This window comes from Leptonychotes weddellii, chromosome 1 (assembly GCF_054177405.1).
Source record: "Leptonychotes weddellii isolate Sample4059 chromosome 1, ASM5417740v2, whole genome shotgun sequence".
NCBI classification, from domain to species: Eukaryota; Metazoa; Chordata; class Mammalia; order Carnivora; family Phocidae; genus Leptonychotes; species Leptonychotes weddellii.
Window position 1 is genome coordinate 126,372,504 of NC_138369.1, and position 51,235 is coordinate 126,423,738.

The 51,235-nt window shown below is 45.9% G+C and overlaps 2 long non-coding RNA genes across 5 annotated transcripts; both read right to left on the reverse strand.

The window, feature by feature from the left end:
- Positions 1-6,572: 6,572 nt before the first annotated feature.
- Positions 6,573-40,889, reverse strand: LOC115941221 (uncharacterized). Of its 4 annotated transcripts, none has more exons than XR_014148805.1 (9): positions 40,525-40,889; positions 30,729-30,807; positions 28,552-28,624; positions 26,560-28,018; positions 26,132-26,259; positions 25,719-25,818; positions 16,434-16,572; positions 14,918-15,089; positions 6,573-12,699 (listed from the first exon to the last, which is right to left on the reverse strand). It is a non-coding gene; the product is annotated as an uncharacterized LOC115941221 (long non-coding RNA). The 4 variants fall into 4 exon arrangements; XR_014148797.1 differs by lacking the exon at positions 40,525-40,889 and adding an exon at positions 40,135-40,406; XR_014148804.1 differs by lacking the exons at positions 26,560-28,018; positions 40,525-40,889 and adding an exon at positions 40,135-40,406.
- A 7,361-nt stretch (positions 40,890-48,250) lies between these two features.
- On the reverse strand, positions 48,251-51,090 carry LOC145717251 (uncharacterized). The gene is made up of 3 exons (XR_014140321.1): positions 49,770-51,090; positions 49,338-49,472; positions 48,251-48,472 (listed from the first exon to the last, which is right to left on the reverse strand). It is a non-coding gene; the product is annotated as an uncharacterized LOC145717251 (long non-coding RNA).
- Between the last annotated feature and the right edge of the window lie 145 nt (positions 51,091-51,235).

Sequence of the window (51,235 nt, forward strand, 5' to 3'; positions counted from 1 at the left end):
GCAGCTGGACCGGAATAAGGCAAGTCTGTATCTGAACTCATTAATTTTTACAACCAACTGAACTGTTCTGCCTTTTGGGGGGGGGGGGGACGTTGGGGGAGGTGGTGCAGGGGGAGAACAAGGGAAGGAAGGGAAAAGGGAGGGGCTAGTATGTATGGAACAGGGGGCTTCCCACCAGCAGACACTATCTCATTATTCCCCAGCAAACCCTAGCTTCAAACTTCCAGCCAGCCCCCTGGACAGTTGGGCAGAGCTGCTGCAGCAAGGGGAGAACCAAGAACGGGGCCAATGAAACGTAAGGATAATTAGAGTGGCACAAGCCGCTCCTAGGAGTTCAAGTTATGTCAATGTTTCCATTATATGCCTCACTTTTGGGGGGTTTATAACAGAGCTATAAAAACTCACGCCAGCTGAGAATTTGGCAGGCCAGGTCGCAGCAAAGGAGGGACTGTTTTTTAATTCAATTCAGCTGCTTGTAACTTGGGGTGGGGAGCACATTGTACGTTTGGACAAGTCGGAAGGGCTGGTTTCAAGTACTATTGCTGCCTGATCCCCCTTCTCCTCCTCCTCCTCCTGTCTCCTTTGTGCTGTCACCAAAGAAACAGCATTATATAAACACATCCCACCAGCTTTCTGAGCAGGGAATCCACAGGAACCCTCCCAAGTGCCAGATAACTCGGCTTTTCCCCATCCCTCAGAAGGATATGGCTCAACCCCCTTCCAGCAAAGGTGCAAACCATTTCACCCAAACCTCTACACAAAAGATTGTCAAGCCTCTGCAAGTGAGCTGTTTGGTGCGGGAGCTACTCCAGACAAAACTCAGTATTGGGGGCCTTTCACACTATTGTTCACAGGATTTGACTTGGCTGGTAAGTATTATCTCCATCTCAGGGGTGAGTTTGTTGGCCTCTCAAGCACAGAGTTAAGAGAGTGTCCTCCATATTTTATCCCACAGTCTCTGATTCCGTCGAAGTCCCCAAATCCCACTGGATCTTTAACAATCCAGTGCACAGGCCACCCCCACCATGAAGCCTTCTGTGATTCTCCTGCTAGAAGTCCTCCCTCTCACCTTTGGTCTCCTGTCTGCTCTTTTCCTGTAAGCCGTATATCATTTGATTGCTGGTTATTGTTCACCAATTTGCACACATTTTATTTCCATACCATGAGCCCCTTCTGACAGAGTCCTGAGCTTATTAATCTCTACCTACTCCAAAGTGCCAAACTTTGAGTAGGTGCCAAACTAGATGAACTCTGCTCAGGAAGTGTGAACAGAGTTAATCACTTAAATAATTAATAATGACATTCAGAAGCCAGGTGGCTGACAGCAGAGGTACAAGGAAAGCTCAGAACAGATAGGGACTTACCAGCTCCTTCTTCCTTAATGGAAGAGAAAACAGAGGAATACATAGGTTAGTAGAAAGGTTTAAGTAGAAGGGTGAAGCTATAGGTCACTGGAGAATACCAAGGACTTATAAGCAGGAAACCTGAGTTGGAATCTAAGTTCTACCACTATAGGTCACCTTCATTTCTCTGAGCCTCAGTGTCTTCATCTATAACATGGGGTCAATATGACCTACGCCACCAACATCACAGAACTGTAGTAGGTTGTATCAGTTAAGAGTGTGTTTGGCTGCAAGTAACAACAAATGGATTACAGTGGTTTCAATAAACAAGAGTATATTTTTCTCACGTAAAACAAGTTGACGTAGGCGGTTCAAGGTGTGAACCTCAGTGATGCCTTAGGAGATCCAGGTTCTTTCTGTATTTCTATCTTAACATCCTTGCCACGTTGGTTCTCCTCCTCATGCCTGTCATCTCTTAGCCACAAGATGACTACCGTAGCTTCCGCAACATGTACACATTCAGGAAGAACAGGCAAGGGGCAGAAGCCCTTCTCCTTGTGAGTCTTTCTCAGCCAATTCATCCCCGCAGCTCTTTAGACACTGTGGGGCACCTGCCCACCTTCAGATTGATCAGTGGCCAAGGGAGCTGAGATATGCCATGACTGATGTAGACCCATCATTATACATCTGGCACTGAGGTAGAGACAAAGCAAAGAATATTTCTGTGCTACCAGATTGATTCAGCAGGCAAGAAGGATGGCAGCTGGGTGAACAACCAACAAAGTCTGCCTCATGGTAAAACATGATAAAGCTGAGCTCCTCAAAGTGTGATCCCTACATCGACAGCATTAATAGCATCTGGGAACTTGTTAGAAATGCAAAGTGTCTGGAGACACCTGGGTGGCTCAGTCAGTGGAGCGTCCAACCCTTGGTTTCGGCTCAGGTCGTGGGATCGAGCCCTGTGTTGGGCTCTGCTGCTCAGCACAGAGTGCTTGGGATTCTCTCCCTCTCCCTCTCCCCCTTGCCCCACCCCCACCCCCTGCTCACACACTCACATGCTCTCTCTCTCAAAAAAAAAAAAAAAGAAAGAAAGGAAAAGAAGTCTGCCTCCACCCCAGACCTACTGAATCAGAAATTCTGGAGTGGGGGCCAACAACCTGTGTTTTAACAAGCCCTCCAGAGGATTCTGAGGCTCACTCAGGTTTGAGAACCACTGGGATAAAGTTGAGAAAAAAACGTAGCAACCAAGCTGGAGACTCAGTGGTATTAATGACATGTATTCTTTATCAAAGCCCTCCTCTGGGAAGAGGGGAGGAAAAGAGGGAAAGGAAGGGAGGGAAGGAGAAGAAGCTAACCTGTACTGAGAACATACTCAAGGTGGGCAATGTCCTTGATGCCTTCACCTGTCTCTTCTCACTTAATCTGAACAAACCCCATTTTCACAGACTTGTCCAAAGGTATTCAACTGATGAATGATACAGCTCAAATTCAAATTCTGGTCTGATTCCAAGCCAGTGGACTTCCAACTGCTACACCTAAAAGGGAAGAGTCCTGGTAAACTTAGAAGGACTCAATTTATAAAAGTGTGATTAAAAAGTAAAACTCATGTTCCTTTACTGGGCATTCAGAGCCCTCTGCCGTTTTGCTCTGATCTATCTTCCAGCCTTACCTTCACTACAGCTCCTCCCCGCCGCACTTCCATACCCTTATCCTGGCTCAGAGCCACCCCGAACACCTCCCCATTTCTTGGGCTTGCCACGCAGCTTCAAAGCCTCAACTCAACTCCTGCCCTCTGTAATGCCCTCCCTTCCCTTTTCTGCCTGTTGAACTTTATTCTTTGTAAATGATTAAACAACTAAAACTGACCCTCTATGCGTTCATGGTATAGTGCATGAAACCAACTTGGCACTCAGCAATTGTGTAATAAATGAATGCAAGAATGCCTCCTTTGAATTCTTTTCCTACCAAGAGGCACCTCCAAGTTTTTCTCTCTAACCCAACAGCATTTTGCTTGCATTTCTGATTTCTCAATCTGTCCTGTGATAAGATGATATGTACGCCTCTGTCTCCCAAGCAATGTGTGAACTCCCAAAGCCAAGGTGTGGTCTCACTCATCTCTTTTATCTTCCATAGCACCCAGTGCAGGGTCTTACACTTAGTAAGTGCTCAAAAACCACACATATAGCATGGAACCACATAACCTAAAATGTACATCTGTACCTTTCAAAGAACTTCAAACAACTGTATTTCTCAATTAGCTGATGAATCCTACCACTTTTAATGCACAAAAGCCTATTTCATACTAATGCTGTTGATGAAGGAGCAAACCTTTCCCTTGGATCAGTCCAGTGGATTTTACCTTGCCCAGTGCTTAGCTAATCCAATTCTGAGAATACAGCGTCACTGCTGGATGTTGAAATGGAGCCATTTTGGGAAGCTGAGCGGAAAACCTCCCAGTAGGAGTTATTTACGCACCTGCTGGATTGCCTATAATAAATGATACTGGCCAACTCACAGTGCGATCCCCTAGCCCTCTGTACCCTGGCCATTCCCTCTCTGCCTGCATTTACTGGATGACTTCCAAGAATGTTAGGAAATTAAATATATTTTGCAGCCTCCAGAAAGTATCAAGGGACAACTTTAAAAGTGATACTGAGCTGTAGATAATTGCATTTATTTTTTAAAAGTCTTTAAAAGAACACCTTTTTACAATAAATTTTGAGTGTTGGGGGAATGGACAGTGAGGGTTGGAAGGAGGGATCAGAGAGAAAATATGAAAGTGGTTGATAAAATCTGGTACGTTTCAGAAAATAGCACAGGTTCAAAGAAACCTTATAAACATAAATACCAAAAAAGGCAGAAAAATATATTCCATTACTCTGTCACTCTTGTTTGTCTCCTTAGGCATTCTCCAGCATTTTCTGGACATTCATTCCAAATAACTATCCAACAAGGACTTATTGAATACCTTCCATACCATGGGCCCAGCCTATGAGATGCGAAAAGAGAAAGGACACCAAAAGAATGACTGCCATTTCTCACACTTTTTTTTAGCTTTTAAGAACTTAAAAATGCTTTCAAATACTTGATCTCATTCAATCCAATCTCACTGTACGGATGAGTAACCTGAGAGCATATGAGCAGAAGCATAGGAGCAGGATCATATGGTTATAGGTAAACTGAGCCAGGGCCCACGCACACGTCTTCTGACTCTAAGTCCTGTGCTCTTCCATCTCTACCTTTCTGCCACAAAGACAAGGACTGTTTTTAACAAGTTTACAGCATACAATATATACTCCCACAATATGATAAACTTTAAAAGATGTCTTTTACGGAGTCCTGGGTAAAAACGCATCGGAGTTAAATGTTAAACTTCTTCTACACAAGGTCCCCAATGAAATGACCCAGAGAAGAATAAAAAAGAAAAGGCTTTAGGGAAAGGGAGAACAAGAACAGGACAATATGGTTTCCGCATGGTAGAAAGTGTGGTGCCATCCCATCCAACCCTGCCATCCCATCCCACCCTGCAGGTGGGACCAGGTGACAGGAAGACACTGAGGGGCATCTCACAATTCCACCTCCTGAGAAATAGCAGTGCTTACAGGAAGTAAATGAGACTATGAGATCCCCACCAAACTTGACTGGCCCCCTTGCAATTGTGAATTTTTAAGGGTCAGAGGCAGCAATGATAAGGGTGCTGGCTCAGAGGAAGCAAAATTCACAAGAGCATAAAAGACACTTACAAAGCCATAGCTAATTAAAATTTTCATTAAAACCAATAAAGAAGGGGTGCCTGGGTGGCTCAGTCATTTAAGTGTCTGCCTTGGGCTCAGGTCATGATTCCAGGGTTCTGGGATTGAGCCCCTCATTGGACTCCCAGCTCAGCGGGGAGCCTGCTTCTCCCTCTCCTCCCCGCTCGTGCTCTCTCTCACTATCTCTGTCGTTATCTCTGTCTCTCTCAAATAAATAAATAAAATCTTTTAAAAAATAAAAATTTAAATTTTAAAAAGTGATAAAGAATAGAATGGGCACTGCAAAAAGTCAAAATCAGTGGTACAGTAAAGAAATTTGAAAAACTGCCATGGAATGAGGAGGAAGAAGACGAGGTGATTGAAATAATGGGAGAAAAATTGTTGTAAAGAACATATAATACAGAAATCATAGATCAGAGATGTTGGTGGGGAAAAAGAGAGAGAGAGAGAGAACAGAATAAATAAAACAAAGAAAATAAACAAAAACATAAAAGAAGAAAACTTTCCTGAGCTCATATATCCATAAGGATCCATCAGTCTCCTGTGACAGAAACGCAACACCAAACTTAAAAGAGTCTGGGAAATATAATTTCTATTCCAAGCAGCCATGTGCCCACATGAAAATCAAGAATTATGTTAGTAAGAAGGAAAATATGGATTGGGGGAACCACTACCAACCTCTGCCATAACTGAATAAAACATGCATATTTGCAGATCAAAAGATCTCACTGAGTATCCCGCAAAATTACCTCAAAGACTTCTACTACAAGATATATTCAAGTTCAAGAAAAATAGAAGAATTTCACAATTATCCAGGCAGGGGAAAAAAAAAAAAAGCAGGCTAGCCTCAGTCCTATAACAAACATCAGATGACAATAGTGACACACCTGTAGTTTTGAGTGTAAAAGTTGCCAATCAAGAATTCTAAGCTCATCCACGTTGTCATTCATGTCTAAAGGAAATGCGGGAAAATTTTCAGCTACTCAAAGACTCCTAAAAAGTACATCCCTCACATCCTTTCTGAAAAAAGTACTTAAATTATACTCCCACCAATTGAGAAATGAATCAAAATAAGAAAGGAGAAGTTTTGATGAAATGGACCCCCCAAGGTGAGCACTCAAAGCAACTAAATATACCATCTAAGTAATTTTTTTTTTAAAGATTTTATTTATTTATTTATTTGAGAGAGAGAGAGAGAGAGAAACAGCATGAGAGGGGAGAGGGTCAGAGGGAGAAGCAGGCTGCCCGCCGAGCCGGGAGCCCGATGTGGGACTCGATCCCAGGACTCCGGGACCATGACCTGAGCCGAAGGCAGTCGCTTAACCAACTGAGCCACCCAGGCGCCCCCATCTAAGTAATTTTTAAAGGATCATTGTAAATGAGTTTTTAAATACAAACAATAATTATTGAAAAAGAAAATAATGTTAAAAAATAACACCAGGCATACAGTCTTCAAAATTCAATGAATATACACACAAAAGTTTTGTGCCTTTTATTGTTTGTAAATTTCACCTCAAAGTGGGGGAAAACCGCAAGTAATTATTAAACTCTGGTTAATGACATTTGTGCTGAAGTATTTAGGGCAAAGCACTCTGACCTCTTCAATTCACTTCAAAATGCATTTTTTTAAAAAAGATGGGTAGAATGGATAGATACATGATAAAGCAAGCAAAGTAGTATGGCAATGGTGGAAATGAGATGCTGGGTATAGGAGTGTTCACTGTAGAATTCTTCCAACTTTTCTGTAGTTTGAAAAATTTTATGAAACAGTATGTTGGAAGAAAAAAGTAATACCTGGGTCTAAAATCCCAGATTAAATAAATAAAATAGGGAACTGAGTGAACTACATAGAAGGGGGAAATAACAGGGCATTTGTTTCTTAACCTTACATAGGAGACAGTTGATAGGTAGCATTTTTTTAGATCAATAATTAGAAAATTATAGGTTCCTATACCTGTGTTTTAAATTATCAAGGCAATTCGAATATAATTTAAAAATAGGACCTGTACATTCCATATCACTAGCAGGGGAAAAAAGAAAAAGAAAAAACAAACAGCATAGCAAAAAAACAAACAAACAAAAAAATTTAAGCAAAGAGCACAAAGTAGTTTAAAAAACAGAAAGCATAAGCAACTTGACTAAAGTAAAAACTAACATAGTAACCATGACAATAAATATAAATGGTTTAAACTCTTATATTTGAAAAACGAAACCTACCAATATGCTATCCCAAGACAGCACCTAGAACAAAGAAAGGAAAGTATCAGAATAAGGAAAGATAAGCTAGCAAATATATCACACATGTAAACGCACAATCTATAAAGAAATCAGGATCACAATGTTCTCCATCCAAGTAGAATTTAAATGAAAAGCTTAAGTGAAATTTAGATAAATCCTGACAAAGTGAGCAGCTCATAAAGAAATATAATTGTCATGAACCTTTATATGTCACATAATATACAATAAAAAAAATAAAACAAGAATTCTTAGACATTCTGAGGAAAACTGATAGAAATGTAATAGTAACAGGAAGCTTTAAGACCACGTCTTTGATAGCTCAGAGAGGTAATATGCATACAATAATATAACAGTAAGTTAGGAAGCACCCCAGGTGTGTTTCGGTCAGTGTAGAGCTGATCAGGACAATAACTCTGTTCATTGTAGAAGCTGTATTTTTCTTAATGAAAGCATACCACATGCAAGCTTCTTTGGCATCACATATGTGCACTGACATTTGGTATATGCTGTCTACAAACCCCATCTGCACATGAGCTGCCAACAAACCATTCTCTACATGGGAGATCTAGCAAGACTCAGGAGCTATAAAGTCTAGAGAGGTTTCCAGTGTTGATTTAGAGGAAGAAGCAATGGGATGGGTTATAAGAACTGGAAAAGATTTCTTGTAACTGTTAAACTCAGATATTTCAAAGCGGCGGGTCCTAGTAAAAGATCAGATGATAGAACGAGGAGGTTCAGGGTCTCCCAAGCCAGTTTTGGTTCCCTAGGGCTAGATCCTGCTTTCACAAACAGAAATGAGAGAGTTGGGAAGATGAGTGAGGTGAAGGGAAAGTTGATAGATGGACATGAGGACATTATGAATTTGCAGTAATGAAAAGATAGCCCACTGGAGATGCTCTGGAGGCTGTTGGAAATTTAGAACAGGATCTGGGTTGGAAATGTGAATTGAAGAGTGACCATCACCAAAGTCAGTTAAGACCACACGATTCAAGTTACTGGCAGAGAGGATTTAGGATTAGCAAAACCCACGAAAGCCAGATGATGGGGACGTGGAGAGCCAGGCAGAGAACTCTGTGCATGAATCGTAGGCAATGTAGAGCCGACAAAGGTTTTGGATCAGGAAAGTGGTTCTAATTACTAGGAAGTTTCCATTTTGAAGCCCAACTCTGCCTCCCTACATATCTGTCAGCAGCTGGTGCTTCTTCTGCCCTATGGGGTAACACAGAAATCATCTGCTGCCTCTTCCACATGTCAATAGAGGGAAAAGCAGAAACAGCATAAAGCCTTCATGCATTAACAGGGCTAGAAGGAGAAGACACAAGGCACTCTGAGAAAACCACATTAATCATCAACCCAGGAAACTGGAACACTCTACAAAACCATTGCTATAAATTCAATATTTACATAAAAATCTGGACATTCAAGTTCTTGTTACCACAGGGAAGGAAAACATGTAAAGCTGCCAGAAAGAGAAGCCCACTTGCTACCTAGACTCACCGAATTCATATTTGAGTGCAACATTCTCCTTTCACAGAGAAGAGAACAAAGTTGCCAAAAGACAATTGGCGTCTTGATCAATAGCATGTCCACACAATTTACAATTCCCACGTGACCACTCCCATGTTGGGGTTGAAGAAACTGTAGCCCCGGGGGCACAATGACCTGCCGTATGTCACATAGCCAGTAAGCATCCAAACTACGCGTAAACCCAGTTTGCCCTGCCACTCAACCACACACACCAACCCAAGCAAGCCAGACAGGCAGAGAAGAAAAAAAGAAAAAAATGGCTGCATTGTGCCCGAAGAAGCAAACCCACGCAAACCTTATCTGTTCTTCGGAAAGATGAAAATCCCAGGTGATGGAGGCACTGCATACGCTCAGCTGGGTTTGGGGCGAAGTCACTGGGACCCTCTCTACAATTTCTAAAGAAGAAATAGCATCTGCCAGCTTCCCGCCCAGGGACCTTCTTACAAGTATGGTTTGGCTGGAGCCCAGCCAGACTTCCTGGGTCAGAATCTCAGGGTGGGGCCCTGGAACCTGAGTTCCTCAAAAGCCTCCCCAGTGAATCTCACTTAAACTCAAGTAGGGGAGCCACTGGGGTTTACATTCTTGAGCAACGAGCACGTGAAGAGTGAATCCAGATCTTGTCCCCAAGTCTGAGGGCAGACCGGACACAGATCCTCCTCCTGCCTTCAGTGCCCAGGCCCTCCTGTGCCCTTCTGGCCCCCGCTCATTGCTCAGCTCAGCTCAGCCCAGAATGAGTCCTCCTGAAGGACATCCTTCTGCCATTTTAATTTCTAAAACCTGTCATAAAAGCAGCTCTTCTCTCCTAATGAGGTAATTGGTGCCATAATGCCATTAGGAAAGTGCCCCTGGCGTGAGGCTCAATTAAAAAAGGTGTATTAAATGATTTACATTTCTCTATTTAGCTGAAACACTAGTTCTAGACTTGCTAAGTAATATAATGTTAATGAGCCAGAGTATGGGGCTCATTTAATTCTATACTGTAGCTTTCTAATTGATGCGTCGTTCTTCCTCACCCCACCGTCCAATTTTTCTTCTCCTAATGCTGGAAACAGAGAGAGAGAGAAAAAAAACCTATTCAAGGGTCAGGAGGCAAAAGGGAAAACCTACATAAAGACGGCTTCTCAGTCAGCGTGGCAGGCCGACCTTCCAGAGGGACAGGACTCTGTGTTAACTGTTGACCCTGCAGGTTTATTCTGGGCTTCAGCTAAACCCAGAGGCCAGAAGAGCGCCAATATGGAGGGCCTGGCTGCAGCGTTCCCAGCCCGAAAGATCTGCGGCTCTCCGGAGAAGCCCGGGGAAGGTCTGCGGTGTAGCCCACGGGGCCAACAGTAGCAACAGCAATTCCAGAGAGCTCACTGGAAATGCAGAAGCCCGTGCCCTACCCCACACTTATTAAATCAGAATCTGGATTTAACAAGACCCTCAAGTGCTCCTGACGCACTTTGAAATTTGAGAAGCACCGGTCTGGACCCTTCCAGAATAAATCAGAACTTCCCGGGCCTCCCTCAGAGAGATTTACCCACTAGAAGCCAGCCCATTCCTATCCTCGTGGCAGCATTTCTCTTTTCTGAAATGTGACACCGTCTTCATAGGAGAAAAACCTCTTTTTTATTTATTTATTTTTTTTTTTTTTAAGAAAAATTCCCCAAGTAACAGAAAAGACCAAGAAAGAGTTTCTGGACTTAAGAAGTTCGAAAGCCCGTATTTCATTTTACTCACATAACCACCAATCTCTCCTGCATCACACCCAAGGGCTGCCGCTCTGTCTCTGCCAAGCCACAGTTACATGAAAAGCCAGGAGAAAAGCTCTCTTTCTGACACAGGAGAGCCAGGAGACCAACCTTCTCAGCTCACGGAATCACGGCATGTGGGAGCTGGAAGGGGCCTCAGAAGGCCCTTCCCACGCCTTCACCCCACAAAACAAGACACAGAGGCCCACAGGAGGCAAGTGATTTGTTCGAGCAACCTCTGCCCATGAGTGGCAGAGCCGGCTGGGACTGGGCCCAGATCCCTTTCCTCCAGCCCCGTTTCTGTCGCGCCGGGAGCCCCCGGGGTACTGTGCACGAGGACTGGCTCCGTGCCCATGTGCAAAAGCCATTTCACAGATTTGCACAACGTGAACCAATTCTTCTAAAGCAAACATAACACTGCACAGTTGTGAGCACCGCTGGGGAGAGGGGCTCCCCAGAAACCGCTTGGCTGCTGGTCTCCAGATCATGGATCAGCCAGGACATTGTGCAGACAGTGAGCATCAACCCAAGCCATTCTCAAAAAACCTGAACTCCATATCAGAGCAGAAAAGGGAACCAACTCTTTCTTTTCACCATCTTTTCTTTTCCTTTTTTTCTTTTCTCACTCATTTTCCCCTGGCAACCACCAATCTGTGCTTTGTTTTCTATGAGTTCAGTTTTTTAAGATTCCACATATAAGTGAGATCATATGGTATTTATCTTTCTCTGACTTATCTCACTTTACTCTCTTTCCTTAACAGGCTGCTCCATTCCAATTTTTGTACTGGAGCATTCTCTGCGTGAGAAGCCTGGTACCACCAGCTCAATGGAATATCTCCACAACTGACTGATGGCTTGCTTGTCCAAACTCACCATTTTTTTTCTTCAAATACACACAGTCTGACTTGGGGATGAAGACAGAATAACATAAATGTCCCTTAAAACCGGAAGTCTCAACCAACTGCCCCAAAATCTAGCAGACCCCAAGAAACTCAGATCCAAAATGACCAAGTAATGGCAGTGGAAACATCCACGTGAGAAAATCAGCCATGAGGAGGGGACTTCATAAAATCCAGCCTCATAAACCTCAATTCCCCAAAGCCCCTTTCTTTGCTACCTGCAGCAGCCAAACCACCTCTCTTCCCGTGTCAATGTGTCCCTCCAAGGTGGCCATCACCTCCTGTCCCTCTAATGCCTAAAATGACAAACATCAGCCTCATGCTCCTGTCTACGAGAAAGTGAGGTTTGTACACCCAGGGCTCCTGGAACGGACCTCCTGTTTCCTTCTTCCTTCCTTCCTTCCTTCCCCTTTCTTTCTTTCTCTCTTTCTTTCTTTCTTTTTTCTTTCTCTTTCTTTCTTTCTTTCTTTTTCTTTCTTTTTCTTCTTTCTTTCCTTCTTTCTTTCTCTCTCTCTTTTTTGTCTTCCTTTTAGTCCACCCTGTCATTTTTCTAAAATGGAGAAAAGGGGGGGAAAAGCAGAGAAGCACACGAACCTTCCCTGCAGCGATGTGAGTGACTGCTATGTTTCCATGGCTCGCTTTCCACTGTTCTCCGTGACCCCTGCAGACTCCCCTTGTGAGTGAGTGTCCCGGAATGTCTCTTTATTAGGTGTCTGGAGAAGTAAAGCTGTCCTGATGCCAGCGCCCCCACACTGAGGACTTTATTAGTTTTTTAATTTTCTGTCTGGGTGCTCCTGCTGCATCAAACTTTCCACAGCTGTTAGGAGCTATTAAGTAAGTAGCTTCATCGGCCCTTTCCCCACCCCACCCCCTCCTTAATAACAAGAGAAATTTCTGGACATGCTACGTGGAGCCTTTAAAATAAAGATGCTTTGTGTCTCGGGGGAGAAATTGTTGGGGGTCTGAGTGGGGAGAGGATGTCCTGCCATCAGGAAAGCACCTTGCCTTGTGGGTGCCTTGGCTTGGAGCAGGGGGGCCATGCTGACCACACGGGGGACCGTGCAGAAGTGGGGAGCCACTCCCTCAGCCATTCTGCCCAGCAAGTAGGGGACCGGGGGTAGCTCCGACTGTTTTCAGAGCGGACTTGGAATCCGGCCCAGAGCTTGATGCCCGGTTCAAAGCGTTCCCTCCTCAGTGGACATTCTTAGACCTGCAGCGAAGAATAAAATAGAATGACTTGCAAACGTTCCCCGGGGTAGGCACACAGCTGTGGTTCTGCTCAACAGGCCTGGCTCTTATTGCTCACGTCTCCCCTGAGAAAGAACTCCTGATCCCCACCCGCCCCCAGAGCCCCCTCCCTGCCTGTGTCCTCCCTCGATGCCCTGAGCCCATCATCCGCAGGACTCCTTGTGTGTAAATCCAAAGATGGGTGCACGCACACACACACACACACACACACTCACTCAGACACTCACAGGGCCATGTACTATTCGACCGGGCAGCCGGGCCCTTACCCATAGCACCCGAGGATCTGGAAGGTTATGGCCACTGGGTGGGCAGAGGAGGGCAGACTAGGCGCTTGAGAGCCCAGAGCTTTCTGAGCATCCCTCCTGGCTCCAGCCTGCCCGGCAATTTGCTTTCCAGCGGCTGCCTTTAAGCCTCTCTTTGAGAAGACCTTATTTGCAGGGTGAATGTGAAAGCCCTGAGAGAAGAAAACCCTTTGGTGATGCCCGCCTCGGGAACAATTTTGCCTCTGAGAGCAAGTTGGTATTTGGGGTTAATCCCTCTGTGGAAACACTGGGTTGAAAGCCCAGAGGAGGTCAGGGGTCTGATTAGGGCTTCTGTTGACATATAAACTTCCTGGTCCTAGGAGACAGTCGCAGGGGTGGGGGCAGGGAGCAGGGAAGAAAAGAAAAGAAGAATTTTTTTAATTAAATGGCCTTCTCTCTTAAAAATAAAATCAACGAAATAAGGTAGAGCTTGTGGAATCAAGGTTTGATAGGAATGTCTAGGTACAAATATTTTATTTTTTCAGTCAAGATTTACATAATAGGACTGAAGCATCTTTTGAAGTAAAATTTGAAATGAAATGCTGATATATATACACTCATATATGTATACATGTAATATGTATGTATGTGTGGATAGGCATATTAAAAAAAAAAAAAAACAGGAAGAAATAAGTTTAGTTATCTCCCGAGAACCACAGGAATGGTTTTGTTGTATTTTTTAGAGTGGGCTCTGATTTGTGTTTAGTTTGGTTTGGTTTGGTTTGGCCAGAGAAAATCATCATGAAGACTCTACAACAGGCAGATAAGCTGAAAATGATGGTATTTAAGGCAACTAAAAACTGCTATAAACACATACATACAAGAGAAGCCTAGATGACAGTATTAAAGACAAATAATACTTTCAAAAGAATTAAGAGAATAAAAAGACTTCTTCCATATGCTCAAAAAAAGGCAAAGTAAAACAGTGCAGTTGGGGTGGGGGGTGAGTGGGGGAAGGGGTGGGGATGCCAACACGGTTATCCAAAAAAGAGCAGTTAATTTTTAAGATCTATAATTGGAACCATTTTTTAAATTAAATTAAAATTTTTAAAAAATTCAAGTATTATTAACATACAGTGTTATATTAGTTTCTGGTAACGAGCGATTTTTAAAAGGATTAAATTTAAAGACAAAATAGTTACTTTTTTTTTTTTTTTTTTTGAGAAAAAGCCAGGGTGTCAAGAGTCTGTCCCAGACATCTTTAAGAACATTAAACAAAATATCCATGAAGAAACTGTGGAAACCCTATTGTTTGGGACATTTGCAACCAGATAAAACTCAGGGATGTAGGATTTAAATCCCAAACCATCCCGTAATAGAAGAGAGATCCCCAACCCTAATGTCTAGTCTCCTTTTGTATCTCTAGCTGGTGAAATTTTTTTGAGGCTTTTGCAAATATTAAAGATGCTTCTCACTGTTTACTTTGTTAAAGAAAAAGGAAAACATTTCTTTAAGAAATGGTCACCTTTCCACTCTGAGTCTCTAGCTAAGGAATCTTGGAAAGCCAAGCATCTAACATTTTGAAAATGAATTTGTCAACAAAAGTAACCAAAAGAAAGAAAAAAGTGAACAAAATTTGAAATCAAATCCTATAGACCATTCATTGCCCCTTCGAAAGAATCGAGAAAATTTCTAATTCTTTCCTTTTTCTCAAGAAATCCTAGAATCTCCCTAATTCATCAGCTACTTGGTTCAGGCTTTGCCTACTTGGCCTTTTTCCTTTTATGTCTCTCACCCCCTAAATGAGAATGGTTTCTTGATATTTTCTAACACAAATTCCGTCAAAGCATCTGACAGCAGGAAGATGGCTGTTTCAGTAGCAGGAATAAAAAGGAGACTAGAAGGAAAAGGAATGACACACAGAAGTTAGCAACACACCTGCAGATGTAGAGTTCAGAAGTTCACAGGCTAAGGAGGTCCAGCAAGGGCACTGCTGAAGGCACGCACTGTGGAGGGCACCCTGACACAGAGGTCTGCAGCTCTCAGGAGCACTGATTTCGGTGAGCCCCCTTGCAGGACCACTTCGAGAGGGCGAGGCTGAATACGGTGGCTGGATAAAAGGGAAAGAATTCGGGACCCACAGGCGAGTATCAGAGGTTGTCAGAAAGCTAGTGGTGAGTCAGAGGGTGACATGAGACTATGTTATACGGGCAGAAGCAAGCCTGACAGTGCGCTCCCCTTTGGGCTCCAAAATGCCAAGTGGCTGGGCTCTGGGGTCTGCAGTGGGCTATGTAGTCAAGATGACTACATAATTTATTCCCCCATCGGGACACTTCTGAGAGTCAAAGTCCGGGAGTCTATTAGAATTATACTGGGATAACCCATACAAGCTGGGACCACCCCAGGCAAACTGGGATGATGCTGACCCTAATTATGAATCTCCCCAAAGTCTAGGAGATAAAGTTTAGCTGCCCTCAGAACTGACTGCAGACAAGGCTACCCCCACCCCCACCCCGGCTGAGCTCCTTTTCCCCAGGGGAGAGGCCTCTCCAATGGCAAGGAGTGGACCATGAGGAAGTGCCTTGGGCAAATAAGTGTGGGAAATGGACCATTCCTACTCCCACTCTCTCTGGGAGACTCACAATATACATATTAGTAAATTAGAGAGTTTGAGAAGGCCTGCAGTAAATTAAGCTACTTAGCATTGTTCAACCGGGGGGTCTTCCCAAAGGTTTTTGACCACTATGAGATCGTTTGTCTGCAGAACTACCTAGAACATTCGGGCAAACTGAGCCTTTGGAAGCCAAGTGTACAGGGCAGGGCTGGGATTCCAGGCCCTCCCTGGGAGATGGAAGCTGGCAGAGTACGCAGGAGCTTCCAGAGCTCCTGAGGATGACACTAGCAGATGTTCAGCTGGGTCAGGTAATACAAGAACCTACCCAGGGACAGCCAAAAGGCCTGTAGAAACATGTCTGAAGCCAACCCACGCTGTGAGCACGAAGCCTTTGAGTTCACAGAAACGCAGGCAGGTCTCCCTAGCCCACATGAATCCATTTCCTCCAACAAGGAAGACAACAAGGACTGCACTTGATATTAAGGCCGTGGTAAGCCTGACCCAAACTCGGCTGAGACACAGAGAACCCCTGTCTCCCTATAAGCGTTTCTTCCACGGGGACCGGAGGCTAGACTCACCCATCCTGCCATGCCTCTGGCATGCATGTCCTGTGGGGAGTGCCCCAGAGAGTGTGGGTGAGGCGGCCTCAGTCAGAACCACTCCAAACGAGCAGATGGGTTCTGGTGAAGGAGGTGAGGGGTGATGGTAGAGGCTAGGAGTCAAGCCAGAGATGGGCTGGACACCAGCTCAGGCACTTGTCGGTGGGCATAGTGGAGCAACGCTGACACACAGCCCATTAGGCAGAGGCTACTGTTTCAGGGACACTCCAACCGTTCTCACCTGGATTATCACGAAGTCCTCCGACAGCATCTCTCTTGGCAGGTCCCTCGCTCTTCCTGCTTGTCCTTCGTTTGGCAGCCAGAAACATACAGACTCAATGTTCAGAGCATCAAACAGTGAGTTGGTGAGCAGGAGAGCCCTACAGGAAGATCATGGTGGGGGCGGGGGGAGCAAAGGTCAGTGATTCTCCTCAATGTCCAAACATCACATGGTGCCTGTCATGAGAACTCTCTAAGAAGACATCCCAATCTCTCCTCCCTTCCAGTCACTTCTATCCCCTCCACTCCATCTACTTATGTGCAGCTGCTCTTCGATCCCCAAACATACCACTCTTCTCACAATCCCTTGCTTTTCCTATTGCTGTTCCTTGCCCATAACAGCCCTGTCTTCCTAGCTAAGTTTGACTCATGTACTTTAAGACCCACCTGAGATTTCACGTTTTTAGCTGAACAGCCTTCCCCACTGCCCCTGTATCAATGCTACCTGAGCAGATTTCGAGCCTTCCTCCTCAGGGCACTCGCATCTCCTTGTTTGGCTCTTAGCACACCAGAGGTAGTCTCCTTGGCTAGACTCTGAGTGCCTGCCGGCAGGAAATTATCACACCAGTTCCCTTGTCCTTGGTGCCTACCCCAAAACCCACTGCAGAGTCCATGCCCGGTTACTGTGGGGTCCTGGAGAAACAAACACAACTCTGTGGAGTCACGTTCAAGATTCAGAGTTTTCCTCAGGCTTGAGCATTTTAAATTTGGAAATGAAAGGCACCAGAAATGTCTTTAGGTTAGAGTCTGCAGGAAATGATCAAAATGATGAAAATGTGAAAATGGTTCAGGACTCTACAACCACGGTCGAGCAAAAGGATGTTTGCTAGAGTTTATTATCCTGTGAGTTCATTTCTCAAGACGAATGTAGCCTGAATGGCTAACACCATTTCAAAAGGAACAGAAGCCCACCCGCCTCAACCCCACCCAATATTCGTGATCTCCATGAGTCCTTACAGGAAGCAGGTGTGAACATTGGGGTGAGCAGGTACTTTCAGCTCAAAGAGTAAGGATTTCTTTTTTTTGACTTTTTTTTTTTTAAGATTTTATTTATTTATTTGACAGAGAGAGAGAGACAGCGACAGAGGGAACACAAACAGGGGGAGTGGGAGAGGGAGAAGCAGGCTTCCCGCGGAGCAGGGAGCCTGATGCGGGGCTCCATCCCTGGAATCATGGGATCATGACCCGAGCTGAAGGCAGACGCCTAACGACTGAGCCACCCAGGCACCCAGGAGTAAGGATTTCTAAGATGGAAGAAACATGGGGTGTGGGGAGAGGCAAGGACTGAAGTGACAAAGAAGAGAATCAAGGAGAATGACAGGATCTAGGAGGTGAGAAGAGGACCAGAAGACTTGACAATAAAAATACGAAGCTGCAAGGAACCCCAAAGTCCTCTCAGAGAAAAAGGATCCAGTCCAAGAAGTACATATGGCACAAAGATCTAGAACACAGAAGTAGGAGGCAGGATGGACTCATCCTCAAGATGTAAAGCTGAGTAAGCAAGCCTGTATTTTTGCAGTTCTCTGGTTAATTTCCAGCCATAAGAAATACGGCCCAAGACTTCATAAAAATATCCCTAAAACAGTCCACATGCTTCTCAAGGCAGAAGGTAATTGTTACGAACAAATCCACACAAATTCTTGTGCCAAGAGCAACAAATTGAGAATAAAGAAGGAACAAGAAACATGAAAAAGGGGGCTAGTCAGAAACCAGAATGACAAATGTGGGCCATCCTCCCCTCCCAGCAAAACCAGAGGAAAGTGAACCTTTACAGCACCTCAAAGGCTTATTGCTATTAAGAAAGATCCAGCATAGCAGTCCTAAAGGATATTTTCATCATGGAGAAAGCTCCAGGAGCACTGCTGAGGGGGCATCATGTAGATCAGGGTCGTAACTCTGCACAATCAGTCCTTGGGATCACAGCCTCTAAGACCTGGAGGGAGATGACTAAAGTCAACCCCCATCCTATCTCTGCATCACCCCCATGGGCTCCTTCATGTGACTAGCCAGTTTCTGCCTCACCACTTTAAGGTATCTTGACTTACAGAAAGTTCTTTCTTATAATGAGCCAAATCTTTCCCCTGCAGAGTAGGGGCAGGGAGGAAAAGTTGGGGACTTAACAGAGTTGGCTACCTTTCTCTATGTCAGGTCCTCAAGAATATGAAAACAAGTCTAATGCTCCAAACTAAACATCCCCTTACTTCCTGTGACGTGAGCTCTAGTCTGTCGCTCTCTTGGCCAATGTCCTAGGGCCATGCTCCGGTTGGAACTGAGCACCAGGCCTAACTCCTGTCTGCCGTTGTGCAGCTATCCGTAGCCTGTTCTGGGGCAACAGCAGTGATATCTCAACGCACAAAGAACAAGAGGGCCCGCCCCAAAATCAGCCAGAGTTTGCGCTGTTCCTGCCAAAAATCCATGGGAAGGAGATTGGGCCCAGCAGAGGCGTCCCTGGGCTAGTGTCATTCATCTCTCCTTTCCCCTCTCCACCTCACTGTGGTCCTTACGGTGCTGAGCTTGAACGCATGGCTCCTCCTCCATTCTCTATAGGTACGACAGTTCACCGTCCCAAGGAACCCTTCACTAGGAGGGTGCCCCTCACAAACAATTGCCCCCACAACAGAAGAGCTCATTAAAAGCACCGAGGCACTGAGTAAGGAAACCTTCCTTTCCCCCTCAATAAAATGAGAGCCTAATCCACCACGGATGGAAATGGAGGGCAGCTCCCAGACTGGGCAGGGGTGGCTGGACTCCACGGCCTCCAGCACTGGCTCCCCAAGGCATCCCTTCCTTTTGGAGACCCCTCTGGCGTCTCAGGTCTGGAATCCAGCCATCTCTCTTAATGAAATCAAGCCCCAGCTCTCCAAGGCTGGCCCAGGTCAGAGACTCTTCGAACAGGAGAGCACCCAGAAGGAGGCGGGGCTGTTCAGATGCAGCTGCATGGCAGGGCTGGCTCCTTGCTTTTGGGCAACACCTTGCCATTTAGTGACCGTTTTTCCATTTATCACATCATTTAGTTCTCAGCATAATCCAGTGATACAGGTAGGGCAGGAGTTATTTTAACTTTCCTGATGAGGCAACTAAGGCCTGGAAGAGAGAAAGCGATCTTCCCAATGTATACAACACAGCAGAGTTGATTCTAGAACCAGGGTCTCTAGTCTCTGTCTGAGGGTCATGCACAGCTACACTAACGGTCATTTCAAAATGTCCCCATCTTAAATACTTGATACAAACACCAGCAGCCCAATGGAAAGTCTTAAAAGTTGACCCGTTCCGGGGACCTACTCTGGCTCCAAACAAGCAGCTTCCAGCCTGCAGCTCCAGCCCTCAACCCGTGATGGCGCAGTGACAAAAGGCATCTGTGAGGGGCCCACACGGCCACACCCTGGGGCACTGCAGGCCCTGCTGACTCAGGAGGAGCATTCCCACGGGTGACCATAGCCTGCTCCAGCCTGTTGCCCCGGGAGACAAGGGAATCAGCAAGCAAAGAGCTGCCCGCCCTGCCCAGCCTCTCAGGGGCCATAGCTTAGCCCTGCAGCTGGCAAGCACCCACCCCTTAGGTGTGACTCGGCCGGGTGCCCAGCCCTGCAAGCCCGTCCAGATCTCAGTTCCCGGTAACACCCTCATGCTTCGCCCTCCTGCATATGGGAGAAGAGTCATCCATCTGGCAGCAGCCCAACTCAGCAGCTGATTGGAACAGGGAGCGGCAGAAACCTGCACCAGATCAACCCTTCTTCCGCGAGGTAATTCAAACGTGAGTTTGAGTTTGAAGCTTCTGTTTCAAAGGATTGAACGTCAGGCTCATATAATGTGTCTCTCTTCTAAACAAGCGCGTTTTCTCTGCCACGAGAGGAGCACCTTCGGTGCTCTTCCACCCAGCATCCTGGGAAGCCATTCCTGCAGGTGTCATTCAGCGAGCGTCTACCAGGGTGTCGTCACATGCATCTAATGAGGGGATGGCACTGACTGCCCCATGGGCAACGTGCTAGGCGAAGGGCGATGTACAGATGCTAGGGAGAGTATAAGCTTTCTCGGTTCAAATCCCCGTTCACTTGCTTAATGGCTTTGTGACCTTGGGCACATTACTCAGCTTCTCTGCGCTTGCTTTCTTCTCCGCAAAATGGGATACCAGTACAGCGCACAGGGTTAGGGGAGCTAAATGAGACGGTCATACCGAAAGCACCTGAAAATGGTGCTGCGACTATAAGCCCTTGATTAACGTCAGCCATTATTACAGGAGCGTGTTGACTTAATCCTTTCAACAGCCCAAGGAGATGGGAACTATCATACAGGTGAGAAAATGAGTTCAGTGGCATTAAGCATGCTTCCCAAGGTCATAGCGCTAACAAGAGGCAAACTCAAGACCCTAAACAAGCCCCATTCTCGCATGTACGGCACTGAGCAGCGCAAACGTCTCCCAAGAACTCATTGTCTTATTTGGCAGGAGGGAATCAGTATTTGTTTTGTGCCTATCAAGTGCAGGACACTTGTTGGGGCTTTGCATACATTAACATAAGTAAACAAATAACTCCGGTTCAAATCAAAATGTGATTAGAGCCTCACTAAGTGCCACTGGAAGTCAGAGGAGGGCTCCCTCTTCCCTCCTCGGCTCCTGAGATGTGTGCGTGGATCAGGAGGTCAGGCAAGCTCCTGGACCCTCTGGCAGCAGGTTCATGCAGGCATCCCTAGTCCGTCTCCTTTGCACTATTCTGAGGTCACCAAATATCAAGCCTGTAAGAGCAAGCTCCACACAATTAAGAGTTTTACTCAAGTATCCCTACCCCCTGTCCTGGTTCCATCCTCAATAACCAGTATGGACTTAAAAATTGGTTTCTTACCCATCTCAGGAGGGCAACTCTACGGAGCAAAATAAATTTAACTCTAGGCACTTAACATTAATAATATTACTAAAGGTAGTAAGTATTCAGAAGAGATAAGATATTTCAAGGGAACGGTGTCTTCACTAAAATCTAAAATGTGGATTTGAACCACCATATTTAATACATAGCCTGGAAAAATCCATTCAAATGTTTCTTTATAAAAATTTGGGAAACATTAAAATGTAAAGAAATTTGAAATGTTCTTTTTTGCATAATATAAACCTGCACATTCAGTCTTACTCGATTTTGTTTCACATATACGCATATATCCGAAAAGCCTGAAATACATCAAAATACTAATAGTGGTTACCTCTGGAGCATGACTTAATGGAAATTTTATTTCCTTCTTTATATATTCCTGTATTTTACAAGTTGAATACAGTAAGTCTGTTATTTTTATAATATAGAAAGATACAAAATTTGTTTCAGTTTTAAATTAGGGCAAGGGAAAAGAGATTTGCCCATGTTGGCAACCAGTATTTTAAACTTGTGGAAAAGTCTAAGAATTCAACAATGATAGGAAAAGAACTAATTAAGAAAAATCAAGAGGGAGTGCCGGAGAGAGAAATAGGTGAAGCAATTTAAGAGGTACAAACTTCCAGTTATAAAGTAAGTAAGTCACAGGGATGAAAAGCACAGTATAGGGAATATAGTCAATAATATTGTAATAACATCGTATGCTGACAGATGGTAACTACACTTATCTTGGGTGAGTACTTCATAATGTATATAATTGTTGAATCACTATGTTGTACACCTGAAACTTATATAACATTGTATGTCCACCATATTTTACTCAAACAAAGAAAAATCAAGCAATGAGTTAAGGAATATAAGGGGATCATAATATATAATGTCTTTATAACTTAGCTCAAATTTTTCAACAAAGGACTAATGATACAGGTGCAACAGACTCTGTTTGGCTGTTTGTATCCATTTACAAAAGGTATAATGCATGCAAACTTATTTCTAGTTTTAAGCAACGGTGTTTAACTTTGGGGAAGAGGAGTCATAGACTCATTTGAGAATCAGTGGAGAGCCACAAACAATAAGCCTTTCCCCACAATGAGGACAGAAACACACACACACACATACACACACGCACACCACACCTCAGAAGTTTACATATAAATTTAGAAGCTTCCTAATCCTTGATACCCATCCACTTCTTCCCTGGAATCCATGAAACACAGATCAAGAAATTCTACACCAAGAATTTTCTTCTTTCAATCTTCCCCAAGTTTTGAATTAGGATTACGTTCAAGCACTGAGAAAAACTGAAAGAATAGAACAATGAACATCCATACACGTTCCACTTAGATTTAGCAGTTCTTGACATTTTTGTCATATTACGTTTATTTACACATTCACTGAAGCATTTGAAAATTATAAACATTATAACACATCACCCATAAACACTTCAGCATGTATTCCTTAAGAATAAAGATGTTCTGGGGCGCCTGGGTGGCTCAGTGTTTGAGTGTCTGGCTCTTGGTTTTGGCTCAGGTGGGATGATCTCTGCGTGGGATCGTGCCCCGCATTGGGCTCTGAGCTCGGTGGGGAGTCTGCTTGAGGTTCTCTCTTTCCGTCTCCCTCTGCCCCTCCCCCACCCCGCTCTCTCTAAAATAAATCTTTAAAAAAAGGAATATGTTCTTCTCCATAACAACAAACAAATTACACCCAAGAATATTAACAATAATTGTGTAGTATCTATTCTCATAAACCTTTTTCATATAATAAGAAGTCATGAAGAAGCTAAAGTCCTAGGAGAGGGCAAAGAGCTGCAGGTGATGTTCAGAAAGACTGTAGAGATGTTGCCCGGGAAAGAGAAGTGAGCAAAAGCATCCGTGTCCTGTGTCTCGGCAGATCTCTGGGCAGGAGCTTCCATGCCCACCACACCAGGTCCAGAGAGAGCATGTGGCCCAAGTCCTTACAGCAAAGGAGGAGACTCAGCAGGGCAGCTGCCCGGCTGGTGGCATCCCGTCCAGTGGCATCCCGTCCAGGGCCCGCAGGCTCTGACCTGGGCTGCAGGGCGGCCACAAATGCACCTCTTCTACATTCTCCGTCACAGACAAAGCCAATGACCCATTTCATGGTGTCCAGGTCCGCACCGCCCAGCGAAGGAGCCATCAGTAATCTCCCCCCAGTTCCTGGTCTTCAGCTTCCTCTCATCTTCCTGCCAATTCTCCCACACCTCACGACAACTGACAGGCTTGGCTGAACTTAGCCAGACCCAAGAAATCTGACTAGGCCGGTGTTAATCCTCTCTATTCAAACTGCACTTGTTTTTTCAACCTGATGGCTTTCTACAGTGATTTCCAAATGCCAGGAAATTGTAGAGTTCAAAGGTTAAAAAAAAAAAAAAAAGCACACCCATCCCTGCCCTGCCATAACCTCCACGTCAACTCCGCACGTAAATTCTCCTCAGATCCCCCCAGCACTTGCAACATAGCTTGTCTGTGCTTGTTCTTTTGACGTTGTTCTTCCATTATTTGCCTCCCCCACTAGACTGAGCTCCTTGAGAACAACAACCCTGTCCTTTTCAACACTGTACCCCACAGTGGGTCGAATGGTGACCCCCAAAAGATATGTCCAGGTCCTAAGCCCCAGGACCTATGAATGCAGTCTTATTTGAAAAAAGGATCCTCACAAATGTAATTGAATTAAGGATCTCCAGATGAGATTAGCCTGGATTATCCAGGTGGGCCCTAAATCCAATGTCAAGTATCCTCATAAGAGACACACAGAGGAGAGACACTCAGGAAGCAGAGGGTCCATACGAAGCTGGGGGCACAGACCCCAGGGATGTGCCCACAAGCCAAGGAACGCCTGGAGCCACCAGAGGCTGAAGGAGACAAGGGAAGAGTCTCCTCTAGAGACTTTGGAGGGAGGGTGGCCCTGCCAACACCTTGTTCCCAGACTTCTAGCTTCCAGAACTGTGAGGGAAGACATTTCTGTTGTTTTAAGCCTCCCCAGTTTGTGGTGATTTGTTACAGTAGCCTTAGGGAATGAATATACCCTCGTAGCACTGTCCCTGAAGAATAGTCTAAGAAAAGCATATTTGCTGAAGGATTGAAAAAGCTGAGGGTGTGGCCTTCTACCTTTCTCATACCCCATGGACAGGGAAGCATCTTTGAAGGCCCCTGGACTCTGGCTAACAAATATGTAAGGATCTCTATTCTGGTGTCAACTGAACAATGTGTTCCTTTAATGAGGTGTTTTAATCTCACTTTATATTCATTGTTCTGCCCGCCTTGATTTTACTGTGAGTGACTGGATTGACTTTTGATGTATTACCAGCACACTATAAATTATGAGCCTCTTTCTTTAAGGCTGGAGAGGGGAGGAACCCTACTTCCCTGTTCCGTTATTTCAGGCAAGGGTGGGAGCAGGTTTTCTGCGCCAGCAGCATCCTGATTATGATTCAGGATGTGCAGCCAAAGGCAAACAGTTCCTCTTCAAATTCAATCAAATAGGAAGGAGCTAAGGCCCAAACAAGAAAAGCCGGGTTCTCTTTGTGTGTGCAGCCAAGGGGTCCTGGGAAGCTGGTGGAGGATGACGCCCTATCCCAGGCTGAGCACGACCGAACTTACAGAGTACTTGGGAAATGTCTGCACGCATTCGTAACGGGATTCCAAGCCTGGCCTTACAGAGCCCCAGTCCAGACAATCCCAAATCCACCACCGGGGGAGTTACTTGCAGGCTATAAGGACAGAGGTTAACCAGATTTAAAACACCTATTTTTAATGTCTTCTTGGAAAAGATTCTGTGTGCCACTTCCCGCCGTGGACTGTGGCCATGAGGGGCCCTGATGATGGCTTCCGCGGACATGCTGTTCTGTGCACCTCAGAGCAGTGACTTTTCACTCGATAAGTCATGACCCCTTAATGGATTGAGAAATCCATTTAGTAAGAAGTGTCAGCACTTTTGCTTAAATGAAATAAAAGAGAAAAGCAAGTATCAGAGTGTATCCTGCACAGGAAGGGTAACTATTGTATCGTGAAATGTTGCTTCAGTTTCAAATATATATATGTGCCATATATTTGTGATAGAAAAGGGACTCCTCAACTGAGTATTGTAATCCAAAAAAAAAAGTTTGAAAGCCACTGTCGTAGAGAATCTGATCCACCAAACCAGAGAGAACTCCTTCCTCTTGTCCATGTCCCAGTTTTTAAGAAAATATTGGCAGTTATGATGGGCAACTCAATTAACGGGAATAATCCATTCGCTAGCTCGTAAGAGAGGTTGCCATACACAAGCAGAAGCATCCCTTCCCATCAATCCACTGGAGTGCCCTCCTCCTGTTGGAGCTCTACCATGCCTGAAGCTTGGCCCCCGATTCTTATTTCTACCCTTTGGTAGAGTCTCACCTGGTTCACTTCCATCTTCCCGGGACCCACTGTCATTCCTTGATAGTCCTGGAATTCCCACAGCCTTTCACAATTACTCTGCGACAGACTCAGACAGTCTCTGAGGAGGGAAAGGAACCACCTTAATTTCTCTCACCAACCATCCTCTTTATCTTCCTGTGCCTAAGTGTCCAATTTCCCCTTTCACCAATGTGCCAGGAAGATGGTCACTCTGGCTTCCATTAAGGATTCTCTCTCACCCACGAACTTGCTGACTCTCCTAGCCCAGCGGTCCGATACTCTGGCCCATGTCCCACCACTGCGCCTTGTCCCCTGCAGGGTCTGCCTCATGGATCTGCTACTAGTGTTCTGATCACTCAGGAAGACGGTAGCTAGAGCTTTCCGATCACACATGGTTAAGAACGGTGACTAACCGGGCTAGCAGAGCGGGGTAGGCTGGAGCGTGCACTTTGGCTTCAGCAGAACCAGGTCCAAGTTTTGGTGCTCTTGCTTTCCTGGCGGTTGACCTTGAGCACATTGTTTAACTTCTCTAAAGCCTCCTCTGTAAAATCAAGATAATGCTAACACCCATCTCACAGGATTTATGAAAGCCCATTTTTTTAAAAGATTGAACTTTCTGTGATGAATCCCTCTTGTGCATCTTATGAATGGACTTCACAAAAAGGTCTTTATTCTCTCCATGCTTTCAGGAATCTATATTACTTTGGCAAAATATGAAAAACAGAGAATTTCTGAAAAATATGTATGTCTAAAAAGTCAAGCCATTCCTAATACCTTAGATTTATAGAAAGTAAAAAAGCAAGGAACAAGGAGGGAAAGAAAGTTCTACATATGGTCTGACCTCCTGCGATGTGCCACAGGGGTCTTCTCATTCTTGCATTAACACCAGGCCGTGCACATCTTTCTGCCAGCAGCCTGGTCTGGCTTGCCGGGTCTGCAAGTCTGTTTCAGCACAAAGGATCCGCTTAATGGAAAGCAAGTGTGCTGAGGAAGAACCAGGCTCACATTTTCTTGTGCATTCTTTGCACAAAATAAAAACGATTCAATAACCCAAAATAACTGAGGTCGTGTTTGAAGGAACTGCCCTTTACATCTGGCACTGGTCTTTCTTCTAAGGTGGCCATAGATGGTGACATAAAAAAAAAAAAAAATGCAGTTGATTTTTAAAGGGTTTTAAAAACCCTCAGTAATGCATCCGTGGCACACCAATAGGAATAATACTAAGGCTCCCATTTTCTCTAAAGATCAAAAACATAAATAGACAATTCAGAGAAGAAATTAAGTTGCTAATAAATATATAAAACTAAGTTCAACGATGATCAAAGACACATGTAAAAGCAAAACTGAAACTCTACTCAAATTTGTAAATACTGAAAGCAATACTTAACGTTAGTGTAGGAATGAGAAATCAGGCATTTTTCTCTGTTGATGGGAAGAGAGAAGATCAAACTTCTGACAAAAATTTGGTAATACAAATCAATAACTTCCGAAGTTCCATACCCTTTGGATAATAATTTAATTTCCATAAGTACATTAAAGGGGAATCACCAGACAAGTAGGTATGTAGATACGTGCATAAAAATTCTCACTATAGTCATGTTTGTAATAGTGAAAAATTATAGTCTACATCTCTAATAAGGAAATTGATAAATCAATGATGGTTTCGGGCGCCTGGGTGGCTCAGTTGGTTCAGTGACTGCCTTCGGCTCAGGTCATGATCCTGGAGTCCTGGGATCGAGTCCCGCATCGGGCTCCCTGCTCAGCAGGGGGTCTGCTTCTCCCTCTGCCCTCTTCCCTCTCGTGCTCTCTGTCTCTCATTCTCTCTCTCTCAAATAAATAAATAAAATCTTTAAAAAAAAAAATCAATGATGGTTTCTCACTCTGATGGAATATTATGCAGTCATTTAAATTGTATTTTAGGAATATTTAACGACATAGGCACAGCTGTAGGGTCGAAAACTTTGCACATAGAATGTTCCAAATTAGGTAAATAGAAACATAGATAAAAGAAGGTCAAAATGAAATATACTAAAATATTAACAGCAATGATCTCTGGATGGTAGGGTTATACATAAATTTATACTTTATGTATTTCCAAACTTTGAAAATTGGGCATGTATAACTTTTATGGTTATATGTTTGGATTACTACCATGCTATACTAGAGCTCTTGCGAGAGTAAGCTGACTAAATGCACAGACATTTAGCTGTCAACTCCAATGTCCCGACTGGTGGGAAGGATTGCATGTATTCTAATGATCCCATCCCTTAAGGGGTACAACACATACAGGGATGAACAATCTGAAAAAAAAAGAATCAAAGATAATCCATAATCAGTATAGGATATGATCAGCACAAAGCCTTCCACGTTCAGGCACATCTCAGAGATACCGTGGGTTCAGTTCCAGACCATGGCAATAAACGAATACCACAATAAAGCCAGTCAAATGAGTTTTTTGGGTTTTCCAGTGCATGTAAAAGTTATGTTTACACTATAGTGTAATCTATTAAGTATGCAAGAGCATTATGCCTTAATTAAAAAGCACTTTATTGCTAAAAATGCTATTATCTGAGCTTTCAGCAAGTCCTAATCACTGATCACAGATCATCATAACAAATATAATAATAATGAAAAACTTTAAAATATGGTGAGAACTACCAAAATGTGACACAGAGACATAAAGTGAGCAAATGCTGTTGGAAAAATGACTAGCTCCACGCAGGGTTGCTACAAACTTTCAATTTGTAAAAAAATGCGATATCTGGGAAGTGTGATAAAGGGAACCATAATGAAACAAGGTATGTCCGTAGTAGGTACTCAATAAACTATTTACCTTCTCTTTAGTAACAGATGAACAGAATAAGCAGTAAATGCTACTGTGATCAGATGGGAAGAATCCTGTGACCCTGAGGAGAGAAAAGCACACTGTCAGGGAAGGGTCTGTAGAAAGCCTGGTCCTTGCACTGGAGCTTAATGGAGTGGCTAATTGTGTGCAAGTGTGGAGGGTGGGGGAGGGGAGGACCTGTGGTGGAGACAGGCATTCCTCCCAGGCACCCCAGAGATACGGCTCATGGCCTCCCTGGCCTGGCAGTTTCGACACACTCCTTTCAAGCTATGCTAGAGCCTCCTTAAATATTTATCCTCTTCCTAAAGCAGCAAGAAACAAATGGAGGCACAGGACTGTTGGGATCCCCAGCAAGTGGCAACCGCTGCTCAAGCATGTCCATCCCTTGGTCATAGTTTCTTCTGAGTGCTGATGAGGCTGGATCCTGAGGAACCAGTCTTTTATTTTTTTTTTTTTAAGATTTATTTATTTATTTATTTATTTATTTGAAAGAGAGAGCTAGTGAGAAAGAGAGTTCAAGCACGGGGAGAGGGAGAGGCAGGCTCCCTGCTGAGCAAGGAGCTGGACATGGGGCTCCATCCCAGGAGTTTTTCAACTTTCAATGAGTACTTTTGACTTCTCGGACAGCCGTATGAATTTTTGTGAATTTGCATGGTATAGATTCCTAAGTTTTATAAACCAATTAAGCTCCCTACTAAAAGAAATGCCTCGGGCGCCTGGGTGGCTCAGTTGGTTAAGCGACTGCCTTCGGCTCAGGTCATGATCCTGGAGTCCCTGGATTGAGTCCCACATCGGGTCCCTGCTCGGCGGGGAGTCTGCTTCTCCCTCTGACCCTCCTCCCTCTCATGCTCTCTGTCTCTCATTCTCTCTCTCGCAAATAAATAAAATCTTAAAAAAAAATAAAATAAAATAAAAATAAAAGAAATGCCTCGCCTCCTGACCATTTTGTGCTTTGTAACTCCATGGGTTGGCAGTCTGAGAGACCAATTCTCTTTTGGCTTCCAGTTGTCTTAGAATGTGTGTGTGTGTTTATATTTTGGTGCTGAGTTATTTTCTAAGAGAAAGTCCTTGCTTTATCATCACTTTGTTCATTTTCCCCTGGTGACCAGGAAGATCAGAGCTGAATTTAGTGTCCAGAAAAGCCAACCTGGTTATGTTACAATCCTCTTTCAGCAATTCTTAATCTTTTCTGGCTCACAGATTTCTATGGGAATTTGACGGAAGCAAAGAGCCCACAACACATATGCGTAGAGTATGTTCTGATCGCTCCTTTTGGAAATCCTCAACTACAGTATTTTATGTTTTATTTGTGTTATTTTCCAGTGCCTCAAATGCTGATGTACACAAGGACTTCAAGACACGGGGGAGATGCTGACAAGAGTTAGAAGGGTTTGCAAAACAGAAGGGGTAGTCAGCACTTTCTGAGGAAGAGTATTTCTCTGGGAGTGGATCACAACTTAGTCCTGTAGTCTGGGGTAAAAGGACCAGACCAAATTGAAGTCCTGATTTTATCACTAGCAGGTTCTGTCTTGAACATACCTTTGCACTTCAGTGAGCCTCCGCTTCCTTAGCTGTAAACTGAGAACACTCCATGGGGCAGTGGGAGATTAAGGGGAAGACTCAATGTTGGAAGAGTTGGCTACACTGTAAAGTGTGGTGCAGTTGAGGGGATCCAGTAAGACTGGTTCCTCATGGGGGCACCTGGGTGGCTCAGTCAGTTAAGCGTCTGCCTTCAGTCAGGTCATGATCCCAGGGCTCTGGGATGGAGTCCTGCATCGGGCTCCCTGCTCAGCGGGGAGTCTGCTTCTCCCTCTCCCTCTGTTTGCTCTCTCTCTCTCTTTCTCTTTCAAAAAACAAAACAATTTTTTAAAAAAATAATAATAAATTTGAAAAACGTGAAGCCAGCAGAAAAGAGACTTGCCCTAAATATATTTGGGAAACGTAGCTTAGAATCCACATAAACATGCTGGAGGTATGTATCAAATGTTGCCCTCCCCCCAAAAAAAGGTCCCAAATTATCCATTTTCAGAAATAGAAAACTTGTACATTTCATATTAACATTCAAATAATTCAGTTGCTAGTAGCTGAAGAAGAGTTTAATTTCTTAGCCATATAAAGGCTCTGCCTTTCTAATCTGGTTTACTCTGTTAATCTACTTACTATACCTTTCTTCAAAGATAATGAAGTGGTGAGTGCCCGCCTCCTTTCCAGGTCTATTTTTCCAAATCCGGAATTAACAGGATCCTAATAAATAAAAGGGTTTGTTAGTAGAATTGGATTTTTCGGTCTTGAGGGGTTTTTGTTGTTGTTGTTGTTGTTGTTGTTTTGTGGGTTTTAAAAAAAATCCAGAGGTTCTCTTTTCCTCACTCTATTTAACCCTGGAGAAAAAGAAGTTTAAAAAAAGCATTCTTGGTAAGGCGACTTTCACAAAGCCAGTGGAACCACAAAGCCTCCCCCAAGGCTAAATCTCTCCTCCGAGCCGGTTGGTGCGAAAGTCCAGAGTTAAGGGGTTCTTTCCTCGGGCCCTTTGAAATAGACGTAATTAGCGCTTACGCAAAGGTGATGATACATTGGTATCATATACAGCAGGAGCCGGCAACTATGTCCTGTGGGGCATTCCTAGTTGCACCAGAGACCATGTGTCCTGCACAGACACCACTGGCCCCTTCCAGAGAAGGCTCGCCAACCCCTCCAAGCGTCTCACCTTGATCCTCAGGACTGCCTACGGAGAAGCAGCCTCTTGCTTACTGGTCACACGGATTTCGGAAAGAATGAGGGTTTGAGATTCCTTCCGGAATACTACTTGCAAAGAATACCAATGTACTGGGGTCAATGAGGGGACTGGGGGGAGGGGACTGTAGGGAAGAGGGTTAGGAAGGTGACCCCAAAAGGAGAAAATGAGTCCAAAGGAGGGAGACCTGCCAGTGTCTGAGCACTAGGGCTGAACAGGAAAGCCCGAAGCCGCAACTGCCCCTCCTGCTGCTGTCCCCTCCCCACGCGCCCCCTAATGTCCTTGGTGCACACGGGGGCTGGGGGGGGGGGAAGAGGGGGAATAGCCAGCTGGCCCCAGCTCCTGGGAGACAGCCGCCTGCACCTTCTCCCAGCTCCATGGGCAGTCACATCACATTGGGAGGTTGATAGCAGCTACGATAGGAATATTTATCCCAGAAAAATAGGCAGAAGCTACAAATCAGAACTCCCCACGCCCCCGCCAAGAACTGACTGTTATCTCCCAGCACAGCCCAGCACATCCAGACGTAAGAGGAGGCTGCGGTGCCCCTCCCCGCCCAGCTGAAGGGGTGCTGGCTGCTGCCAGTTCCCAGCTCTGTCCCTCTCCCTTGGAGAACTGCCTGCAGCTGAAGGTCTGCCCTTTCCCTGTGGCACCTCCTGCAAAAGCTAGCCCCTGCTGGGTGAACAAGCCAGACCCAGCTCAGTTCAGAGGCACTCCAGCTCTGAAGTCCCCTTTGGGTTCAGCTGAAGCCTCTGTTGCAATTGCCTCAGAGAGACAGAGTGACTGAGGGACCCAAATGTTCCCCACCAACTTCCTTCTTCATCCTCTCCTGTCTTGAATGATCTGTGTTGTTTAAGGTTCTTTCTAGAGTATTTTTCTCAAACAGGTGCCTGGGTACCTGGGTAATGCATTTTTCCGCCTGACCAGCAGGATGCATTTTGGCTAGCTCTAGGATTTTTCAGACATCAAGTTCCCATTATTAGAGGTGTGATAGGTGACCCCCACCTCTTTCCTTTTCCTTTATAACTAACGTTTCCCTCTTTGTATTGAAGAGGGAAGGAGGTTCTCTTTACACCTGCCTTTCAAGAATTGTATCTGGCTGGGCTTAGGTGTGTGGCTTTTCATCCCAGTGACCCCACGAGTTCTTTATAAACCTCAGACCCCAGTCTTTTTCATGCAGGGCCGTTGTCTTCTATCATTTGCCTAATTTTTCCCTGTCCTTCAGCTGTTTCCAACTGTTTCTTTTTCTCCTCCCGGAGCTCCCGTGATTGACATCTTAGGTGTCCCGCCTCCAGCCTCCTGGGCTCCTATTTTGCCCACATGATTTCCATCTCTTTGTATCCTTGTTCTGTGTTTGGGATATTGTTGTACTTGTTCTTCTAAGTCTGTATTCTGCTTTAATTAACTCAATTAGTATTTTAGTTAAAAATATGTTTTAATTCCAGGAAGTCTTTTTTTTTTTTTTTTTTCTTTTTTCCTGGTACCGTGTTTGAATGCCCTTGTTAATTCTGCTCAGGCTTTCAGTGCTATTTTCTGGAAGAGCCGTTTGGTGGGCTCTTCTTCTCCATCTCTCTGCCTGCTGAGCCCCCTCACATGCACAGTTTTCTTTTATCTGTCCTTTGAAGCTCAGGGCCAGCTTCTAGGGGTTCCTTAAGTGACAACAGTCCTGCGGGGAGCTGCAGATAGGGCGTCAGTTCCAATCAAGGCACCAGGAGGAAGGAAGCCTCTCGGCTCCGCTGTCTTCCCAGGTTCAGCTTCTCCTCAACAGCCTGGCACCAGGGAGGTGGCTCATGAATGCTGATGGAGCCCAGGGCCCACCACAGGTAGAGCCTCATCCCCACGCTATCTGTGGGGTCAAAGTCCAGCTGCAGCTCCCATCCCCAGGTCTCTAACTGAGCCCTGCTTGCCCTTGCTCCTCCAGGCTCCACCTCCATCGTTCCTAGCGGTTGCTTCACCAAGAGAAGTACCAGGTTGGAGCTGGAAGTTAAGGGCAGCCAGTGCACCATCTTATGAAAATCTCCACTCTACCCCCAGCCCCTTAATAAAAACGAAGGGCAAACTTGATCTGCCGTCCCCAGCAGATGCCTAATTTGCATTAAACTCTTTGTTTTCCAGGGGTTTCTTTGGGGGAAGTCCTTCAAAGTTATGTGTAATAATTAAATCTTTTTTGAATAACTGGATTTTCTTTAAAATTGCGATCACTGGGAAAATAACTGGGCGAAAAAGGTAGAGTACAAGATGCATGTATGTGTGTGCACGTGTGTGTCTGTGTATCTCACATCCACAGACCTACAAAATACACCCAGAAAAAAAGTTCGCACGAAAATTGTGACCTGTAGATGATGAATTTATAAATAAATTTTACTGTCTTCTGTTTCCTCATCCAAATTGTCTATTAGTTCTTGCTTATGAAAGGTAAAAGAATTGTTCTCTTCAATTGTTAAGTCAGCAAAACACATTATAAAATGTTGTTTGATGCTCACAAGCATTTCTCGAGAGTGTGAGGAGGGCGGTGGCGTACAGCCCTTAGCCTCTCCGTCTCAATGTCTGTACAACAAGGACCCATCTTGAGGACTCCATGCTTTCAGTGGACCCACCAGGCCATTAGTAACGTGTGAGGGCAAAGGAGAAGCACAGATAGAAGCTTCTTGCCCACAGTCACCCAGGATGGCCCCACCTAGGATAAACCCAGGCCTGGAATGGGGTTCAAAGGCAAAGCCCAACCACCCCAGATTTCCCTGGTCTCCCCGAATGTCTAGCGGACTGGAGAGTTTCTCAGAGCAGAACCATTTCCAGTTTACTGCTGAATCTCCAGCACCAAGGACATGGGTTGGCACTTACTGGTCACTCAGTAAACAGTGGTTGAATGAATGAATGAATGAATGAGTGCATGCATGCATGACCTCTCACCTCACTTGATACTATAGGACATGTTAGCAGATGGCACTGCTTGTTTCGGGGCTATCTTTGGACTTGCAATCCCATCAAAGTAAGGAACAAAAATCTGAGATGTGTAGAAAGATCTCAGAGCTCAACAAAGGGGGTTCAGACTTTCATTTGTTAGGAAGATTTCAGCTCCTGTTGGTTCCTATAGGAGGCTTCTTTCAAAGAGCTCAGCTCCCCGGCAATGGGCATGACCTACAAGGGGCTGGCTATCTCCTGTGGGGGTTGATATAGAAGGGGCCGTGCTGGCTGTAAAGAAAGACCGAATGTCCTCTAAGTTTCCTTCTGATTCAAATGCTACAGCAAATGCAATTCCTGCTTGGGAAACATTATGCAAATGTGTCTTTTTCTCCCCAAACTATTCTTCAACCCTGACGTCATTCCTGTGCTATCAAAGCCCTTCTTTGAAGCGGTCAACTATGATTCAAGGGAACAGCTGGGTCCGTCCTTGCAGCAACCAGGGGAGTGACAGTCACCTGTTAAGAAAGCCTCCTCTGGGTGCCCTGGCCTGGTCTGGGACCGGAGAAGGGGAGTCTTGTGGAACTGTCGCTGGTCTGTTCCACAGGTCTTTGCCGGACCTAATCCCCAGGAAGACACGCTGTAGGACGGGTGACATTCTCAGTATGTAACCACTGCGGCTGCAAGGACACTGGCCACTCCAGAACGATGCGACACTGGAGACATGGCCTAGAAGGGTATCTGCAAGCAGCCTGCGTTTGCTTGCTGGATCCTGGGGAGGTCCTGGCTGGGGGCCGGGCGGCCAGGGCAGCAGGGGGCACTGAGGAAGCTAAGAGCGACAGCTACTGAGTAACTGGCACAGAAGGCTCTGAAGAGTGTACGAACCAGAATGGCCAGCCTAGCGCACACCAGCTAGACGTTGGCCCAGCTCTAAAACCGCTTCGGAGCAGGGCGACCTTCTGGCACAGGAGGCAGCCCCTTTGCTCCAAGCCACATTTTATGGAGTTCTTTTATTAGTCTCGCATGTAACCCGTAGCCACATCATAAAATTAAACACCCCATTCTGTACATCTAGTCCACTGGCTTCTTGAGCCCTGATTAGCACTGGGCTTTTCCCTTTGGGGGTTGTATTACAGTAACATTAAAACTTACGGAAAAGGAATCTTTGCTGGGAGCAGCCAAATCCTTCCGACCTCAGTTGACGCCGTAGCCACGGTGTCACCCAGTTTCTGAAGCCCCTTTGCCAGTTGGTCTCTCTCGGCTTCTTTCATTCCTACCCCTCCCCGCCCCTCCCTCCGGGTCCCTTCCCCGTCCCTAGGCCCTCCAGTGATGAGCCTGGGTGCTCAGAGCCTGGCCTGGAGGCAGCGGCCAGGGTAGCCCCAACTCACCCCGGAGAGTAAATTTAGCCCGTGGGTGATATCCCAGATGGAGAGGTTATCTTTAGCCTGGCAGAGGTTAGCAGTCAGTCTGGGCCGTGCAGTGAACCAGCAGAGGGAGCGGGGAAGGAGGAAAGGGAAGGAATACTCGAGAGTCTACAATAGCCGTGCTCAAGTGTACTCAGGTGGTAGAGAACTCGGAGTCGGGGCGTGCTTCCTGAAACATGAGGCTGTTCCGGGAACACCCTGGAATAATGGCCTGTTTCATTCCATCCATGAAGGAGGAACAATTTTAATAGCAGAAACTACGGCTACATTATGGGCCGGCAGTATAAAACTGCAAGCACACGTGTTCTTTAAAAAAAAGGAACAAACTCAGCAAGATCGGTGGTTTTCAAGCTTTCCCATTCATATGTTTACTGCTTGTTCATTAGTTTTGTTGCCTGCAGGTGCTAAAGGTTTAAGAGTCAAAAAAAAAAAAGGCACGGAAATAAAAAAAATTTACGTGGAAAAATCACATTACCTGAATTAGGGGAAAGGCCACCACCATTCGATTTGAAAGGTAGGACATGTCAGTCGGCCTCAGGAATACCAAGGAATCAGCTTCGAAAGAAGTAGGATGCCTTTTCCTAAACTATTCTAGAAAGACCGTAGACGCTTCCTTAGGGAGATGAAAATACCTTTCCTTGTTATCATCCCAATACAAGAAATCCTTCTTCCTTTTCACTCACTGAAATCTTTCCTCATACCCACAGCCTCTTGTTTGGCCTTCCTTATTGAACAGTTCATCGGCATCTTACTTACTACCAGGGGAAACTGAGCTCCCAGTTTGAACCTGAGCTGGAGATCTGACATGTCTGGGCTCGTCTGCCTGACAACTACAGGAGAGGCCCCGGAGCTTCCGGGAGGGAGCCTGTTCTGTGGGAAAGGTGACCCGAGGAACCTGGACTAACCCAGCAAGGCAGTCCTGTCCAATGGAGGAGAAGAGCAATTAATTCTGAGTATCCCTTGGCCAAACATGCATTGGACATGAGTCTTATCAGGAGCAGCAGGACCGTAAGGAAAAACTGGGAAGACCATTGTGCTGGAGTTTTTCGAGAATTCAGAGAACAGACAGTAGAGCTTTGGGACCTCACTACTGGAACTTTGTGCAGAGGGAAGGGAGACAGGCAAAGAACCTTCTTCCTCATTCCCCAGAGCTTTGGCTTCAGAGTGCCTAGGGGGGGCCCAACTGTGACTTGCGTGGCTAGCAGGAACAGGCCCCGGGGGCTCCTAGGACAAGTCAGAGAGGTTGTACAGGGGGCTGGAAATCCTTGGCTATAGGCAGCCATAGGGTCCAGGGCCACAAAGAAGACGTCTGTCCTCAGAAAGTGAGACCTGGGACCACCCAGCTGACTTTGCCACGCACTTAAATAATTAAGTCACCTTTTGTCCTTCTCTTTGTTGGATTACATGATGCCAGTGTGGTCACCTTTATTTTAACACTATATGAGTGCATTTTGGTCCTCCTTACTCAGCTAGAAGTTACTTTATTCATCTCTGTGACTCTCCCTCCTACCAGTACGTAGCAGAGTAACCAAGAAATGACAGGGCATTTATAAATACTTTAATGAGAGTCTACCCAATAAATACTTAGCTGCTCTCCATCGGATATACTCCTTATGATCCACCCTGGCAGCACGGTGGTACTTGCTAAAATGGCCCAACATTTCCTATCCGTATTAAACCTGTGCCCAGCCATGTCTCCTTGGATCTTTATCCACTACCCTTGGGCCAGACCTGTCTTACCCCAGGTAGTATTTGAGATATCCAGATTTTATCATTCCACCATTATTACTAAGCATCATCATAATGTGCAAGACTAGTTCTCCAGTTCTCAAGGTCAATGAACCCTAAATCTCTTTTCCAGATCACCAACAAGCATAACATCACCATGACCTGCAAAGGTACTGAGTATGTCCACAACAACCTCAGTAGTTCATCATAAAAAATGTAAAAAAAGCTCTCGGCTCTGGGCTCTTTCTGTCTTTATTACTGGACTGTGAGCTCCTGGAGGGCACTGGTCTATTCTTCGCCCCCCCCCTTTTTTTTTTTAAAGATTTTATTTATTTATTTGACAGAGAGAGAGATAGCGAGAGCAGGAACACAAGCAGGGGGAGTGGGAGAGGGAGAAGCAGGCTTCCCGCCGAGCAGGGAGCCCGATGCGGGGCTCGATCCCAGGACCCTGGGAACATGACCTGAGCCGAAGGCAGACGCTTAACGACTGAGCCACCCAGGCGCCCCTATTCTTTCCCTTTATACTCACTTCTGCCCCAGACCTGGTTTAATATCCTGCAGATAAGAGGTTCTGAATAATTGGCATCTCTGGGCAAAGAAACGCTGAATTAAGGCTGTTGCCTCTGGGCAGGAAGATGATGAGCTAAGGGTCTGGTTGGACCCTTGGGAATCATTTGAGTATTTAAATCATGTGCACGTATCCCATTTCCAATTAAAATGTTCTAAAGCAAGTTCTAAGTAAACAGAAATACAACAAAGAACAAGACACAGCCCTGCCCCTCTGAGCAGTGGTGCTGACAGGTGCTCATAGTTGACACCGTACCCTTTGGAGTCAAGTGTCCACATCGTGTCACTGGCCCCATGGAAAGCCTCGCTGAAATCAAGCAGGATTGTGCAATGACCTGCCTGGCTCTCGGCCCTCACAGTCCGTTCCTCATAACTGGGCCGACAAGACTTCCTGCTATGCCCAGGCCCCAGGACTAATCCTGCTCCTCGTCTGGAGAGATTTTAAGGGACTTCGGGCTTAGGTGACTGACTCTGCCTTTGTATTCCCTTGGCAGAGGGTGGTCCAGATCTCTGGTGAGAATACCCGTCGTCTCCATTTTTAGTTTGCTTGATCGAGAAATCCATCAAGGGGTTAAGTGATGCATCTATGAGGTCAGAGGCTTTCCCAGTCCCCCCATTTATTGACCAAATGCAATTATTCAGAACCTCTTATCTGCAGGATATTAAACCAGGTCTGGGGCAGAAGTGAGTATAAAGGGGAAAGAATAGGGGCGCCTGGGTGGCTCAGTCGTTAAGCGTCTGCCTTCAGCTCAGGTCATGATCCCAGGGTCCTGGGATCGAGCCCCATATCGGGCTCCCTGCTCAGCGGGAAGCCTGCTTCTCCCTCTCCCACTCCCCCTGCTTGTGTTCCTGCTCTCGCTATCTCTCTCTCTGTCAAATAAATAAATAAAATCTTTAAAAAAAAAAAAAAGGGGGGGGGGAGAATAGACCAGTGCCCTCCAGGAGCTCACAGTCCAGTAATAAAGACAGAAAGAGCCCAGAGCCGAGAGCTTGACTGCATATGGTCAAGTGTGACAGAGGAGAGATGGAAAGATTGCTTTGGGTCATGGGCTGGGAGATAAAGGGGCAGTCCAGGAAAGCTTCTGGGAGGGACGACTTTGCTCACTTGAAAGCTGGTGGGATTTCAGTAGCTGCAGATAGAGCCTGCCAGATCAAGGCTGTGGCCTGGGAAGGTGATTCCGGTTCACACAATATAAAGGCTCCGCACTTCCTTGGGGAGAACACAAAATGGAAGGCGAAAGGAGCTGCGCCCTGAGAGCCTCTCACCATCCTGTCTGCTGACTACCTGGACCTCACGCTCCATCCCTAATAACATTCCTGCCCCCAGGAAGCCCACCCCACCTCTCCCAGGCAGGATTAGTCGTCCTGTCTGTTGCCCTCCTGAGGCCTGCCGTCTGTTCTCGAAAGTCAGGGAGATTTAGAGGTTGTGCGCAGACTCTGGGGATGCCATGCTGCCAGGGTTCAAATCCTGGCTCAGCCACTGACTTCCTGAGTCATCTTACGCAAGGTGCTTACCCTCTCTGGGCCTCAGTTTCACCATCTGTCAAATGGAATATTAATGGCCCCTCCCTCCTAAAGTCACTGTGAGGATTAAAGAAGTGAGTGCTCCCAGACCATGAGAGCGGCGCCTGCCTGGGTGTCTTGGCTACAAGAGCCCCAGGGTGCAGTTACTCTTCACTGGACTGTCTGGCCTCCTGAACTCCAGAACCTTGAGGACCAGGGTCACGGCTCTTCATCTAGGACTCTCTCTCTCAGGCTGCGGGCTTAGAGGCGTCCAGCAAAATAGGTATGCAATTACTATCTTCCGAAGGGAGGAACAACACAGGGCCATGAAAAGGGAAAAACAAACAAAACAACAACAACAACAACAAAAACACGAGTCAAGGCCAAACGCAAAGACAAAGCAACACACATGAAATGATGGGAAATGAACGTAGAACAATGTAGGGGCTGAGAATTTGCCATCCTTCGGAGGAGAAATATCCTGTCACCCCCCTCATCTCTCAACAGGGCACCAAGCGTCTGGGAGTGAAGGATTTTGCCCTTCCCTTCCAGGCCCAGCGGGCCCAGGCGCTCCCTCCCCCGCGGGCGGTCCTCTCCTCCCCACCCACCCCACCCCCCGCCCCCCTCCCCCCTCCTCCTCCTCCGCTCCCGCCCTCCTCCTCCGCCGCCCCCCTCCCCCCTCCCCGCCCCCCACCCCAGCCTGGCCGCAGCCCTGACCTCGGCTCCCACGCGGGCCAGCAGCCGGCGGGCGGGCGGGGCAGGAAGGGGGAGACGCGGCTCCGGGCACCCGAGATCCTTAACTGCAGCTTCCAAAGCCCTGGCTGATCCTAATCAGTGTGGGAAAGGAGCGCGGGCCGCCGGCCGGCCGCAGACGCCGCCTCTTTTCATAAACTTTATCGCCGCGCACAGCCGTTGATAAAGCATCGTAAATAAGCGGGCGGCCGGAGTGTGCCGGAGCCCGGGCTGCTAGCGCACGCCCGCCCCGGCCCCGGCGCTCCCCGGGGAGATGAATCACGCGCAGAGCTGGAAGGAGTTCCGTGTTCTCCTCCTCTGCAGACCAGCGCCACAAATAACCATGCATTCCTCCCCTGCCCAGAAACCCCTCACCTTTTGTTTTATGGATTCAATAAAAAGCCCAGGAGTTTTCCTTCTGGCTGCCTGGCCACCCCTCCTTCCCCGGGGAGGTGAGTGTGCTGGCCTGAGTTATCCTCTTGCCTCTGGTTAAGCTCCCCGGGCTGGGTTGGGCCCGGGCCTGTGGCTCCTTTATCCCAAATCCCCTTTGGCTCCTGCACCACGGAGAGGGACTGGAGCAGGGGGAGGAGGAGTGACTTGCAGTCTCTAGTGGCAGGTGATGAGGACCCGGTTCCCACAAAACTCGCCTTGGACGTGTGTGCATGGAGAACTTGCTGAGGCCTAGTCACGGCAGGAGCCCCGGGCTCTGGGCTTGGCCTGCCCGGGGAGGATTTAAGGCAGAGAGAGTGCGGTCCCCTGGCTGCCAAGGCCCGGAGGGACCCCCACCACTTAAACTATAGTTTGAAAGTGGAAGTGCCTGCGATGTTATTTGGCAGATCTGAGGATCTGCATTCTTTAGTTCTTGAAATTGTGACTGGAGGGCCCCCACATTAACCCATGGCACAATTTGGAGACTGAAGTTTGAGGAAGACTGCGCAAGTATGAAGGAATATAGAAAGATGGGGAAGCATCTCGGCTCAGCCACCAGAACCTGGTCTCTTGCCCAGAATTGCTACCCCCTGGCTCTGGGCCCTGGTGCAGCCACTGACCCTCTCTGGGCCTCAGGTTCCTCATCTTCCTGTCCAGTGAGTGAATAATATCTAAAAGGATCCTACTGTATAGGAAATAACATCCTGTTTATAAATCACTGCATTTCTGAGGTGCCCTATCACAGGCCCGTCTGAGAAACACTGTTTTGTCCTCTTGGAAGAAACCAGGGCATGGCCAGCTTCTGGAACTGACCCCTGGTTAGTGAGGTTAACACTGGACTTTACTCCTCATGGAAGTCACAGAGGTCCAGAGTCTCTCAGGCCAGAAGGAAGTCCACCTATGAGGCAAAAAGCCATCTAAAAATAAAATCCTGCCTACCCTAACAGTGTTAGCACGGGGCTTCTTGGGGGCCCCGGTATAAGGGGCCCAATGACTGTGGCTCTGCTTCATGTGAGAGGGACTGGTTGGCTCAGAACACCTTATCTAGAAAAGTCAACGTTTCCCTCAGTGGGAAATGAGGCTAGGAGGAAAAGGGCCTCTGATGGCAGCTGTAGAGATAGCAAAACCTGGTGGGAGTCCTAACGAGGTTGCCTTGGGTGTAAGGTTCCCTGGGAGTGTGGGTGGGGAGCCTCCCCTCCAGCCATGGCCAAGAGGAGGAGCTCCCTCATGAAACAGAAATGGACAAAGGCCCGCTTCTTCCAGAACCCATTTCTGACACTACCTCATGTCCCCAGGGAATGTGTGGCCCCAGACAGACTTCATTTCCTGATCTCTAGATAGAAAGCCACTCAGTCTTTTCCCCTCATTTGCATGATGTCAAAAAAAAAAAAAAAAAATGAGTCATGCTGAATTGTCATTTGTTAAGAAATTCTGGCAAGAGGTTCCCAACTGAGATTGGAGTTGATTTCTCAAAAAAGGGATGCATACTAACTCAAACACTGATTTATTATGTGAATGCGATCAACGTCTTGGGCCTCAGTTTTCCCATCCATGAATCCTGATGTGTTTCTTTCCACTCTAACCGACTGGGCCTCTAACATAGTCAGGACTATCGTAAGTGGAAGTAAAATTTTTAAACTTTCCAGAGCAGAGATGAGTTAGGGAAACGTATCTAAATGGGACTCTTCCACAATCGTTCCTGCTTTCTAGTTTGTCTGCTGCTGTGCAGGTGAGCAACCAAAGCAAAAAAGGAGAGAACTCGTCAAAAAGATAGGGCTCCATGTCAAGGTTGGGGTTAATCTACCAATTATTTTATAATAGAAGGGGTTCTGAACCTTTCACAGTCACAGAACTTTATAGATTTTGATGAAAATCACGTGCTCCTCTCTCTCCCCTCCCCCCAAATGCACGTACAAATACACACTTGTCTTGGCAGATCATTTCAGGGGTTCACAGACCCCCTGAAGCCCCATCCAAGGGCCCTATTAGGAAATACTAAATAATAAATATTTAATAAATGATTGATCCTCTGTTTCTTTATCTGTACAAAGGAAATACTGTTCACCTGCAACCAGTTTCCTGAAAAAGGAGGAGGGTGGATAGGCCTGTGCTGTTTTAAAACACATCGGTTCTCTGCCTGGCATCCGTGTAATATTGATGCAATTCTATTACCATTGTCCGCCCCAGTCGCTCTCTCTTCTGCTTCACGGGATGTAAATTGCCGCGCAAGACAGCAGTAGTCCCGGCTTGTGAAATTCCCTCAGCAAACCCTCTGGTACGCCAGCGCTGTCAGTCTTCACACTTGCTTGTTAGAGACGTAATGAGTCCCCACGGAGACCAAGGGGAAGGCTGGAGGTAGCTCTGCAGGCCCTCAAAGGGTAATAACCACCAAGGTAGGAATGTCCCAAAGGATACCCTTGTGGCTTTAAAAGTCAATGTAACTTTCCAAAGAGTCTTCCTTTCTCCCAGAGTGTGTTGTAATATTACAGAAATGAACTCACTGAAGCAAAACCAAGGTTTAGGGGAAACGCTCTTGATGAAGTTATCAGCTAATATGTTCAATAGAGTCAGTCCATTTGGAACAGGGAGCCAAACCTCAATTTCTATGTCACCCATATAATGAAGGGATGCGATTAGATCCCATGGTCCTTGATCTTTCTGGGTTCACATCTTCCTTGGGACGTAAGCTGTGGGTCCTGGCAGAAAAGAGACGTGCACTGGACACCGACTCTTAACACGCTTTTACTCACAATGTAAGGGCCTCGCAGAAGGCTGGCGGTCCAGCCGGGAAACACCAGATTCCTAGAAGCTGCACTCCCCACCCCTCCCTAATGCCTCTCCTGCCTCAGTTGCTGAGGCTCTTGGGATCCCCTGATAAGTCCATCTGTGGCTGCGGGGCCAAGTCCTTGACCATTTCTCAGAGCCTCTGCAAACAGAGGACGGAGGGAAGTGTTCTTCCTGCGGCTGCTGTGAAAATAACCTGCTCTAAACTTGCCGTGGGGGCTGTTTAGGAGGCAAAGCTCCAACAGCCGTCTCCCAGACAATGGCACGCAACCGTAACTCAATGTTGGGTTTTGTTTTGTTTTTTTGTGGAGATGAGGAATGAGGAGGGATGGGGGGACTGGAACATGGGATAAAGAGTGGGGAGCAGTCAGAACATGCAGACCGCACGGTGCTTGGAGAAGTGAGCGCTAAGGGTTTTGAGAAAGCCCGGGTGAGCAGCCATCTTCCCTGTGTGGGAAGCTCTGCGGCTTCTCAACAGACAGAGGGGCTCCTCCTACAGCACCTGGGCCCTGCCTTACTGTGGTTCATAAATATTCACTGCCCCTCCCTGGGGAAAGAGGATATTTCTCCTCCTCGCTGACATCGGACTTGGCCATATGGTTAGCCCTGGCCGGGGCAATGAGCAGAAGTGACATCCGTCACTTCCAGGCAGAAGATTCAAGAGCCACCTTGAGGTTTACCACACGCTTTTCTCCCTCTGCCACAAGACTGGCCATATTCCAAATTGACCGCTCCGTCAGCCCGGTCCCCGAGTGAAGGCCACCCGGAGCAGTCCTGCAGTCAGCCTGTCAGAAACCTCAGGCGAGTGCGAGAAAAACATTTGGCGTATGAGCTCTTGAGATCTTGGAGTTGTTTGTGACAGTCGCAGAGCCAAACCTAAGGTACTGATACAGTCTCCTCCTTTGGAAAGGAAGAGAGATGGGTCCCCAGCATGGCCCTCACTAGCAGACAGGGCTGTGACGACAGCACCAGCCGATGTCGGCAGGGGGCAGGTGCACGCCCCTTCCATCCATCCCTCTCCCTGACACTGCCATAGTAACCCCCGTACCCACCGCCAGCCGAGCACTCGTGAGCCTGGCCAGGAGCCCATCCGTCGAGCCACCTATAGCGGGTCGAGTGGTAGCCCCCCAAAAGATAGGTCTATATCCTAACTCCCCAAACCCGTGAATGGGACCTGATTTGCAGATGTAATGAAATAAGGATCTCTAGATAAGTCACCCTCGTTTTCCCCGCACACACTCTACATCCAACGACGAGCGCCCTCATGAAGGTGAAGAGGGGAAGACAGAGGCAGAAAGTGGATGACAAGAACACCGGGAGCCACCAGACGCTGAAAGAAGCAAGGAACGATCCTCCCCTAGAGCTCTTGGAGGGAGCCCAAGACCCTGCTCACATCGACGTTTCAGACTTCTGGCCTCCAGAACGGTTAAGAAAATAAATTTCTGTTGTTTCAAGCCACGCTGTTTGTAGTAATTTGATATGGCCACCGTAGAAAACTAACGCCCCACCTTGGCAAAGTATCTTTTCTTCATGAGTTCCTCCCTCTAACATAATTCTTAAAGGCAAGAACTACAAACCAGTATACTAATGGATTAGGAAGAAAGCCTCTCTTTCTCTCTACCCGGTCCCCAGGGCAGGACCGCAATTATGTTTGAAGGGGAGAATGCCAGCTCACAAAACCCGACTGGGCTATTTCCTCTCCAGAGGGGACACCAGCAGTGAGAGAGGTTGAATCCTTGATTATGGGCTGTGCAGAAACCGATGCTCAGAATAAAGAGCTCCTGGAATCAAAGCTCAGGGGATGGTGCCTGGAGTTTTAGAGTCTCCAGGGTGGAGAGAGATCATGTCCGACATCTTCAGATAGAAGTTTTAGATGCACAAGAGAGTTTAAAGGATTTTTGCACATTTGTTTATTTTTTCACTTTGTTGGGGACCGTGAGGCCCAGAGGGGTGCAGTCTGCCCAGGGTCACAAAAGAATTAGGGGCTAATTCCTGCGCCGCCATTCAGCACAGGAAGGTGCTTACTTCTCCACAGGAGTCTGGCCATCAGCCTCTGTGCTATAACCCCTCCCTACGAGGACTGGAGCTCTAGCCACCTGGCGTGGGTCCTTCCTAAGGCCTCAACTCTCCTAGCTTGGGGCCTTCACTCAGTATCATTTAAGTATCTTAAAATGCATGTTCATGCCACATCAAACTAATTTTTTAAGGGGGCTGCAGAGGGAGAGAGATAATCCCAAGTAGGCTCCACACCCAGCGGGGAGCCCTACATGGGGCTCGATCCCACAACCCTGAGATCATGACCTGAGCCAAAATCAAGGGTCAGACACTTAACCGGACTGAGCCACCCAGGCGCCCCAAACATCATTTTTATCTTGAAATGTTTCCATAGTTCTTTTATAATTTTTGCTTTGGAAAGTAATAACTTATAACTAACTTGTCTGATTTTAGATGTTCTACAGTGGTCTCAGCAATCTTCATTCAGACTCAAGAAAATTGAACCATAGGTTGTTTGCAAATGCAGTGAAATGTTTTGGAATGCTAAGTCTCATGATTCATAAAACTGAAATCATGCTTCCTCTGTACAGATTTAATCTAATCAGTACACACTGTACAGACAATGTGGGTATTAATTATCCGCATTTTATGTTTTCAAGCAGAATTACCACTCTCCCAAGGATATCCAACTAGGAATGAAAGAAGCCAAGAGAACTGAAATTCAGGTCTTCAGACTCCAAGAAGAGCCCCCTTTCTATTGAGCCCAGCAGAGTTTCTGTTCAAAAGATTCACAGCCTCTCAAAGAATAATGAATATGTCAGGCACCCGGGTGGTTCAGCCGGTTGGGCGTCTGCCTTGGGCTCAGGTCATGATCCCTGGGTCCTGGGATCGATCCCCGCATCAGGCTCCCTGCTCAGTGGGGAGTCTGCTTCTCCCTCTGCCCCTCCCCCCGACTCGGGCATGCTCTCTCTCTCTCTCTATCACAAAATTAAATAAATAAAATCTTTTAAAAAAAAGAATAATGAATATGTCAAAAAGACACAGAAGTCAACTTGAAAACACTTCTACTGGTCAAATTTGGGGCAATTTACTTATCAAAATAAATAATGATAGTAATACATTGTAATTATTGAGAAAATAGGAATCTCTAAGTCCATACTAATACAAAAAAAAGAGAGAGGAAAGAAAGTTTTTCCTTACAGTAAACTATCAACTAATAGATGGAGTAATGATGGAATTTTTTAAATCGCCATTTAGCAGCCATTATAGCAATAATTAATTCATCCAGGAGACACCAGCAGATGTTAAAATCGGGGGTAAAGTAAAAGTGAATAAGAAATGGGAAATTTGCATAGTTTCAGAGTACCTCCACACAAAATTCTTATTCATGACAAAGAGAGAGCAATTTTATAATGAAATATCAGGAGGTAATATCAGACAAATGCAAACAGAGAGACATTCTCCAAAATAATCATAATATAATATTGAAAACTATCCAAGTTGTAAAAGTCAAGGGAAGACTGAGGGAGAGCTCTGCGTGAATAAAGTAGGAGACATGACAGGTGACCCTGAACTGGGTCCTTTTGTTCTAACAAACCTGATTTGGTTAATTGTCAAACCCTGAACAGCATCTGAGGCTAGATGATTGGGAGGCTTCGGTGTTAATTTCCTTATTTTTATGATGGCATTACAGTGATGTAGGAGAATTTCCTTGTTTGGAGAATTGTACACTACAGTTTTCAGGCTCAAGGAAAGAAGTTCTTTGTTTTATTTTTGCCATCTTTGAGTAAGTATGAAATTATTTCAAAACAAAAAATAAATTTAAAGAAGAAATTTAGACACAAACAAGTCAAAGTAGTGAATAGTAAGCATATTTTTGTCTGTTTCCCAGAAATAGGCTGCCTCCCTCAAGGACAGGGTAGTAACCTGTGGGTTCCGGCTGCGTGGTGCAGTGTTACGAAGACAGGCGTACGATGAATGTCCGCACGCGAGTCCTACAACCTCACTAGTTCAAACTGATGGGGCTGAATGTCATTTACAATCAACCTTTGGTTAGCAATGGCTCTTTCGTTTTACCTTTAGACTTGACCCATTCCATGAAAAAGCAGTAGTGCAAAAGAAAACACTTAAGGGTATTGAAATGGGTCCCTCTAAAAGGAACACTTTAATGAATGTGTTTTTAAAAAACAAAATTTTGTATCATGAATGCTGAGTTTCTTCGAGGCGAGGAGGGAGGGTGCACCAGAAATGAATAAGCTATTATCAGGGTGTAAGATGAACAAAAGCAACACCGACTTACCACCACACAGAACAATACACCTTCCTGCGTTGGATTCTCCTGCCATTACTACTAAGTGATGAATTTCCAATGAAACACTATTCAGTGTGTGTGTGTCTACTTATCTGCCGATGATTGCCTTGCCTGCCCTCCCTCCTTCCCTTCCTTCCTTCCTTCCTCATTGTCTTAATGCACTCAGCATTGTCTGGGTTGATCGGAAAGTCTATTTTTCTTGCAGACTTTAGGAAATCTACAACACCTAGTGAACCTATAATTAAGCTTAATATAACCTGGGGAAGGCAGAAGAGGAAGAAAATGAAGGCTGGGAATAAGAGGCGCGCGCACTTAGCACATACCCATTTCCGTTGCGGAAAGGTGACTAAAGTCTGCAAACATCTGGGGTTCCCTACATGTGCTGGGTCTAACTCAGATCCCTAGCTATTTCGACTCTTCTTTTTTGAAGAAATGGTGCTCCTGGGGAATGCTTGGAGTATTGCCAGGGAGTTCCATAGGAAGCCGCACTGACCCTCCATTCCCTCCAAGTGGAAAGGACATTAGCCAAAAGACATCAGCCAAAAGTTCTTTTTTTTAATTATTACTTAGAGCTTGGAAATGTTATAAATTATAGTTGGATTTCCAGATTAGCTGCAAAAGCTCCCCATAATTAGTGCATAAAGTAACTGATAGACACACGGACACGCACACACACTCCAACTTCATCATTCGAACTGTGAGGGTAGCATTTTCAGGTAATGGCTGTGAGTCAGGTGATCACAGTTCAGACACCACCTTGATGAAAGTGATACACGTTGATAAATGGCTCCTTCACTTGGAATCCTGATGTGAACAAGAACATGGTGAGAGTTCATGGTACGCAATTCCTCACTCTCCCCGACGGGCACAGACCCCCCCTAAGCCTTAACGCTGAGTTTCATTATGCTCTGATCGTTGTCTTTTTATTCCACTGCTCACACATCTCATTTATTCTTTCTCTCTCTCCCTGGCATAATCTGTTTCACTGAGCCCAGAAAATATGACGTTTGGGCAGAAAATAAGTTCTGAAAGAAAATTGAAGCAAGTAGCTATTATTGATCATTTCAATGCTAAATATGTATTCCATTTGGGATGGGCTTCTACTGATGCTTGGTGAAATAAAACAGCTTTAGAATATTCTATTTATCATGATAAAAAGGAAAAGGAAGAGAAGGAGGAAGACCTAAATAGCTATTGGGATCAACTCAGTGCCATAACCACACTTGGCTAGAAATTTACTAGATGTGACATGATTTAAGTTTCAAAAAATAAGACCATCGCCAGGATGATCTCACTGAAAGTACAAACGTCCTTGAAATCTTTATTCTGTGATTAAAAAAAAAAAAAAAAAAAAAGGGCAACTCTGTCTGGTAGTCTCTCTATGTGTTCTTCTCCAAGACAAAGTTTCTAAAATAATCTCAGACCTGGCGTAACATTTGCCAGACAGCTGTTCTAGAGAATGCCAAGACGATAATCCTTGGGTCTATCATAGTCTTTTGTACTTTTTTTCTCCTTTTAGTGAATTCTGTGTCCAAGCCAGTTTATAGACTCATGTTCTGAAAGTTCAAAATTTCTCCCTAAGAAGATGATATGACTTGAGGCCTTTTTTGCCTATTCTACTGACCTACTTGAGAAGGCAGTTTGTAGACTCGTTGGCAAAGGGACTGACCTTAATTCTGTTTCTAGAAGGCAGTTGTCTGTGAAGATGAAGCTTCCGCTGATGTTCACGAGCCCCAAAATGTACCTGGTTTGAATGTTCCTCTCTCCATCCCAGAGATCACTCCCGTCCAGAATGGATAAAACCCTAGGACAGAAAGTTACAGACTTGTTGGTCTTCTTAGAAGAAAACTCCAGAAGTCATATGGCCCAGCATCCTCCCTTCCAATCTTTGGTTACCCCTACTGTCCAATGGAAATAAGTTTTCTAGAAAAGTAACTTCTTTCTACCAATAAACGTGTTCAGAATCCTGTGAACATTCTAATATAGATGGCTTTATTTTTCATTCAAATTAGCTTATTGAGAGAATTTTAGACAGAAGAAAAGGATTTTGTGTGTTTACATAGACCTAGATCTAAAACCTTAAGTTCGGTCCTTCCCTCACCTCTTCAAAATGCCAGTTCTCTGATGCGAGTGCTTCTCAAAGCTCCATCGTCTGTCGGGGAACAAAGAGGACTTTTACAGGAGAGGAGCTGGAGAAGCACACCATACGGGCACAGGGACTGGAGAGCAGACACCGATCTCGGGCAGAAGCAACAAGAGAGAGAAGTATTCCCAGCTCTCTTTGAGGCCCCGACAGATTGTTGCAGGAAGCAGATTTCGGGCCTTGGGGAAATGGGTTTCTCTTGTCACTAAGTTTTCTCCAACTCTACCAAGAAAAAGGTTAGTGTTTTCTAGGGCTGCCATGAAACAATACCACAGACCGGGTGGCTTACACAACAGAAATTCATTTCCTCACAGTTGTGGCGGCTGGGAGTCCAAGATCAAGGCCCTGGCAGTTTCGGTTTGTCCTGAGGCCTCTCTCCTCGGCTTGCAGACATCTGCCTTCTTGCTGTGTCCTCACATAGTCTTTCCTTTGTGCGTGGGTAGCCCTGGTGTCTCCTTCTGTGTCCAGCTTTTCCTCTTCTTATAAGGACACCAGCCAGACTGGATTAAGACCCCACTTAACAGCCTCATGTTACCTTAATCATCTCGTTAAAGGCCTGCTCTTCATCTACGGTCACATTCTGAGGCCCTGGGCGCTCCGGCTTCCAGATGCAAATTTTGAGGGGACGCAATTCAGCCCGTATCAGTTAGAAAGAGTATTTTTCAAATGAGCATGGTAAAATCCAAATAATTAGTAGATTGCAGTGTTTGTAAAGTAAGCCAAATGAGAAGTGTGGTTGAAAAAAAAAAGGCAACGACAAGTAGAATTAATTCTAAAATATTACTTTACCTAAACATATTCAAAATAGCTCTTTGGTCTCAGCCCCAGAAACGAAATGACAGAGGGGATGTCATCATCCGGAAGGCGTTGCAAGAAGACGCACACGACGTGGCGCTGGCGTGGCCCTAAGGCCTTCCACCTTCCGAAGTCGGTCTGTGGTAAATGTGGCCATCTTGCCAAGTGGAAGAGAAAGTTTAACTGGAGTGCCAAGGCTGACAGACGAAATGCCACTGGGACCGGTCGAATGAGACACCTAAAAATGATCTACCCCAGAGTGAGGCCTGGATTCCGTGACGGGACAACACCTCAACCCGAGAGAGCGGTTCATCATAAGGATGTTCAACGGTGAGTCCCCACAATACATGTTCTGCGTTTTAATTACTTAATTAGTTAATTAATCAATTCAAAATATTATCACATCAGTATGTAATCAGTATTGAGACTTGCTAACGAGAGAGTTTACGTTTCTACTCGTGTTAGGTCTTCAGACTCTGGTGACTTTATTTATTTATTTATTTTTTTAAGATTTATTTATTTATTTGAGAGAGCGAGAATGAGAGCGAGTACATGAGAGGGGGGAGGGTCAGAGGGAGAAGCAGACTCCCCGCCGAGCAGGGAGCCCGATGCGGGACTCGATCCCGGGA